General features: G+C 38.2%; 1 protein-coding gene across 1 annotated transcript; it reads right to left on the minus strand.

The window, feature by feature from the left end:
* Positions 1 to 3,649: 3,649 nt before the first annotated feature.
* LOC582269 lies at positions 3,650 to 60,004 on the minus strand. Its single transcript, XM_011662506.2, has 14 exons — positions 59,831 to 60,004; positions 41,967 to 42,062; positions 34,061 to 34,177; positions 31,655 to 31,771; positions 26,856 to 26,990; positions 18,327 to 18,455; positions 17,574 to 17,735; positions 16,693 to 16,929; positions 12,073 to 12,207; positions 11,233 to 11,337; positions 10,258 to 10,437; positions 8,139 to 8,325; positions 6,977 to 7,152; positions 3,650 to 6,184 (listed from the first exon to the last, which is right to left on the minus strand). The coding sequence occupies exons 1-14, from the start codon at positions 59,928 to 59,930 to the stop codon at positions 5,886 to 5,888; spliced, it is 2,175 nt and encodes a 724-aa protein (XP_011660808.2). The 5' UTR covers positions 59,931 to 60,004; the 3' UTR covers positions 3,650 to 5,885.
* Positions 60,005 to 72,089: the final 12,085 nt, after the last annotated feature.

A 72,089-nucleotide genomic window follows, 5' to 3' on the forward strand; every position in this document is an offset into this window, starting at 1 on the left:
AAGGTAAATGGTTCACTTCTGATGTCCACTTTCATCACGTTCATTATTAAAGCACCACTTTACTGTACATGCTATAAACTAGGAAAGCCCGTACCCGACGTAAAAAGTAGGCCTATATACCATGTTTACGGCTAAGATCACACATTCCTGGCCCCTTTAAAGGATAAAGTTTTCAATAGAAATCAAAGTCATTTTCATGAAAAGTCAAATCAATTAACTTTCTTCTTTCCTCAGACCCCCCCCCCCCCCCCATCCTCTCTCTCTCTCTCTCTCTCTCTCTCTCTCTCTCTTTCTGTCTCTCTGTCTCTCTCCCTCTCTCTCTCTCTCTCTCTCTCTCTAGTGATCATCGTGATAGAGGGCCAAGTCTCGGACCAGGTGAAAGGTCTAAAAATGTCAGAAATTCAGTGTAAAACACATATTTGTGAAATCCAGCTAAGTCGGTCCAAATCTCCTGAACGATTTGCCGGATGTATTTTGAATTTCATTCTCAGTCCATTTTAGGGGTCGTTAATAATTTCAGTTTTATTATCGTATTGTGCATAACCTTGTCCTAGTTACAACATGTAAATAACCGGAGATAAAGAAATCAAAAGAAATTGTGTTTTTATAAATTTTCACCTCTCTCTAACCCTCTCACAGTCCTCTTTCTACATTTTGTCGTCCTCTTTGCTTTTACTCTGCCTGTATCACCCCACCCCCTTTCTATTTCTCTCTCTCTCTCTCTTTCTCTCTCTTCCTTTCTTTCCCTCTATTACATTTGACATGTCTTAGTCCTCATTGTTTTAAGATAATGGATTATGAAGAAGAAAAAAACATCAATAAGACCAACACTAATTTTGTGTTTAACATCTATATCTATCATTTTTGGGGTTATGAGACGTGCATTGCTTTAAAGCGCTGCCCTTGCATCGTAATAAATACAAGAATACTGATGATTTCGTTTTTTACCTGTGCAAAAAAATTAGACATCTGTTCGACGAGAATTACGAGGAATCATGTTATTAAATTATAATTGGTATGTTGAATACCATGAGCATATTATTTTGTTTGATGACGACCGCTTACCGACTACATGGGGTTAAAGTTCAAGTACATGGATTACTTGAAAGTCACATGACTACCTGCGTCGAGTGATATATACTCGACGTGGTACCTATATTTTTGTTAACTTTTCTTTTAATTATTGTTTCTTTCCTTTATTTCGTTTGTTCAACACTTATGATCTAACTGCTGAAGCTAGAAATATATGATGTCTTTAGAAACGAAAACAATCAGTTGATTAGCTTTTGGGGGGCGCGCCGGGGACATACGCCCCAAATCGATTGCTGGCAAGAAAGAATAAAATGAACCGGTAAGATTACAAAAGAACGGGGGAGAGGAAGATAACATGAAGAAAAAGATAAATAAAAGACGCCCTCCTACACCCTGACATCACCCTACATTTTCAATTCACCTTAAAATGCCAGTGCCCCCCCCCCCCCCCCCCCCCCAATATATCTTGCGTCTAGAGATTGTTGAGATTGCGTGTATGAGTGTATGTTTGCGTGTGTGTGTTTCATATTTTAATTTTATATATCAATTGGGCCTATGATGGCGCTCTTCCATAAATATCATCAAAACCATCAAGACACGTCGTGATCAATGGCATTGGCTAGCATACGAGTTGAACAGTTTATAGGTTACGAACCGCAGAGAGCATGACCATGACACATGTGAAAAGTCTTAATTTTTGTAATGTTTTTATGCAACTTATATTTTCATCGCATGAATAAAAACATATTATACTGACACTAGCTGCAAAATTAGAAATGCATAATGAATACCTATTGCCCCCGTAAATATTTATCATGGATAGACTCGTTGTCCCCCCCCCCCCCTTCTGCTCGCTTGTTGATAAAGAGCATTACCTGTCATTAGAAGTGAGAATGAGTGTATATTAGGGACAGGCCCGTAGCCAGAGTTTGATGTTTGGGGGGGGGCACATACTTGATCGACGTCCTGGGGACCCCCCCCCCCCCCCTTCCCGTGCCCCACCGTGGCTACGTGCCTGATTAGGGACTGCATTAAAATGGGAATAGTTGTATAAAATGGCAAATAATCAACGGGGCGTTGTGGCGTGTGCCTGTAATCCAGCTAATAATGGAAGTTACAAAATGATTCAGCCGGGAACGCAGGTTCGAAACTGAGTTACGTCTTTCGGATGGTGACGTTCAAAGTCGTTCATTAGACTTAAATAATCATATCTGATTGATACACGTCTGTAAAAACCCAATTACACACAAACACACACGCGTATGTGTTCACCGTGAGGGAAGGGGTATGGCTATGTCCTAATGATAATAAGAATAATAAAATAATAATAATTGTATTAGCCCAGGGCTCATCAGCATCAATGCTGTTCTTCCTGAGGGCCCCGCACTTATCATTACCCCAGTAATTGCCAGGTATCCATTTACACCTGGGTGGAGCGCGGCAAATGATGATTAATGTCTTACCAATGGAGTTTATTGCTGCAGGCTGGGATTCGAACCCCGAACACTAGGTTTTAGAGAAAGTGAATGAACCAATATACCACGTTCTTCCTCCCAAGTTTTACAAATGTTTCACTACCCCCTGGATGGGACCACGGCACAAGTAGGTGTGCAAATGGACATTGTCCATGGTGTAATTTAGAAAGGCCAAAGATTTAATTTCATATTAATTTCTCCGATTCGCCCGACACGTTGATTAGCAACGACAGTTAATTGCAATCACCTGTAACTCCTTCTCATTTCAGCACCCCCCCCTCTCTCTCTCTCTCTCTCTCTCTCTCTCTCTCTCTCTCTTTCTCTCTCTCTCTCTCTCTCTCTCCCTTTCTTTCCCAATTATTCTTGGATCTCTACCTATCATTTTTCTCCTTTCTTTGCTGTACTTTGCTGCATCACCAGGTACTCCCTAATTTATACATTTAAAGGTAAAGACCAGTTATGGTCACGCGATTGCATTGTGAAAGAAACGTTGTGGAATCGATCAGAAAAGGTTGATCATCTAGCATCTAGCATCTGCAAGGTTCTGGAATCATCAAAATGATAAGAAATTTGGCCCATTCTTCGTAAAGTTACAAGCACTATACACAGAAAGATGTATATGGGACTACCCTATATCTCTCACAGACCATGAGAGAAACAAATTTACCAAATATATGAATTAGTAGGCGGTTTCCCGGCAAATTTTTTATCATCATGTATTAGTCAAAACATATTCTTTCACATGATTGGTAATGAGAGCTTCCATTTCATTTTTTGAAATTGGGGTGTTTCCAATACTGGTCTTTACCTTTAACATGTACTTAATAAACTGTCAGGGCTCAAAGGGCATCATGCTTCCGTTATCATAGAGCCCTGGCTAGTTCTGTTTAAAATAAGTTTTTATTTATCTATGTATGTTTGAATGAATACTGATTTTATCATGTATTCAGTAGTGACACAAATGAAAATGTCCGGGATGATATTATTATCCTTTAGGTGATAGGGGTCTGTATATTAATTAACACACCGGGCGATGTGTTTAGTCCGTGGTATTTGTCCAGATAGTGAATGGAAATTTTCACAGAAAATAGGATAATTTGTGTTTTTTTAACATTTGACAAAACAACACAAATCAGAATTCATTTGAAAGATTTGGTCTATTTCTTTTTATTACATTAAAACGATCGTTAGGATTCACATAATTACATTTAGCTTTCTATCTTTAATTTTTTTTACTTGTCTGAAGCAAATCATTTTGTACATTACCTCAACCTCATCCCAAGACTACATACTGCTTTCTGCCATGCTATACAAACAAATGAACATTCTATCTACATGTAAAGTCCAACAAAATTTAAATTTATAATTAGGTATACATCATGCACTTCCCTTAAAATGTAGTGATACGTGACATCATTAGCTGATAGAGGGCACTGCTTTCGAACGTGTTTCGGCTTCATACATTTCGTATTCACTCGGCCGCCGGTCCGCGAGCACACTTTATAGGGATCAACCGCCATACCGCCATTCGGATTAACACGCGGGATTGTGAAACAAATGCTATGACTATATACTGCCCTCTAGCGGAATGCGGCCGAAGCACTTTTTTGAATGGTGCTCCTATAGATGTTCTAGTCATAAATTTGTAACCTAATAAATAGGAAGGAAAGAAAAGTATATACATGAGCTAATTTGAAATTCATTGAGATGGTCATCGACCGACCCTCAAAGGTCATATTCTTAGAATAAACATAATTATTTACATAAAGAGAATATCAGAATCAACAAATTACATGAGTTGAGCTTGCTCTCTCGAACTGACTAAAGCTCAGTAATTATATTCATATTATAAGGCACACTGTTAAAGCGAGAGTAATTTCGGCCCATTTAGATAGGAAGTTTTTGCTGGAAGAGGCTTACATTTGTAGAAATTGAGAAAGCGCCGGAAACCAATTGCATAGGAGAATGCACGATTGGGAACATTTTTAAACACTATCATCACATTATTATCACGGTACGAATAACCTCCAGAAAATCTATGAAATTGCAAGTTCGGAGAGGGTATAATTATTAGCGTCATGTTTAGCACCGTCTAGCACCATTGATATATACACTTCATTATATGTATTACGAACATTTCAATAAAAAGGAAAAAATCGGTCGAGATATAGCGTAGTCAAGATGATACAATCTTTTCGTTTCGTTACAATGACAACTACAACAACGAAGATTTTACAAGTTTTTTTAACACTTTCAAGAAATGATGTACAATGCTATTACGAATAATTTTAGTTCAATAGTCAGAATGTGATTTGGATACATTAATTGTTGCTAGGTGGGACCAAAATTATGGCTTGGCCTACCTAACACGTAATGTATGCCATTCGCATTCTGACTGTTGAAATTAAATTATTCGTAGCAGGTGATTGAAATCACTTGTAACGAGGCTCTTAAGAAAGATTCATGCATTACAATTGATTACATTACGAAAACTGTCTATTGCCTTGTGGTGATGTTTCGAAAGCCCTTGCAACAACAGTCACCCGATGCAGCATGATGATAATTATTCAGATGAATTTAAAACAATATAAGCAACAACTGAATATATTATTCACCCCCGCATTTTACGATGTGCCCGCGTCCCGTTTGGTAACACTAGCCAAAGTTGCTATCATACTCCTCTTTTATCATGGGTACTTTCTTTCCTATATTTCCCCCAAAATTTAAATAAATTCAGATATTGCATGGTACTTTTGTCAACATTTCTAAGATAACTTGTCGGGTCTCCCCCAACTTACAATATTGGAGGGCATTAATTGATATGCCATTGAATATATTTTATGAGCAGTTTTGAAACATAAATATTCAAACAATCCTTGAAGTCTGTCAAAATGAAAGTGCATTACCCTCCACGTATTGTGTTCGCTTAATGCTCGAGTTCTTGTAATCACATTTGTTTTGAATATGGGAAACAATTTCACCTCGCATCAACTGTAACCATGGTATCATATATGAAATCATCATGAAGTGCATGGTTTTAACAAAATACATATTAACAATCGATAAGAAGAAAGACAGCACAATAAAGACAAAAATTCATTCTAAATAAAAAGAGAATACTATCTACAACAAACTTTTATATGCCTTTTACAATAAAATAATTCCCATAACTTTCTGAGAGCATAATCTTTGTACCAACTCCCCTGTTTCATGGTATTTCTGTGTTAATTTTTTGTTTTGGTGAAACTAATAATTCATGTTTATTTGATCATTAAAATGCTTCCATATAGAGTGATGAATTCAAAGCATTCTGCTTCATTTTATCTTATCTAATTACTGCTTTATGTCTGAATAATGATAGTTTATTCATCGGAAGAATTATAATGGGCCGTCTCCCGACAGTTCAGGCTCGCTGGTGTACAGCTCTGCCGGGCTGCTGCTGGTGCTGGTGCTACTGCTGTCGAGCGATGAAATGGACGATATGGTCACATCGGTCTCACAAAAAGGTTGGAATCCGCTCCATTCGCCGCACGGGGTACAGACCCGACGCGAGCTTCCGTGCAGCATGTACTCGGGGTTGCAGAAGTAGGTGACTTCGGCGCCGAAGGAGAAGTCGTCGCCCTGACGGACTCCTTCCGTGACTTGACCGGGGTCCTTACAGGCGTAGTTGACCGTTTCTGAGTGGGGAAATTAAAGAGTAGGGGGAAAATCGTAAATGGGATCAAATAATAGTCATAATAGCTATAAGTATTGCTATTGGTTCTAGGACACCTACCCCCCTGGACAACCACCCCTAGGATAACCACCCTCTAGTACAACCACCCCCTAGGAAAACTACCCTCTAGGACAACCACCCCCTAGGACAACTACCCCCTAGGGCAACCACCCTCTAGGACAACCACTCCCTAGGGCGACCACCTTCTAGGACAACTACCCCCTAGGACAACTAACCCCTAGGGCAACCGACCTCTAGGACGACTACTACCGGACAACTACCCCCTGGACAACTAACCTAGGATAACCACCCCTAGGATAACCATCCTCTAGGACAACCACCCCTAAGACAACTACCCCCTAGGACAAGCACCCTCTAGGACGACTACCCCCCCCCCCCCTGGACAACTACCCCCTGGACAACTACCCCCAGACAACTACCCCTACGACAACTACCCCCTAAGACAACTATCCCCCACACAACTACCCCCGGACAACTACCCCCTACGACAACTACCCCCTGACAACTAACCCCCTGACAACTACCCCCCCCCCCCCCCCAGTCAACTAATCCCGACGACAACCATCCTCTGGGACTACTCCCCGGACAACTATCCTGGGTACAGCTCAAGACCCCTGAGGCCCCTCTCCCACTTTATACATTTCATTGGACCTACATGTCGGTCAAACCGGAGGAGGTGTTTGGGACCCCTAACCAACCCCCTCCCACACCATGCAGGACATGTAATAGTTACCTGAAACCTTGTAAACTATTTCGACGGTCTCGGGAACGATGATATATTCCTCGGACTCTTCGCTGCCGCAGTTGTGGATGAGTCTGATGGCAGCATTTGTCTTCACGAATGTTACAATAGTACCGGTCTTGGTGGTGATCAAGTTGGCTTCATAGAGGTAGTCTACGCCCCACAATCTGAAGGAAAATGATTGAATACAATATACTTAATTTTAAAATTTTAAACATAGCACGGGTGTGAGGTGAATAATGTTTGATGTGGAGGTCTGGATTTAAGATTATTTTGAGACTCAACATGGCTTCTACTACTAAATAAAAATTCTTTGCCATTTGTTGAGAAAATGAACTTGGGAGTACGGGTCAGGATTAGGTTTGTAAGAACGGGTATATGTTTCTTTGAAAGTTATACTTTTGATCTCAGTACAAAATTTGAACCACTGAAATTGTCAGCTGTTCATCTACAACCTTCGGCTAATTTTCAAACATATGGATAATCTGAACAGATGAAATTTCATAATCACTGAATGGGCATTATAGAATTGTTATATTCATTTTTTCATTATTATTTTTAATCATTATTGTTGTCCTTTCAATAGTCATGTAAGCGCCGATAGCACCAGGCTTGGTTGTGGCAAAATATAAACTTCATACAAATGGTCAACACAGCATAACCACGATATCCCGGTAGTTAGTGACTCAGTTTTAAATTGTTAACATACATGATTGTGATATAAATACGGAATATTTTTTTGTATCCACTCCATCTTCCTATACATATAAATATAGTACCAGACTCGACTGTTACCCTGCTTGCTTCTGAGGAAGTTAACACCTCATTAAACTAAATTTGCGAAACTAAATTCAAAACATATCCTAATTCCAAACAATGATCGTTAGAACTCCTTAATCCGGTTGAAATGATGCGGTTGCAAATTTATAATTTATTACTTGTTTGCTTTTTGTTTGTTGCCTTTAAGTGATTATAGGGGAGTGTGAGTGTAAACATCAAAAGATGGCCTTTTTGTTGTCGATCCTGCAAAAATGTTGGACGGTTTTGACTCCCTTTTACAAAATAAAACCAGAGCTGCCCTTGCTTAATTGTACCCATTCGTTTTTTCTAGGAGTGTACAGATTTTGTTGACGGTTTGTGACATTCTCCTTACTGAATGCCGGTGTTGGGTGCGACGACGGAGCAGTCCTCGGTGAAGCAGGTTTTGATGGTGACGAGCTGCATGCCAGGCCAGATGTCACCCACGGCCCACCAGGTGAAATGTTCCGTCTGGTAGACCCACACAAGGCCCCCCTGGCCGTCCTCTTCAACGGTGCCGATGCCATCCTGTACCCATAGACCTGGAGAGGAAGAGAATACAAGTTTTAAAAACTTTAAAAGATTCATTGGATAGATTACAGAGTCCTCTGTCACATATAAAATCCTAAACAGCATGGTTTTCCATGTTGTACCTTTAAAACTAAAGAGGATAACAGATTCCATTTCAAAATAAATTTAACTGCAATTAAAAGTAAATGAAATACAAAATCTTCTTTCAACATTATTATTTGTACCATCATCATCATCGTCACCATCACATAAAGCAACCTAAACTATGTGTGATTCCCACCACGTACCTATAGAACTAGAGATGGAAATAAATTAATTTCATAATTCAAAGTCATCACGCTGCCATTCCAACTTATAACAGTTCTTGTTAATCTTGTATTGCAACTACATGTACGACTACGGTCTTTAAAGCACATTTCATAAACGTGCCTCTCACTAATTATCTACCAAACAATTTCCGCCAGTTAATTCAAAACAGAGTTGAATGGCATCGGAACAAACAAAAGAGTTTAAAATAGCGAAGCAAGCAAGCCGCAATTAGATTTTTCATATCAGTGTACACTTTGAATGATTCCTCTGCAGAACAATTGTGTTTTTCCGCCAATTCATCCGGTAATTTCCGCAATCCTGGGCTCTTCCTCTTTCTATTCCTTCCTTCTTTCATGGAGATGTTATTGGAGCTACATGAATGATGTGATTCATATAATACAGGCACAATATCTACTGAAAATAATTATTGACAGCTGCCCATATACAGTATGTATATGTATATATACGTTACAGACAGTTGTCCTTATTAAGTCCGTGTGCATGATCAACAGATGAAGTTGGAATATGTTTTTTCTTACCCCAATTTATGGAATTATTTTGACAATGATTTATTCCTAATAGATCAAGATAATAGTATACATTCTCAGATTTGATTGAATAATAATTTGCCAGTGTTTGATTTGCGTGACTGCTAAAGCATGTGTATGCTACTATGCTTATCAACTAGGGGACCTACGCCCTTAAGTCATAAATGACAGTAATGAGGATTAATGCCCCACAACAGGGCATTAATATAGCACATCGACAAGATTTTGATCCTGGGGCCTCACAGTTACGAGGACATTGCTTTGCCACTGAACCATGACTGTACGCAGCGGGGGCTAGGGTAGGGGGCAGTTCCCACAAATAAAAAAATAAAAAATAAAATGCAATAAATTATCAATAATTGATTGAATCCCCCCCCCCCCGGTCCCCAACAGAAAAAAATAATTCTGTGTGTCCAGGCCTTGAGCCATAATGCATGGCCCTACAGAAGATTTTTTATATTATATTATCTAGATCTAATAGGAATAAATCATTGTCAAAATAATTCCATAAATTGGGGTAACACAAAAAATATTCCAACTTTATGAGCAACATTCATGCACTTATTTTTTTTTAATTGAACCCTATCTTTTCTACAGATTCGAGAAAATCTGTAGATGTGGTCAGTTACGACTGATTGAAGGATTTGGGGTCAGTCACGATCAATCACAACTCTTTGAAAGATGGAGCCTTGTTTTGCTTCAACTTTATAAAGGATTCAGGGGGGTGTTTCACAAAGATTCTAAGTCAAACTTTACTCTAAATTGGACTTAAAAATTATGGAGAGCTATTTGTAGCCTTAAAATATTATATATTCAAAAACAAAAATTCAAGTATTTTAGACTTTTCATAAATTCCACAAGAACATGAAATCTCCCATGATAAATCCTAAAAATATAAATGATTTGAATCAACATTTTATGCCATTTGAAATACCTTTTACAAGATATTTTCAAGGATGCTAATGGCTTTCCATAATTTTTAAGTCCAACTTAGAGATAAGTTCAACGTATAGGATCTTTGTGAAACACCCCCAGAGCTCATTGTCCTCTAGTTTATATCCCGAGAATTTAAGCACCATAACTTACCGATAGCTTCATTGAAGTACCAAGCGGGAACGGTTGAGCCAACCATTCGTGGTTCAAATCGGTCTGACAGAGGAATACGTATCGTAGCTGATTCGGTCAGATCAACTTTCTCTCCGGTTTTTGAATCGGTAAGCTCGATTTCTGCAACAGCCAAAGCCTCTAGTCTAGCCGGACCGGAACCTGTTATATGGATAGAAATTGAATGAACGATTAGGAAAAAATGATATGAGTGTCACTATTTTATACACACGAAACGAACTCAACAAAGACTTGATTGAGAAGACGGGAGACAATATTTTGCCATGATGAAATAAGCTCCTTATAGTACCCAAGTCGATTTGTTGTAATGTGCATAACTTTTCGGAGATGTACCCCAAAAATATGACAACCATAATACGGACTTTATCATCTTATTCGTTTCAAAATAGGATTGGCGGTGTTGGTTTATAAATGGCAGATCACAAGCCAATGGTTTGAGAAGGTTTTGATAACATTCCGAACGTCAAAATTCATTAGACATGTTTGGAAGCGGGTCAAAAAGTCCAGAGAAAGCGGGCAGTGTCCGGACTCAACCCTCTCCTACCCCTGGTATGAAAGGGATATTATTTGACAGTGGATCCCTTCATTTCCACAGTTTTTCCTTCTTTTTTTAAAATGAAACATAACTTTGATAACTTACAGTAAATGTATACATTCTCTTTTGTAATTCAATTAATGATTTTCAAACATGCGTTAAAATTAATGTACATTGATTTCTGTTATTGAATTCCTGTCATAACTGTTTATATTGATTGTTCTGTTGGAAATGAAGATAAAACTGAAACTGATACTGAATAATACAACACCTTCAATTTACCTTGGTTTGACCTCAACTGTTACCCAGGTATCATATATAAATTCATCATGAAGTGCATTGTTTTAACGAAAAACTTATTAACAAACGATAATAAGAAAGACAGCACAATAGGGACAAACCTTGAGTTGCAAGCTCGGGAACGTTTCGTACATCCTGAGGGTTGCTCACATCAACGGTTCTTACACTCAGGCTGATCGTGGATCCTTCAGAAACATTCAGACCACCTAAAGAGCAGAAGATATGGTATTGGTCAGTTACGTTCAGGTTCTCGATTCGTAGCATTTTCATACTATACTGCAATTCTCCCCCCCCCCCCCCCCGAAAAAAAGGGATTCTGGCGAAAGGGCAGCAATTCAAGGGGGCATGCCAGCTGAGAAACATCCTGTATATTTCTCACAGCAACGGTTCGTACATTCAGGTTGACTTATGACCCTCGAGAAACAGTGTAAGCCAGAAACTGAAAATTCATGTCTGTTTGGTGTCGCAAAGTTTTCCACTAACACGGTGCATGACTTAAAAAAGCATATATTTTATGTAATTAATAATATCATAATAATTTTGTTTACCAAGAGAAGCCTCATCAACATTAATGCTTTTCTTCCCAAGGGCCATGCATTATTATACAAATAATACACAGCTGTGAGGGCATTAGTTAAAATTATCGCCTCGGGCGTGTTAGACTGTTACAAAGGTACCGAGTGTGGGTAATTTTACTAATGCCCGACCAAAATGATGTGTATTATTTGTTTTATAAGATGATGTTTTATTTGTTTCATAAAATTATGTTTTATAACATGACCTGTCATTAGTATTTGCTAATGACCGGTCATTGGTAAAATTACATGTTAGGCTAAATAAATGCCTGGTCACGTGTACGCTCTCAACCAATCATTTGATTAGGATCCGCTTCATCATCTTATAAATATTACATAACAAAGCAAACGGAACTGTATACTCACGTGCTGGTATTTCGACCTGGAGTTGTCCATCGGGTGTGTTAGGGTCTGTGAAGGTGAAGGTTCGAGGTCGAGGTTGAGGGTAGGGGAATTCTGCTCCATCGTTGTGCCTGGTCAGTGTCAAGGTCACTAGGTTATCTGTTTGGGAAATAAGAAAAAGAAAGTGATTTAATTGTCTATATATTTTTTAATGAGAATTACATGATGATAAATATCGAATCGACAAGGCGAGGTAGAAAAAAGCTTCAGAAAATCAGACATCACATTGAGCAATACAAAAAGGGAACAACTTTGAAATACAACTAATAAAAGTTTAAAACGTGACTTGTTTTTTCATATTGTCAGATGCGACTTATTTTTCTCCGGGCTTCGTGGCAGGGTGTGTCTTCATTTTCATCATTTGACACTGATTGTGGACATTTGCGTTCCCGACACAGCACACAATTCTAGGGCAGCAAGGGTTCACATCAAGTGGTTCAAATGCAGATAAATTAATCTGTGTCGATACTGGGAAATAAATCCATTGGTATCTGGTAAAAGGAATGTGATTAAATATCTGCAAGATTTAGACGAAGTACGTATTAAAGACGCCCTCGGTGATTGTGGAGGTGTTTCGTCTTTAGCGGTCGTTCACCCTTGTGAAAAAAAAAGGAAAACAACCCTGGTATATAAAGTTTGAGGCGGAACCAGGATTTTGACAAATGGGGGAGGGGGGCAGAGGGCAGGGAAAATTGGTTGGAGGTGTATCATAGTGGTATAGAGTGGTTTAAGAACCGTGGATGGACATGCAAAGGTTGTGGGTCAGAGCCCTCGGGCGGCCCAAATATCCTTTGGCAAGGCATCTAGTATAACTTAGCCCCTCTCTACCCATGAAAGAAATGAGGACCAGGTAGGATGCACGCCCCCCCCCCCCCCCTCCAGTCAAATAACGACATCAGGGATGGGAAACAGAGGGAAAAGGGGAAATTGGCACAGGAAAGGAAAGGTAAGGGTGTTAAGATCGTCCCCCATACCCCCCACAAACAAAGACCTTGTTCGTTTGCATTTCACCCTCAAAGGAATGCCGGTGCCCCACCACACCCCCACCCCCCCCCCCCCCCCAGATGATAAAAATGAGGTCGGTGCCCTCTCAATATCTAGCCTAACTCTAAACCATTGATCTTGGCAAAAGTAGGCATACTTGTAGACAGACGTTAGTATTATGAGATTTATAAATCCATATCATCATTTTAAATTTTTATTATTATGATTGTCTTCATTCTAATATGAAGATTTTATAGGATTTTCGTTCAATTTCGGAGCGACCTAAGAAAAGTTAGGTGCTTAGTATGAACAACGCATGACGTGAATGCGAGGTTCATGAACTCCAAAGTATAAAGGACCCCTGTAGAAAGTATGTTCATTATTTTAAAGATGAAATTGGGATCTGAGCCTGCGATTCCATCGTGAAATGAAATTGAGAGTGTCTTGGAAAGGTTGCTTCGTAAATAATATCTGGTGCGCACTGAGCGGTTTTGGAATTATCATATTGATAAGAAGAGGACTCGGTCTTGCTAGATGTCACAAACACTGCACACAGAAATATATATATATATATATAGGACTACACATGCGTATGGCATGGACGATTTGTCGGGGGATTTTTTTTTGTCTTCTTCCAGATATCCATCTTCATATTTCGAGATTGAGGGCAGCTGAAGAAAAATCTTTTTCAGAGGACAAAAATTATTCTTTCAAACTGACATAATCGATTGCGTAGCTCCCAAATTATTCAACACCTTTAACAGAAGTTACAGAACTCAACCTCATCTCTAAGCGTATTAAACTATAATTTAATGACTATTGAGTCTTTGAAAATCTCGTTCTAGGGGATATCTGTTCGATGAATTATGCAATGTTATACCATGTAGGTGTCATAACTGGCATTTTTTATTTAGATGCAGACCGGTTCGTATCATCGGAAATGAATGGTTGCGAGATGAAGATTATCATTAATGAGAGAGGTCATGGCCTTTCCCTCTCTTACTGCATTTTTAATTCTTTGTTAATGAAATGAAAGAGATTAAAGAATATATAGGCTCTGATAGCGGTAATTTTCTTTTGATAACATGTTTTATGAAAACAAAAGGCCCAGGTTCGTTTCAGGGCATCGTTTCACGAGGCTGCCATCGACATCAGGCATCTCGCCCAAGATGGCGGTGTTCTGTCTTCACCAATTCTGTTCATTGAAAAATCCTAATTTCTCATATTTGTGTATTTTCTTTGTGTGCTTAAAAGTGATGATTTAATCAAATGTCTGAAAATGTGTCAATACATGTACATTTTTTTCCTGTAATATTCAATTATTTTGTATTTACGTTATTTAGCTCATAAATACATTCAAACGAACAAATAACCCGTCATAATTACGAGTTCACCGACATGTTATTGAAGCGCGTGTTAAATGTAATTTCATACATGCGTTGCAATGGGTTGTCGGCGAATTTAATACTTAATATTTATACTCATGGCGGTTACGTGAAAAGCTGCTCAGTGGTCTAGGTGTCAATTGTGAGCATGCGATATCTATTATCACCCCTCCATGACTTTTCTCGCTGTTCTTAATGCGAACAGTGAACTAGCCGATCTAATAAGCAATCATGAATGAATAGATAAAATATGCAATGTCATGATTATGTTAAAAACGTGATCCTCGTTTGGTACACACATTTTTAATGAACCCCATTAGAATGAACCCCAAAACTTTCCACGTTCATGTGAGTCACTTTCATCAATTTAAGAAGAAGAAAAAATTACTCATGCTTTCTCCGAGTATCCGTTATCTCTTCTTTTTAATGAACTTAACAATGAGTACCTTCCGTAGTAGTATTTTAATACCACGTCATATAAACATTACGAAGGAGGTAAATAATTAATGTGTATAGGTGCGTACTAACTTCCGATGGGCCTTGCATATCGTTTAAAGACACTTGGTGCAATACGCAGAAGCACAGAAGATGATGGAGTGCCGTACAGACGTAGGGTATTTCTGAAGGCGTTTGACATTTGTTTCTTACAAGAAAGAGAACTTCACATTCGAATACTCAAAGATAGCTTTTAAGAAGTGGACATTCGTTTTTTTTCATTATGAAAAAGAGACAATTCAACATTTCAAGGTGACATAAAATGGTCTCATTACTTTGTGCCAAAATGTCATCTGCTTGAGAATAGTAAAGTTGAACAAGCAAATTGAAATAAATTTCTTTAAAATAAAAAAATTGGCTCTTATTTCGAAGAAAAGTACATGTAATTACCTAAAATATTAATTTTTGACAAAAGCAGTGACTACATGTTTGTGTGTTGTTTCTGTTTTGGTAATAACCTCGTTGTCCATAACATGTAGGTTAACATTACGTAATAACCCAAATAACGTGAAGTTACCTTCAAAAAATCATAAGCGTGTGTATAATACATGGCATATATATTCTGGTAATCCGATTAGCTTTTCCCCTGCCATACCAGTTGCAACCATAATGGCACCAACATAACATTAGTAACATTAAGATGATTCCTCCCAGCGATTTGAGTGGCCTTGCATTAAATCATTTTAGAAGAGAAAACATTGATGTGAAGATGATTAATCAGTATACTGTTTTGCAACACACGCACACAAGCAAAACAAAATTAACAGCTATTTTTTATTGAATATTGACGCCTTCCATTAACCCCTGTCATTAGTTTATTCTATAACATGGCAATCTATTGCATGTTTCCTTCTCGAATCCACATAACGCATTATTTTTTGTTTCGTTTGATATGAAAACTCATTATGACAATGATTTTGTTGTTGTTAATTGGCGATGCCAGTGGTCATCTGGTACAATAATCAGCTTACTGTGTCCTAATTGTTTTCTTCTTGCATTTACGTCAGCTTATTAAAAAGAGATCGCCGCCATACATGTGGGCGGAATAATAACCTCTGGAGGAGAAAATTGAGTTTTAATAACCTTCACTCTTAAAGAGAAGGTTGAGTTCTGGTCAAAAAAGGAAAAGTAATTTGGTGAGGTGTCTCTTTCTTCGAGTGTCACTTTGGAAACGTATTATAGTAGGAATGTCCCCCTGAAAAATGCCCTTTCATGACCCTCATATGATGAGAAATAGAAGCAAAGTTGGACCAAAATTCCATGTAATAGGTGTAGTCCATAAGTCCAATACCCCTACCTATGTGCGCTGTGAAGGTAATTGCACCAAGAGTGATTCCAGGATTTGTTTTTCTTTGGATGATTCCAAAACCATTACTTTGATCCTATTTCACTGGTAACACCCAGTAATTTGAGCAGGTCCATTTGAAATGGGTTTCTTTTAGCACAACTCAGGAAAAGCGTTGACCAGTGGCATAGTTAAGGAAGGGATGGGGAAGGGGTGCAATTCCCCCTCCCCCTTCCTCCTCCAATCAAATGGTGAAAGAGGAGAGCGTTGAGAAAAAAAGAAGGAGATGGAGGGGTAATTAATTATTTTTCAAAAGGTAATCAGACTCCATCCATCATAACTAGTAAGGCAATTACCCACCCCCTTCCTCATGACAGCACCCCTTGAATTGCTTCACCCATGCTACGCCACTGATTTAAACCAGGCTGTACTTACTTTCGTTGTTGCGGACGTTGAAGGTGGTCGATGCGGTCGGGTGTCCCGTCTTGCTGGCCACCACCACGATGTTGGCGTCGTTGGGGACGGGGAGCTTGGCGATGCCGTTGGCTCCGGTGAAGGCCTGAGCGAACTCGGTTCCGCCGTTGGTGACGTCCAGGGATCGGACCTTGACGTCGGCCACGGGTGTGCCCCCCATCTGTTCCAGGACAAGGATCGTGACGTCAACGTTCGAAGCTAGAGAGAGAGAGAGAGAGAGAGAGAGAGAAAGAGAGAGTGGGAGAGAGAGAGGGAGAGAGAGAATTGGATATATGTTATTATATATCACCTGTGAAGAAAATTTAGACGTATTTTTGTACTTTCCTCAAGTTACGGTTGCAATTTAGAAGCTTCAAGCTATATAATCAAGATTCAAGATAATTCATTGTCATGTAAAAAAACCACTATTTTTTCGGACCTTTGAAGGTGCATACATGTAAATAAATACATAAATACATACAAAATAATTACATTTTAACATGACATTTAACAATCATCAATCATCAAAATTTAAATTTGGTTGCATGAAAAGAATAAGATCATACTGAACGAGGCAGTGTAATTTAAAAGATTATTCAATAATGTGTAGTAATTCAACAAGGGGTCCACAATTTACAATCTCTGCTTTTTCAGATGACCTCTCCATTTCCTCAAAATATAAATGCGGTTAAAGTTAAAAATTCAATTTTTGTCTTCCTCAATTGTACAAAATACTATTAAGATTTGTTTATTACAAATGTAACTATGTTTTGTATACATTTTACATTGTATTCGTTATTATGTATCGTATTTTGTTGTAAATGAAAAAAAAATGATATGAACAAGTGGATTGGAGCCCTTACCTACGCAGGTGACGCCATCACCGACATGTCCTGGCGGACAGGGGCCGCATTCATACCTCTTGGCCTCCTCCTGGCTGGTGTAGTCCAACGTGTTCACATTGATCCTGAGGTCATTGCACCTAACGCCTTCGAAACAGGGGTTCTGCGCACAGGTGTCACGACCTGACCGAACATAAATGAACAAGAACAGTAACGAAACGTTTCAAAGAATGCACATTTTTTTCATCTTCTCTTTCACATAATACTGTAGAAAATAATTACCAGGACCCCGTCTTATAAAGTGTTGATATCAATCGCAACTATGTACATAAGACTGCAACCCTGCGATTGATTGGAGGGCTTGCGATTGATTTGGATCAATCGCAACTCTTTGTAAGATGGGGCCCATATGTTGTTGTTTAACAATCAAAGGAATCTAATCAAATCTGTTGGAGGGGGACTTTGGGAGATTCATATTGTATATGGGCCATAAGCTCCAATTTGCGCTCGTAGTAAGAACGATTTTATGTCAGAAAGCACATTAAGGTACACAAATATGGGGACGCTGAGGGTAATATCGCCCCCATCCCCCCAAAAAAATGAATATACTAGATTTATTTTCTAAAAAACATGCAAACTTTGTTGGCAAAAAATAGATAAATCAGTATTGTAAATATATCGGCACATTTACTTGGGCTGCCCATCCCCCACCCCTGCCTTGCCCCCTCCCCCCCAACCAAGAAAAAGCTGGGCTACGCCATCAAGTAGACTTACCAAGCGTGAGACACTGCTCTCCCGTTCCTATGTAGCCAGCATTACAGACACACGCGAAGCCGCCCGGTTGATTCTCACATCTAGCGTTGACATTGCACCTATCCCTGTTCGATTGGCACTCATTATCATCTGGGGATCATAATCACAAAATATTATTGTGTCAAAGACGGTCGTAGAAGTTATCAATCGATTTATTAATTTTCGTTATAACCAATTAAATGAACCATGTTCACGTCATTCAACAACATCTTTAACAGTTTGTTTCTGGAGAAAAAAAAAACATTGGTCTTAAGTTTTCTGTTATTCTGGGATAAAGAATCTGGATTTAAACATGGGATTCAAATATTTTAATTTTGGAAATTAATGGAAGGAAAATTCAGGAGAAAATTAATCATAACTAAATCATAGAGATAAAAAATCACAATGACGTAATTCATATGGAAGGCCGGTCTTACATTAGAAAATTAATTAATTAGAGATGTTTCTATAGACAGTACTCTATAAAAGAATATTCCGGTTACGTCATATAAATTGGATGTGGGCTTATAAGAAATAAGAATGGTACTAACGTAATTTTTGAAAGGCTTTTTTCCAGACAGAAAAGATAATTAAGTAATAAGCTTTCGGGTAATACGCATCAACCGCCAGAAAAAAATTCGTAGAAAAAAAATACAATTCCATCATATGGTATCATATTATGCCCGAAAGATTGATGGACATTATTAAAAGTAAATTGTCGAATGTCGCAAGATTTGTTTGGGGTGGATACCGAGAATTGGCACATTCGATGTTGTATGTATACATACCTGTTATAAGGGAGCTCCGTGTAAGCTTGTGAATTGGGAAAAGAAACTGCATGCATATATCTTACTTAGTCACTGTTTTGATCAATGTCAGCATACGGTAATACATACTGTAATTTCACACACAACATACACAAACAAACACAAAATACTTAACATGCACGCACACAAGCACGCACACCCACACAATAACGCCAACATGTTTTTCTGTTTTCTTTTGTTTGGACGTTTGCCAATTTCAGCATCATTCTTGATTCCGCCATGAAATCAAATTCTGATTTATTTATTTTTCTCCAAAAAAAATCAACTTTCAAATAATCATTTACAAATGAAATTGTTTAAAAGCAAAAACTACACTAAGTAATTCTCTCTCTCTCTCTCTCTCTCTCTCTCTCTCCCTATCTCTCTCTCTCTCTCTCTCTCTCCCTCTCTCCCTCCTTCTCTCTCTGTTCGTCAATAGCGACAAAAAACAGACAACGCGATTTTAATTACTGTATAGCTCTCCGCAATTTCATCCTTGACCTTCAAAAACAATCTATTCAAACATTGTGGTAAACCAAAGAAGAAAAGGGAGCACAAATTCACTCTGATGCAGTATAATTAACTGACATTAACAATTATCATGATCATGACAATACTGTTCATTATCAGCATTTGATAAAAGGACGATGCATTATTACCGAGAGACATTTAGAAGTTTGGTTTATGAATAAGTCATTTCCATTTTATATCCTACGCTTTGTTTTCTACTCATATGTCATGTCGATTTTCTTCTCTTATTTTACTTTCTCTCTTTAATCTCTCTCTCTCTCTCTCTCTCTCTTTCTCTCACATCCATCCTCACACCCACACATACACACATACACTCTCTATATATCCGCTTTCATTTCCTCCGCTTTCCTTTCCTCTTTCGTTTCGGTTTTTCTATCTTCCCTCTTTCTCTTACTCTTTTTCTCTCATCCATTTACGTTTCCTCTCTCGTTTTACACATACACCCTTATTTTCTTTAGATTGGTTTCCTTTTCTTAGATCCTACAAATGACGTGAATAGAATTTAACTTAATACATTCGCCATGGTATACCACTACATACCTATAAGCCGTCAAATCTGTAGTCGTCACTAATTCATTGATATTATCGTCCTGTCCAATTTTTAAATCCATCCTTGTTTACCGTATCTATAATGTAGACATGGCGTCAATATTTATCTGCACCGCACAACCACAGAAATACACAACCGTTGCTTTTACAAGGGGCGTCAAAATATTCAGCAGGCTCGCGAAGAAATAAATACGCACTATTTACATGATTTTAGTATGTGGAATGGACAAGGGAAAGTGGCTTAAATGAAATATTGATCACGATTTTACTATGACGTAAGACAAGGTTGCAATTTGGAGGAGTATCGCTAACGCCATTTCTTTCCAAGCGAATAAATCGCTCCAGGGTATCCAATTGTCACAACACCTTTAACGGAATGGAAAACGTGTAATCTGACACCCGAAGATGAAGATTTGGTAATTGTGGAAAAGAATGGAAACCCAAAAGGCCTCTATCGTATTAAATTTTGTGATACGTTTCTTTCATAAAAGAAAGCACCCGCATACTTTCTTCATTATTAACGATAGTAAGAGAATGACCAATTTCGAGTTTTTCTATAAGTAGCATAACCATTTTCTTGAATGTAGTGAGTGTGATATCTTATAGGGACTTTATTTATACTGTATTTCTCTCCTTGGGTGTATCCCGGAAACGAAAAATGCATATTCATCCAGATATAATCTCCAGTACACTGTTTAGAATTGGAGGAATGTCGATTGGACATTTTGAAGTGGGGTGTCCGATAAGGAAGAAGGGAAAAAACTATTGTTTTTAGTTTTCCGTTACAGGTTACCCAATTTTCTACACCAAACAACTGCTGTTGGGGGCGGTTGGTGTTTCTCGTTAGTTCTTTTACATTTTAACTCATACCTATTTTAGACAGAAAGGCTTTTGACGGGAATTTGACAACAGAGAGGCAGAACTCTCTTTCGAACCTAACAGGTGAGCCTTGTGTCTTATTATCACAGAGCCAAGGTCACCGCTTGTTTGGCATGTATCGGGAGAAACCTCAGCAGTTGTCTTAATTGATAATTCCACAATGAACGGTATTTATAGGTGTGTCAAGGACAGTTGCTGAATGTTCAAAGTTTTTTCTTCAAACTATCACGAAAATCGATGTGCAAATCATGCAGAAAATTAACTGCAGAAAATTCGGGGAAGTGGTCTCTATACCCCCCCCCCCCTCTCTCTCTCTCTCTATCTCTCTCTCTCTCTCTCTCTTGTTATCTCCAATTCTACTACCTGGCTTCAGTACAGACAAGATGATTACTATTTTGCTTAAATCGTTCTAATAATAATTATTTCGTAGCAATTATTTTTTAAAGTAAATAGTCACTCACTTTGGGGTAATATTGAAATGATTTTTGGCTACGTTTTGTTCATTCATGAATGTTACAAAACACGGAGCTGCCGGGTGAAATATTTCTCCAATATGACATTTTTAGAAAATTTCGTTATTAACATCAAGAAGGTAAAAGAAAACGAGTCTACTTTAACATCTAGTAACATAATGTTTCTATTAAAACAAACAGATTTTTGCACAAATGCACAATTAAAACTCCTTCATATTCGTTTTTCTCAGTCAAATAAAAAAAAAAAAAACTTTCATGCCGAATGTTTGAAAGCAGGCCCAAGTTTTGAGCACTTGTTATTCGGGCTTGATTGCTTACCGTCGTGATCGTTTCAAGCCTGTCTGCGTTTGTTTTTCCAATGTCTGGACGTAAGGGCGGGGGATAGGAAGAGAAGTTGTTACGAAAAAAGAAAATCGTTACAAGTTCTTTTTTTTTTCTTTTTTTGCTCCATGGCTTACCTGGATGATGACGTCATTGTATGATGTTGCGGTTATTGTTCTTTTCCTGCCTGGCACGAAGTACATGACAAGGTTGAGGTAAACGACTCTGTGTTATATACCACCCTATTGTTTAATTAAGCGTCTATAGCTTGAATAAAATTCGTTGGATTTTGCCTTACATTTCCATCCGTTTAATACAATGTGTTTCTTACACGGATTAAGCCGTACCGTAATAATGATTAAAGTTTCAGTCGTTTTTTCTTTGTTTGGTTGGTTATTTAGCTGTTTACTTTATTTATTTGTTGCATTCTAATCTCTATAGTTTAATTTTGTCCATGATAACATACGTAAAAAATATGAACAAATGCATATCCCAGACGTAACGCTATTGTATTGTATTCACTCTATAAATGATCGCATTTAGTGTATAAATGTACATCAACACATCAAAATCACATTGTTTTTAATTTTCATTGCTCTATACATTTCTATGAGAGAACATTTTCTATGCATTTCAATAAGAGAAAAGAGGGAAGAACTGGCCACAATTCAAATAACAAGATTTCAATGTTATTTCATCAGCGCAAGAGAATTCAACCGATTAAGACATTTCAACCATCAATAACTTGAACAAATGCCAAAGCAGAACGAATTTGTAAGCAAATATAGTTCTCGGCAAAGTTGCCTTTAATTATGTACCTTAAATACTCATTGATATCATACAGTGTGCACTACACATATCAATATACACTACAGCATTTTCTATTTCAAGTACAGTTCTGTGGTATTATACAATGTTTACAACAAACGTAAATGTATTCACTCAGCATCGTATGATAAAGCAAAGTCAGTTGCTCGAAAATTAGACCTTTTGGGCCCGTTGCATAAAACTTACCACTGGTAAATTTTCCATCAATGGCAACTACTATGGTAACAGGGCTCAACAGCTAATCGAAATCAAGGTTGCCATGGTATTTACCATTGATGGCAAAGTTACCATCAATGGTAAGTTTTGTGCAACGAGGCCTTGGTTTAAGGCAGGGAATTTCGTCAAATGAACAATATACATTGTACGTACAAGGACAGTGCAAATTTAGAAAATGGGACAGCTTAAATAGTTAAGAATTCGAAACGACACAGAGCCTGCAACCAATTTTGAATTTCGATTTGCAAATTGACCCAGCTCTAGATACATTCTAGTAAGAGCATCGTGAGATTTGAGCAGAAAAGTAGCTATTTTCAGCACCTAGATGGCTGGATATACATGAATGTATAAATTGAACAAGAAAATAAATTGAACATACTTCATACAGCAGCAGGAGTACTTCAAACTCTATTACCGGGATTTCAGGAAACCACGAACGGTTGTTCTCATGAGCAATCATTTTCTACTTCTCTGCTCTCTTACATAATTATGAAGGAAGTTGAAATCCGAAAGCGGCTGTTTTGTCGTAGGCCTACACTAGATCTGCTTTCGGATTTTCTTTACCCGCCAGAAAAGGAAATATACACGAAGCTTTGAATTGTTTTTAAACAGCCCAAACCAACTTTTAAAGTAAGAGGTTATGTTAAAATGATGTTAAAATTCGAGATCCGTGGACATCTGATTCGGTTTAACTCCATTCCCCAACATAATATGCAACATAAGTTTCATAGTTTGATGCCCAATACCCTTTTTTAAACGTCACGAAATAAAAAGTTATAATTCACTACATCGACAGCAAAGTAAATAACAACTGATATGTAGCTTAGTATTGTTTAAAGAATGAAATACATATGCATTGAGGAAAACTATCCTCGTTTGCCTGTAAACCCATATTTGCTCCATTTGTGTCTTTCTTTTTTCTTTTGTCATACACCAAAACTAAGGTTAAGAATATCATCGACTCGAATCTGAAATTGGACTACATTAGAACGTACAAATACCGTACACTCACGCTTAACAAAATTAATCAACAAAGAGAATGGTGAATTTAATGGACGTCAAATTGATCAGAAAAATTGTAGTTTGTAAGTTTGTGCAGACCAGCAACAATACGAACACAAAACAGAGTATGTGGATGTACAGAACATCGAATGGTTACGAAATAACTAGTTTTTTGTTTAAGGGATATATGCATCATGCATAAAGCATATTGAACAAAAACAAACAAAGGGGACAGAGAGAGGAAAACAGTTGCAAGAAATACGAGATCCACGTGAATATCACAAATATTGACGAATAGAAGGTTAAATGTTTGATAGATGTTGATAGTTAACTTCCGGTCTGACCTCGATGAATATACTAATTCCGAGTCGCATTGCTGTTACTGACGCAATGGATTCAAGATAGTATTGACGCAATGGGTTCACCCACGTGCGTCAAACGCAGATGTTTACGAATCCAGTGTGTCTAGCCGTGCCCGTTGCACGTGAGACGTCATATTGGTTGACGGAAGACTGCGTCAGCAACTTGCTCGGTATTTGACGCCCCAAGCGAGTGTGATTCCATACAACATTTGAACCAAAGTACACAATGCAACCGTTGCGTTGAACCGCTCGCGCGGGTTGATTAGCGCAGTTGAAAACGCAATCAAAATGTCGCCTCCTGATCAGGGGTCATTAGAATTATTGAAAAAAACTGCCTTGTCAATGATTGCGCCTCCTGTAACCAGCTTGCTGATTTTTGTTCAGTCCTTTAGAAAGAAGCTATTTAGATTTTAAAGAGTAATATGCTGGAGCTTCCAATATTGAAAATAAAATGCGATGAGCATTCATCATACCGGCAACATCTCAAAATTAAGTTAAAATGCCTGCGAGTCACAAAAAGGGTTATAAACTACTTCGCTATGTTTTCGATTCATAAAATTCATTTCAGCCTGGCTATGGGGTACATCTAAAGCAGTGTTTTTAATTACAGCAGCAAAATAAAGAGAATATATACATTTCTGTTTAAATATTTATTTTTTTAAAGATTTTTTGTTTAAGAATCTGGCGTTAATAGGAGTATTTGAAGAAGCCTATAAAGCTGGAATATGGACTAATAATAGCCCTATACCTAAAATAAATAGGGTCATATAGAGCCACATATATTATTGGAAATAATAAGATAAATCACTGCAACAAATATATGCAAAGATCTTGACATTAGTTACTGTTTGACACGCATAAACCGACTACAAAACCTACGACATGCACTGTTATTTCATGGCAAGTTGGTTAATTGATTATACAATATTGTATTTCTATATATTTACAATCAATTATAAAAATCAAATTAATTAAACAACAATTCCAAATCTGTAGATTTGGTGCAAATATTAAATTCTCCCCAAATCTACCCTTTGTATAAATCGTTGAAATCATCGTGAAAATGTTGATACAAAGACAGGTTGAAACAAGAAAAAAATATAAAGAATTAAATCGACATTCTTTTTTCGAAACAAAAGAACAGGAGCATATCGCTTAGTCAAATTTAAACTTTAAATCATAAGTTGACAAGATTGCAATCTATTTTTATTTAACTACAGTTCTTGTTTCATTATCCATGGTTTCGGTCAAAAGCTGGAGGGTCATAATAATTATAGCTGTTATTTCAAAGCGTGCTAATTCAAGTTTAGATCAACGGCGTTCGCCAGTAGCTGCTGCTATTAGTTCAACATCAATATCGGACCTACCGTCGTAGTCAGCCTCGTTTTCACTTTGACCGACTGGTTTATCCAAAATCAGGTGATGGCATTAAGAGAAAGTAATGAAAAAAGACATATACAATTGTGAAATATGCAATAATTGAGATTCTTCTGGTCAAATAATGCAATGTTTAAGGTGTCGATTCCATATCAAGGTAATATGGAAAGTGAACAAAAAAAAACTATCACTTGGAGAACTGTACCTATATGTATGCTGAGCAAGGCACAGCAGAATGCATGAACATCACTCTTTCACTCTAGCACCCAATATGAATCCATTACCACACGGTCTTCAACTATTTCGACAAGTTTTCGACACACCCACCACACTTACGTAAAACAATCACACACAAAACAGCGAAATAGTCTGATACTGTTGCCCATATATCGGTACAACAACACCCGCAAAAACAAGGTAGATGTGAATAGTATTGATGTAAATGGATGAAAATATTTTCGGTCCCATGTTTGTCAAAGTGACATGTCAAGACCATTGAGGGGAACCACAGACATTGGAAAATGCATGAAAACGTTCTCAACAATCTCACTCAGTGCAAGGATTAGGGGATCCATCACTTAAAAATGGTTACCTCCCTCCAGTTCTCCTTGGGATATATTCAGGTTTCCCCCTTCCTTAATCAAAACTGCTGCAACCACTACAGCATCATGCTCTCTCACCTTTCTCTCTCTCCGTCTCTCGATTTCGCTCTCGCTCTCTCCATCTAAGAAATATGTCGATGCCATTGATTTTGCACCAGGTTTGCGCTGACATATTTGCTGTCCAGACGGTAAGCAAATTCTCAAGGAAATATTTCTCAACACTCCAGGATATTGTGACCGTTTAGGTTAGAGAACGAAGATGCGATTCCGCTCTCGTAACGATGCCAGATATTTCATCGAGCCAAGATATATGCTGGTGAGACCTCACACAGTATGGACAGCAAGATAGCAGGACACAATAGTACAACCATTCATACAATCACCCCCACTCGGTCCACGGTTACCGCTCCATGTCCCAACAGCATGCAAGCCTCTATCCTACTTACCACTCACACCTGGGTCGATCTTTCGCAAAGGGAAATACCCTTCCAAAAGCCGAAAGATGCAAAATGTTCTGATTCCCATTTGAAACGTTTAAGAATAAAAGGGTCTGATAGTCACTCACCTACACACGTTAGTTTTCCACTGACATATTGATATTTATATCCTTCGGGGCACAGGCAAAGGTAGTTTCCGTATGTGTTGGCGCATCGGCGACCGCGTGGGCATTTCGCTAAACCTTCCTCGCATTCGTTAACATCTTTAGAGAAGAAGAAAGAGATAAACAAATGATTAAACAAGATATGTATATAGAGCGAGATAGAGAGAGAGTGATAAAATATAACTAGATGTATTACATAAATACATAACGATGCGGAATCATAAACATACGACAAGCCCGAATAATGACTAGAGACCACGATACCTCTAGATTTGAAATGAAATACCAGCTATCACTATGATCATGACGGACAAAGAAAGAGGACAAAATATACAGTTTCTCATTCTACCCCAACAATTGCTGTGGTGGACAAAGGAACATCCCTCTACTGATATTATGTAAAAATGTGTAGAACAGGTGAATATGCATGTGACACCTGTTCTACACATTTTTTACATAATAGCAGTGAAGGGATGTTCCTTTGTCTACCACAGCAATGGTTGAGGGTAAAATGATGAACTATATATTTTGTCCTCTTTCTTTGCCCGTCATGTTCATAGTGTATAATAACCTATCATTGTATTAATATCTGTTGCGAGTAATTGTTCATTTTCAATGGTCAGTGTAGTTACACCATAAAACAGGGGGAAACATTCAAAGAGCGCCATAAAAGAGGGCTGTTTATTTCAGGGGGAAAAAAATCGGTACAGTACATTTTCATCTTCTCATAAACAGGAATTGAATAGTGCATTTTATGTAAAGAGTTCAACCATATGTCTCATTGACATCTATCAACAGCCTTCGGAGCTATTTTGTTTATGCAACATAATGATTGAATGTGGCTCTGTTTCTGTACATCATGTTTTAATGCCATGACTCAAACATTTCCTCTCTCTCGAGTTGTCACGAGATGTCACATGAATGGGAAATGAATTCACAAGATAATTGTAATGTTGGTACGTGGTACAGATGTGAGGGGTGGAGTGCTAATGATTTCACTTTTCCCAAGCTTATGAAAAGATAGCAGCCCATCTTTGGTCCTAGGATGATGAATAAATTAACTTTATTACTCAAGTTATTAAAGTCTGTCATTTTTTTATTAAGCATTCAATGGTGGGGGGTTGCAAGGGAGGCACTAATGTGATATTTCAAAGAACCCCATTTTACATTATGATCTATGTGCTTAAAAATGCTAATAATGAGTATAGATTTTTAATTGATACAAGATGGTACAGCTGGAACCTTCTGCCATGAATCTCCGTTAATCTTTCAGAAGTAACTAAAACGGTAGTATCGGCTTTTAACAATTGATCCCTATGCGATGTGGAATGTAAATACACGTAGGTACGCATATATCACAATGATAAACATTATCCTTCTCAAATATTTTTGTATAGCTCTCATAAATGTATTTTTTGTTTCAAGACACAAATACGGATTTAGTAACCACTCTTAAATCCAGGGACATATGGAATCCAGATTGTGCTTGTGCATCAGATCTCATACACCCATTACAACAAATCTTCTTCTACCCCCCCCCCCCCCACCTCTCCCAGTTTTGAAACCGTCCCTGTTCTAGGATGATGAATCATGTCACTGACACGAATGTTCACGACTTATAATGTCATGAGACTGAAAACAATGATCCGTTATTTTCAACCATCATCACAGAACGTCTGCTCTATTCTGTTCTAATGCTTCTATGGATTCCCAGCGGTTTAGGGTTGTTGCTTCTAGGGGATTGTCTGGGAAGCTGCTGGCTGTCATCACGTTGGCGAGTCCTCGGGTAACTGCTTGGCCGCAACTCGATACACCCACCACCAGACAAATCTCCTCGACGCATTTCCGTGTAACAAACCGAACGGACCTGGGGAATTGGTGAGGTCTTTGAGAGACCCTCAGAGTTCAGCTAACAGACATACCCGCAGACTAACTGCCTCAAGTACAGGACCCGCCAACCCCTAAAATACCCGTTCCGCCCAACTTCTTTAATCGCATCCTTCCGGGCAAGGCGACTCGACGAAATGTGCCGCTAGACTTGAACCAGGGAGAGGGTCTTTGAAAGTTCAGTCCTAAAGTTACTATGAACATTTCCCGACCTCACCTGAGGGACTTCCATGTCCGCCAAACCAAGAAGTTAAGTTTAGCTCGCATGGTTTGTGGTGGAAAGAAGTGAGCATGCCTAATCGGTTTTAAACACAGTTCAAAACTCATTAGGCTGTTGATCACAAACATGGTTCGGATGTGTTTCGAAATAGGCATGATGCCTTTTCCGAAAGTACAACCGTATAAAGAATGGATCGATGAACGTGCTCATTAGTCAGCTCGATGTTCGTAAAAAGTTGTTTATTTGAGGACTCGATTTGTTACGGGACAAATAGGAAACATCCTTGTGCAATAGTGACATGTTTTTATTTCTACTTTGACTAACTGGATTCACTGTGTTGCCGATTTACTAGTTCATGTGCTATCCAAACTAAAATCCCCTTTATGATACTCCTCACTCAAATAACGAGCGAAGAAGGTTCGTTATGAGTGCTGTGAATTATAGCATTATAGTGTTATTTTCCCCTCACGTATCTTGACAAATCCACACCAAATAATAATTATTCTGAACTATTACATGCAATGGCGTATGGATGTGGGTCCAGTATTTGATAGTGCGCAGTTCATGAGACGAAATACGACAAAGATTTGTTAGTTACAGGGCCGCTGATCTTTAAGTTATTTATGATTTCAATCTTTCTGTTCCATTTTCTTCGTCTTTTCTTGGCATTCGATCGGCGGCCCCTTTTAGCCCCCACCCACTGGCTTCCGCGCCACGCCACTCCGTAGTAGAAGACACCCATTGACATAACTGAGGTGGCCCTGACCTCCCAAAGATACGTATCACTCAAAACGCCACTTCCTTCACCAATGTTTAAAGCGTTATATTTATCATTGATTACGTGCATCATTAGGAGGGCATCCTTTCTAAAAATGGGTCTTTTAAAAAAAACGAAATGGATATGAATGAAAGCAGGAAATAAACTGATCGTTTTGAACTACTTGATGATGGAGGGGACGTGCACTATGCAGGCACTTATCATTTTACGTACTCTAAAAGGACGATCAATGATTACCGACAAAGACCTAATCGCAATTAAGTGACAAAGATTTTGAATAGGGCGCCCTCCCCGAACGTCACTTGTTTCCTCCAGAATGAACCTGCCTTGAATCATTGAAGTACATCACGTGTGACAAAGAATGTATCCTTGCAATAATGTGTTCACCTGTCGCTCCCAACTAACTAGATGATTCCATATGACGCAAGACGATTGTTAAACACCTGACGTATTTAATCAGATTTCACAAGTCAGTAACGATACAGTTATCACATCTCGTGAAGTTAACCTGATGAATCATTTGTTCTCGCGGATTTTCCATTGTTCCTTAATGGATGCAGAGCTAGTGGCCCAAAGACACATGGCATCTCACGTTTCCTCTTTCGACACACGCAAGAGTATGACTGATGAATACCTTGAATTATTGAACTGAACATACATTATGGCACCACTGCTTGAGCGAAGACAATGGTAATAAGTGCATCCGAATAGATTTGCTAGATGCATTACACGGGTACTTTACAGCTGATATTAAATAAGTCATGTACTTCGTACGTCGTAATAATAGCATGTAAGCATGTCGTGCTCACTCAGACTATACGTTTAAACCTTGGCCTCGATCATACCAGTATTAAAGGTACTATGTCCCTTTTGCAGCCAACCTCAAATGCTGTAGAACTTTGCAGGAATTATGAATATGTCATGTATGTCCTATCTGTGAAATTTAAACGTTAGCAGTGTCCTCATATTCAAATTATGCAAGGAAACCCGTTTACTTGCTAGACTTCACTTTCAGACACTATTGAGTGACTGACTGGCCTTTTTTCTTCTTTGGTAATAACATAGTATGAAAAGAGTTGTAAAGGGTACATGAGCATTTGTCTACATCAATAACCCACTTCTTGTGATGGCCAAGATTAAACTGATATTTGCGCAGCATAAAACGTATGACCATTCAGTACAATTGTCTGAAAATCAAGACTATTACTTTTGGGCTCTATAGCCCTAAAGTCGATTTGACAACTAATAGTTGTTATTTTCCCACTTGAAGACATTTTCAAGCCCCACCTATTTTTAGGGAAGTTCTAAATTAGTATTATCGTTCAAATGCAGTAGGAATTTAACTTTTTCATTTTTTTGGCCTGCAAATGGGACATAGTACCTTTAAAGATACTAGTAGTTTGTAGTTGAGGCCTTGAGGGGACAAAGCTCATTTTTAGCGAGATGTCAAACCCATTGAAACAGAACATAGACGCTTACATCTCAAAGGTACATTGTAACTAATCATTGTTCTTGTTTGCACCAGCAATACATTTTATGAAATACAGGTGGTTGTATTTTTGTTCTTCAAACGGGAAACAAAAGCTATTCATGAAGCTAGTCGTGGTCGAGTGGATCACAAGGTCCGCGGTTCAAGTCCCACTGCGGCACTAATGACCTTTGGCAAGACATTGATCTACGTTTGCCACTCTCCACCCAGGTGTTAACGCATAAAACAGGTCGTATTCAAACTCAACTAAAATAAAAAACGCAACTTGATTTTTAACCAATCGGAATCGCGTATATCGGACTTGTGTTTAGTTATTTTATTTATATTTCAACGCAACTCTTTATGCGAGAGGAGGGCCCTAGCTGCATGGTCAATAACATTGATATTACCTTCACATCCAAGGCCATCTTCTGTGAGCTTGAGACCTTCTGGACAGAAACAGTTGAAGCCATCGTTGTACTGGATGCAACCAAACTGGCACCGTGAGGAATAACACCTGTCGTCACCTGGTAATTGGAGAAAAAATAGGGTACAGGAAACATTTAAAATTAATATTTTCAATTAATATGTCACCAATAACCACAATGGAAAAGACTCTCGAAAAATCAACGTTAGAAAATGTCAGTAGCCTTGCCTGTCACCTGTCACCTCCTAAAATTTCTGAACATAACCGTTATGTATTACGTAATTCGAGCATGACTTTCATGGGGTAAACAATACGAAAGTGGAAACGCCCTTTATTTGATGTATTGAAAGTCTTTGCGATCGTATCAAGGGCATGATGAAATTCTTTTGACATAATCAAGATTCAAGATTCAAGATTTTATTGTCCATATCAAATACAGAAATTTGTTTTCTACTGGTGTAACATGTAATAGTGGCCAACGTGAATTGAACGGACGCTGGAACATTCCTTTTTATTTGTGTTACTTTACGTACCTGGAGCAGTCGATAAACCCCATGGAAGAACAGTTGCATTGCTGAAATGGACTACCCGCATCCATACATATTCGTGAATTAACATGTATATTTTAATTTTGGTTTCATTATTGTCATGGAAATAAAAACAAACCAACTGTCAAACGTTCCTCCTAATCTGCACGATTGGATTTCAAGTTTCCGCAACACCATTCTATAGAAACATATCAAACCTTTCTTACACCAAAGTAACGTACCTAAATATTAAATATTCCATGCTAGAAGGCGGGATGTAAAATGTAATCAGAAAATAAATACAAAAATCAGGAAAGTTTTCAAGTTATACCAATTAACCTTTATTCTATTTTAGTTACATCTAAGTTACTGAATGAAACACATAGATCGGAAGGATATACGTTTTCAAAATACCTATCAACCTTTATTCTGCTTCGCTCACATCGGAGTATTAGACCTAAACATTAAATATTCCATGCTAAAGGCAGGCTCTAAACCTAGTTTAAAGACAAAACTAAACATATGGAAAAACAGATCAGGAAATGTCAATGGCTTCAAAAGCTTCTGTAACATGTTACATACTTGCCAGGAGAATGGAAAGATCTGATTAAACTCCCTCTGGCAATGTACATCACGTTTTAATATTTTTTCCGAAAACACATCCCCCACTTCTCACGCCTACGGGCAATTAGATGCATGTTTATTCTAGAAATTGTTAAATCCGATAGATCTTGGCCAAAATATTCAATTCAATTTCGACATGAAATTATGTCTGCCTTATCGTCGGCTGCATACGGGCACACATAATATGCGTGTGTGATTTAAGAGGGGAGATTGAGAAAAAACTGCGAGTTCAGCAGATAATTCTGTTATACTTTTTTGTTTTGGTTGACAAATGCAACAGGTTTATCTGTCCACCTACTTGTCTTTTAACTTCACATGCAATCACGCCTACATCTAATCATAGCGATCCCAGGAACCTGGACCCCCAGGTAACTCCAGGAGACATCATCAAGCACATACAGTACGTACCTTGTCATTGTCTTGATACAACAACAAGTGATACACACAAGACGTCACTCCGTTTGTATCATAACATGTCGCTAAAGCTCGAGTCAAGTCTATTCGTATAATTATCATTCGCATTATTGTCATAAGAAGAAGTGGTGGTGGTAGCGGGGGTGGTGTTAGTTGTTAGTAGCAGTAGTAGTAGTAGTTGTGGTGGTAGGGTAGAAGTCTAAGTAGTAGTAGCAGTAGTAGTATTAGTATTACGGATGGTAGTATTAATACAAGTAGTAGTAGTAGTAGTAGTAGTAGTAGTAGTAGTAGTACTGATAATAGTAATAGCACTAGTAATAATAGTAGTAGTAGTAGTAATGATGGTAGTAGTAGTAGTAGTAGTAGTAGTAGTAGTAGTAGTAGTAGTAGTAGTAGTAGTAGTAGTAGTAGTAGTAGTAGTATCAGCAGCAGCAGCAGTAGTAGTAGTAGAAGTAGTAGTAGTAGTAGTAGTAGTAGTAGAAGAAGTAGTAGTAGAAGGGTTGAAATACACAAGAGCGCAGATTATTTATAATTTTTCCTTACAAAAAAAAAACAGATCAATGGATCAAGGAAACCCAACAAACACTTATCGTTCTCAAGATGCCCTCAATGTTCCCAAACGATTAGTAATGCCCCAACCCAAGAGCGTTTTGTATCCCCGGACAGACTTTTTAATTACACAACCCCCTTGAAATTGTACTCAACAGCGCACATATTATTAATTAGCATTTTCTATTGCGATTGATGGATCACTTGATTATGAATACGTGGGACAACACATTCAATATATCTTGTTTTTATGGTTCATTTTGTATAATACTCACGACTGCACGACCGTCCGTCGGCCATGATGATGTATCCGTGTTCGCAATAGCATTTATAAGAACCGTCAGTGTTCATACAGCGATGCTCACAGGGGTGTACAGCACACTCGTTCATATCTGTAGGAAAACAAATAAATATCATTCACATTTATGAACTATTCTTCACTCAAACGTTCATTTTCCGATTTAAGAATCCATTTGTAAATGTTAATAATGAGTAAATAAAAAGATATAATGGCGGAATAGCCTCCCCGTCGAAAGGTGGCTTGAGTGCAAGGTTCTAATAACTGATTGAGTTATGGGGACCACTCAATAGAGGCAAGAAACAAAATATCTTGATGGCAGGTAGCCTTTCTATTATTACAGACATGTATGAGAAACACTGTTGGAGAGTCCTAATGATTATACAGGAAATCGAAGTAGCATGGACTTATGAACCAAACTTAGGTCTAGTTTATTAGTCCATGTATGTAGCAGGATAGACTGTATTCGTACATTTTAAACGCTCACTCTCAGGCGGCGCTTTTAAGAAGTTTTAAAATTAAAACTACTCAATCTTCGACGAAAAAGGAGTGCGAAAAGAATCATATTCCATAGATTAAAATCGAACATCTTGAATTATAAGAAAGGCATTCCACATTATTTCCCTCCAACCGGGTCAATGTGGTCAATCTTTTTGACAGAAATCGAACATATTAATTTCATTTTTGTGTTGTAAAAATGGTTCAACTAAAACAATCTAGGCCGGATTTGTAGACACGTAATACAACAATTGGGAAGAAACATATAACCGAGATTTGTAAACATTATGCTGTCTGGTAATGGAAATTACGAGGCATGATAGATGCGTGATGCGATTATTCTGTCGTGGAGACAACATTAGACAAAAAAGTGTTTATATTATTGAGATTAATACATGTAATACTCAGGCTAAGGAATAGAGGGATGAGACAAAGCTTTGGTGAGCTGTTCAGTGTTTTCGTTGTTATAAAGAATATTATATCATATTTGATATGGAAATGTGAGCTTGTTCATGTGCCATTTGTGAATCTTATACTCTCAGTATGCATTCTAACGAGTACTTCGTTTTTTGTTTTCATTTAGTGTTTCTGTACGTATTGTATTCTTAACCGATTGTCGGTGTGAAACTCACGTGCATGCATTTTGTTACTACCCATTCTCTGTTGATATTGATCAATTTTCATCGAAAGAGCTGCTGATAATACTTATTTAAAGGGAAAGTCCACCCCAAAAATAATTTTGTTTCGATAGAGGCAGAATAATAAGAAAATCAGGTGAGTGAAAGTTTGAGCAAATTCTGAATGAAAATAAGAAAGTTATGAATTATTGAAGTTGTGATCAATCAAATACAAATTGGCAACTCTGTGACGTATTATACGAGCTCTCCTTCATTTGCTTTGTGCATAATATTCCATAAAATCATGTTTTCTTCGTTATTGATGACGGAATATATATTTGTTCCTTGCAGGGGGAGTATAGAAACATATTTGCAATTATTATATTTAGGGTGCATGTATGGTTGAAATTTTTCTTGAGGGAAAATGAAAATTTTAGATTTTTTTAGGACTAAGCAAATGGAAGTTGAGCTCGCATTTTACGTCATAGAGTTGCCAATTTGTGTTTGTTTGATCACAACTTAAAAAATCCTAACTTCCTTATTTTTAATCGGAATTTGCTCAAACTTTCACTGACTTGTTTCTCTCATTTTTCTACTCCTATTAAAACTAACTTAATTTCAGGGTGGACTTTCCCTTTAAGGAAGGAAATATAATTAGATTTACCCTTGACATTCTTAACCTGCATGCGCTCCTCATTGAATGCAAACAGGGGCTGGAGGGGTGCTGCCACGTACCCCTATAGGGGGTTGAACCTCTTCCTTCCCCCTTGTATAGATACAAAATGTACTATGCACATACATCCCCTGGTTTCAATATACATCGGATGGCGCCTTCCACACATGGGTTCCACTTCCCCAAGAAAATACAGGTGGGGGGTCGGATGCATGTGCTATTTCTGGCGCTGTTCAGGGAGCAAGGGGAATATCAAATCGGGAGGCTGATTACCGAGCCGTTTCCCCCCTGCCCTCATCACATGAATAGTGCCCGATAAATATTGTGTCGAGTTCTTTGAATTCTAGATTTTGTGAGAGGCGCTATAATGATTTCTGCCCGACATGGTTAGATGGAGAATAGAATGGATTGTTTTGGGTGTGAAATGGAATCTGTTTACATGTTAAAGTAGAAATCTACTTTTAACAGGTTCATAAAGACTTTCGTGAAATGAACTATTGTTTTGCATTTAGAATCACATCCTGATTATAATGTTACTGATCGAATGTTACAAATGGAGAAGCACAAGGCTTTTGGGAGAGCCTTAGGCTGATTTGCGTTTTTATTTTTTTTGCGCTCAGGGTTTCTGTTTGTTTGCTTTGTTTTGTTTTGTTTATTTTTTTAAATTTTTTTAAAATAGTTTTTGTTGTCCACAGAGTTAAAAGTTTTTGCTGAGTCTCGGTTTTATACACTTTGAGTTTAAAGAGCAGTTTCGCCATGGCTCCCAAATGGTACATGGACCCCCATTTGATGTCTTATATAGGAAATCATATTCATCAGAGTGCCTGCTTCCTAGGTTCGGCTTCGGAAATTGATGCCCACTGAGGGGTGTTTTCCTTTGTAAATATGTCAGCTGCCCCCTTTGAGTCCTGGTAAAGTCAATAATGTATGACATTTTGTAAGAACGTGTATCTTAGTAGCAAAGTCACTCAAAAATAAGTAGTGAGAAGTGCTCTTATTTCGGACATGTCCAGAAATTGCGAATATGACGAGAAACGTTTTTTTTTTCCAACTTCGGACCAAATTCAGATTCCACGCGCTTGTGCAGTTTCATATACTCGACTCTCTAGTGTTTTTCATTTATTGCAAATTTGAGCAAATTTGTTAGTCTATTTGTGACATGATGATTCCAAATACTCATATTTCACAGGTAACCATAAATTATTGAAATGGGATAACAGACTTCATAGAAATAAAAATATGCCTGCCTTGTTTGCGTCCTCTCACTTTTGTGATGCAACTTGTCGGTAGTTGTTGCTAGGAATCTTGATGAGTAAAGGAGCCAGCATGGCACCGGCCGGCTACCGGTGTGACAACGGGAGACATTCCTCGGATACCAAAGACGCTAGGATGTCAGGTTCTATACCGCGGATGATGGTCGGAAGCGGGCTGATGATGCCACCATTATAAATGCACGGGGTATTTCTGGAAGCTGTTTTAGAGGAAGATAAATCTGTTTTCGAATCCTTGCCCCTCCTCCCAGCCCCTATATAGCTACACACATGTCTAGTTTGTTGAGGCATCTCTCTAGATGGTTGGACAGATGATGTCTCCGGTCAAGGAAATTTGCTTTGGGGAGTCCGCATCAATGTCATTAGCGATACCATCAGGTCAATGAATACCTTCTGATAGGATAGTTAATAACATAAAGCCAAATTGATTTTCAAATATCGTTTATACAGCTAATCGTTATCCTCCTTTCTCGCCTCCGTTGGTTCCGAGACAGTCATTAGATTAGCAAGCTGTATTATAATATTTATAAGCGATAATCAAGGTAAATTTACCGAACCATTTAGCATTAGCCCAACCGAGTCTTTTATTGTGCCGACAAACATCGCAATACAACTAGTTGTGGGGGTAGTGGGGGGGGGGGGGGGCACAATGTCAACCCCTGCGTGTCTTCTCAATCGGGCAATGCTTATGCGAAGTCCCCCTCCCCCCTCCCCTGTTTCCCTCTCGAGAATCCATAACTGCGTTCTTCATCAGTTGAAGAAGAAGACAGTCTTGACATACCTCTGTTCGTGCAGGTGTCAGTACCAACCGATCACCAATTTATTCTGCATCACGCCAGACTATAAATACTTTGGAATGGCATGATGATGATGTTTGTATACCAAGGACACGTGATGAAGATGGGTTTTAAATGTATACGTAGATGTCTCCGGAAATCATTAAGCGCTGTCTCGAATCCAAAGAATTTTTTATTATATCCGCAAACAACAATTACCACCAATTGACAAGCACGGCCTTTACCTTAGATTCAATATCCATCATAGGTGCATTCCTGACATATACAATCACGTCAAGTTACATGAAGTTTCATACAGCTCAATAAGAGCTACTCATGAATATGCAAATGAGCATGTAAACGATGCAACTTGGTCACCTTAAAAAGTCTTCGCGTCATTCTGGAACGCATGCATGTTTCCCTACTGAATTTTTTTTTAAATTAAAGATTAATAGAAATATTAGATGAGAAGTTGCCGTTTGAAGTTTGATCTTTAATCTATGAGAGTGTCGAGGAAGAGATTACCTGTTAACCAGTGGCAGTGGCAACGGCTAAATATAATTATGATTGTAAACAATACACATGGCACATGGCAGAACATGAACTGCATTGTATCAAACGTCAATCAATTCCAATTCATGTGATCTGACGTTATGGAAATGATTATGTTCTTGCATGTGATTTTTGTTGTTGCTTGGTCTAAATGCCCTCCGGCGTAGTCGAATGTAAAACATGTTTTCTTTCTTAAAAGCTAATTAATTGCCGGCGTCCCGTTAATGCTCATGAAATCTACCTTTGTTACCAGAACAATGATTTTTCTGGCTGAACGGAATCCTTTCTTGGATATAACCAAAGCTAGATTCTGGGTAAAATTTCGGGGACAGGGAATCGTTTAAGTTGCGCCATCTGGTGTCCAGATGACAGAGTTATTGTCAGACGTGATATACCTGTACAACCAAACTAGGGTCAACACATCGGGGGTTTGAAATTGGATACGAAGGACAAAAAAGAACCCTCAAATTCAGGTCTTTATCAAATGATTTTGTGAGTTATCAATTATTGCGATTCGTTTGGGATTTCATGAAACTCGCTCCTTTATCTGATAGATTATGGTTTATGTTGATCAATGATTACATTGTGCTTTTTTGACGATATTTTTTTCCATATCATTTCATTTTTCTGTTAAGAATCCAAAATAGTGTTTTCTCTTTCATCGTTTAAGCGTTAGATCAACCCCGTCCTTTGTTTAAAAAAATGAAAACTCAAGTTTTTCTCGTCACTATATTGAAAAATGAGTGTATAAATATTCAGATATTTATCTTTATAAATGCCGATTTTGCCCTTTAAGCTCCTGTACACAACCGGTGATTCGGTCCTTACAGTCTTGACAGCAAGCCTGCTGGGCATCTTGTTTTAGGATACACAATGATTTCCGTGCTGAGCTCACATCTTTCAGTCACAAGGAAATCATACTGGGCCAATTTGATCTCATCTCAAACTAGGAAAGTGGGGGACAAGCATTACAAGAATTAGGTATTCCTCTGAACTTACGACCCTTGTACATATTTTCTTCTTGGACTGTATGTTTTTGATGTTCGCTTCTATTATTAGGGGCTTTTAGATTCGCACGAAGACAATGGGGATTGCTACGATCGACGTCCTTTTAATGCACTGCCTTGAATGGACGTCACACGTATCAGTCCACGCAAATCTAAAAGTCCCTAATGATATGATGTAGCGAGACGATCGCGTTTTCGATGTCTCGATCTTGGACTAGACCCCGAGACTTTATTACAGTGAGGAACACGTATATAGATGTATGGTATTCCTCTAAAGTAACGACCTTTGCAGCATTTCCATCTCCAAAATGTTTGTTTGTTCGATGTATATATTCATTCGTAATGTAGCCAGGCCAGTCCCTACTTATTTTTTTCTATTTTTTCGTCTCAGCTAGTCCTGGTCTAGACTAAGAGACCTAATGCTAAATGGATGTAATAAACACTCTTCTTCCTGGTGTGCTCTCGGGTTCCCAGGTCTCATTGCTATATACAGGTGTGGGCATGTCTTAGCACCCCCACCCCAACATTAATGTGAAACAGCTCTAAGTTTTCTTAATTGTATAGTAAACTGGAACTCCGTTTAACCATATTGTGATACCATGTTTATAATGTTCTTTCTTACTACATGTATTTAAAATAATTTTTTCTTAAGGTGTCCATGTAAAACTTGAATAAGTTTTTCCTACTGTTTGAAAGGTGTTGACATTTAGCACCGTCCACACAGCTCTCTAAAATTCACGACGAATGTGTTCCTATATACATCGCCAATGTGTTATAACAATCTTTGAAACATCCACTGTCATTCCCTGGACTCAAAATCACCTATCACATCTATCAGTCCACATTTCTGCCGTCATCTTTAAAGATAAACTTGAGTTCTGGTAATGCGATTGCATTGTGAAAGAAAAGGTGTGGAATGGATCAGAAAAGTTGATCATATAGCATGTAAGTAATGGTGTGTAATGCAAGGTTTTGGAGTCATCAAAATCATCACAAATTTGGCAGAGTCTTAGTAAAGTAACAATCACTTACACAGTAAGATGTATATGGGACAACACACATGGTGTCGGGGCTAGTACTACCCTGATTTCCTTATCTTTCTATGCTCATTACTCAGCCAGTATACATTTTCTTCCAAAATTATTTGACACATGACATTTATTTTTAATCTTGAACATTTAGTGTAAGTTTCGTTAGATTCTGTGAGAATTCATTTTCTTTTTTTACCATAACTCAAGTTTATCTTTAACGTCTCCCAGAAAGAGGATACCTTCTTAATGACTGAAGGTTCTATCGGGAATCACGTTGTCCTTCTACAGTGACAACTCGATGATGATCCTATATACATACCCCCCGCTTAGACCACTCAAATTCATCGCATTGCTGTACAAGCATTGTGTTAAAGTAATTGCCTTCTTCCTATGGTATGAATGTCGTATACCAGAACGTGTATTATGGCGAAAAGCATCATTTCGAAAGAAAGCTCGAGAAAGAATCAGGGTCTGTTCTCGTTTGAACGCCGTATACGTATACCAAAACTGTATAACTGGACGTGACTGGTCATGAGCTCGCACTCATGACTTCTTCAAAACTTGTTTCTTTAAACGACGATCCTATATTATATACGCTGTTGTTTCCCCTCCCTCCTTTTTTTTCTCGTATACAATTATTCTTTATACGACGTGTACACCTCTTTTCGTATACGGTTCTTCTTTATACGACGTTCCCTTATACGATGTTGTTCGCCGTTTTTTCGTTATGCAATAATTGTTTAAACGACGTTTAAACTCCTTTCGGTATACGATTCTTTATACGATGTTCCTTCTTCAAATGTTGTTCGCGCCCTTTTTTTTCTTCTTCGTTATACGACGTTTACATCCCTTTCGGTATACGATTATTCTTTATACGACGTTTACACCCATTTCTGTATACGAGTTCATATACATATTCTGTAGTCTGAACACGTTAATAGAGGTCATCAAAATCTCATAGGGATGAGAGAGAATCGTGACTAATAAATTATTTCGTCAAATCAGAAGAGATCACAGATTGAGATGGCAGGCTCAGGAAATGTATGTTTCCCTCGTTACGATAAAACATCCAGATATTCAAACTGCCACTTCTTCTTCTCTTGGTAGTTACCGTGGTTACGGGAATATTGGTTACAGATGAGGCGGACATTTTACTTAGCACCCGATGTTGTAAATAGATTTCCTTTACAAAAAATGTTTTGGTGATCATTGAGCGAATTGGGTCTTACAAGTACAGTGTTTAGTTGAGATTAAACTGATATACATGCTAAACTAGTGTTGACAAATTGTGTATCTCATAGCATACACAGATATTCAATGTTTTCAGTTAAATGATTTTAAAATGATTTCGAATGGCAATTGAAAGTTTCTTACGTCCATTTCTCGAAAGCCTTTGTGATCTTGTCATAAATTTTTTTTAAATGGAAAATGAAATAAAAGAAAATGGTGGGTGCTTACCTGCTTCACAATATTCTCCTAACCATCCGGGATGACATTTACAGCGGTTATATGATACACAAGTTCCATGTTTTCCGCAAGATCTCTCACATATAGCTGTAAGGAATAACAACAAACAAACAAACAAACAATTATCATTTGAATACAAACATTTCGTCCAAATTCTCTAACTCAGTCAAGGTACGTAAACATGACATACATGTATTGCTGCTAAAGATTGTTAAAACTTTATATTTAAAAAAGGAACTTCGTTATGATAAGAATATTTTACATTGATTTCAGTGAGGACACACAAAATTGTAGGTCCAATTATTTCCCCGGGAGGGGGACCACTTGCCCCTGTGCCCCATGGACTTGTCTTGGGAAAATACATAATTTGTCTTCCATGTTTAACCTGTTAGAAACCTGGAATACAAGTCTTATTGGGTGGTGATTACACATTATTAAAATAGAAAATGGGATGATCTGGTTTAGCTTAACTGCGCAATATTCACCTGCTAGGTAGAAATGAAACACGAAAGAAATTGATGGGAGGCAAAATGGTCTTAACACAGAAAAAGACATCTTGGGCGGATTCTTCCTTAAACCTTAAAAGTGGTTTAAGAGAAACTTGCTACGAAAAGTTTCCTATTTACTTAATAAATATTATATTGTCTTCGGGTATGTCACAACTTCAATCATGAATTTACTTTTTGAAATCGTCAATGATTACATGAGACTAGTCATTCATTTTTTTTGAAATACAGAAATACATTAAATCAAAGTAGAAAGTACGAAAGGGGGAACAAGAGCGGGCAATTAGTTACATCGACAAAAGTCTTTTTCTTTCTTGATTTGCCTACAAAATAAACCCAGAAATATTACTTGTAACCCTGGATGACGCCATGTACAAGACCTGGAAAAATCAAAAACAGAGAGACGTCAGAGCCTAAAATGGGCAAATAGCTTGTAACTGGCTTTCCGGCAATATCAATTGAACATAATCGTACTACAGTTCTTTATCCGCATTTCAACGGGTGTGATTACCAGGTTGCTACAGCTTTAAACGCCAGTGAATGATTTTTTTTTCAAAGACCGGGAGAATTACAAAAAATTATCTTCTTAATCCGAGCACATACCAACTTGATCCTTGACATTAATTTTTCGACCGTTATACTCTCCAGAAAAGACGCAGAACAGAGCCCCCGTATGACGCGTCAAAAGTTGTTCCGATTGAGCAACTCAATATTTGCACGCCTTAGGGCGCAATTAAAACGATTCATAAATCATAACTTAGAGCTATCAAGAACTAAATCAAGCGACGATAGGGTGTGACATTGGGATACAAAATGGGAATAGTGTCACACAATCTTGATGAAACGAAACATAGTTCCTGGTCATATTCTGGAGCCCGCAGCATATATTTTTTGCTACATGTACGTGTATAATATGGTTTTTTCTAATTATTTCGAGAATATTGGATTCATTATGCAGGATAAGCAATTTGGGTTAGACCATTGATCTTTAAAAGTAGGTTGATCAGAAGAACAGCATAGAGAAAAGCTATAATGATTGTACGATATCTTTTGAAAAGCCAAAGGCCAAGAATCATATTAGTCGAGTTATTGGCTGTAAATTGCCCCGATTTGCTTTTAGTTGTATAGTTGTTAGCTATTTGTTGATTGGTAACCTGTTTTGCTTTTTGTTTTGTTTTGTTTGATTGTTTTGTTTTTGTCTCTATCATTTGGTTTTCTGTACGTTTGTTTTTACTCATATGTACACGTACTACTCATTCAAAGGTTGAACACATTAGGTTTTCAAAGATACAAACTTCTGTACCCCTAAGGTATAAGTGCATTTTATTCACTACAAATCACCTGACCAGCGGCAATGCTCTTTTGACTTTTAATGTACTGTTAAACGTGTGCTCCCGCTTGACTGGTAATTGTTTTATACCACTTTCATGCCAATTTCATTCGGAATCGAGGATTTAAATGCAAACAAGAGAACAAACCAGCAGCTTTCTTCTTTCAGGTGTGAAAATGGAGGAGTTCAAAAGCACAGAGTACTCTTTTCTTTCCCTCTTTCATTCTCTCTCTCTCTCTCTCTCTCTCTCTCCCTCTCTCTCTCCCCCTGTGAAGACATTCGCCGTTCATTGGCTTTTTCGGCGTCACAAACTTTCACAGGCGGAATTAAAGAGCAATGAAGGAAAAACAACGAACAAACCACACGACTTCCAATCGTCTTGAAAATGACATGTGCGCAGAATATGCTAGTCTCCGTCGAGGCGTTAAATACCATTCTGCTTTGCTTGTCGTAAGCGTTGGAAATCGCTCGAATTGCGCCCCGAGGAGGTGGTGTAACAGATACCGTCTAAATTGCTTTTCTTCCGCCTGTCTGTCAGTCTTCGGGCTATTAAATGGGCGAGTTCCTCTCGCATATTATGAACCGAGCCACATTTAAAGGGAATATTTAATATTCAGAGGCTATGATGACGATTGTAAACGTTTGGTACATCGAGATTACGAATGCAAAACATATACCTGGAAAAATATCTCACTAATGGAATGTATGCGATTTTCGTACTTTTCTCTCTTCTCGTTATTCCGAAAATGAAGAAACACATAAAAATGTATGTATTTTGATAGTTAACGACAGTCTCCGTTCCTGAAGCCTTTAGCAGTATTTTAGATTTCAATTTTATTTCTTACTTTAAGCAAAAAACAATAAGAGAGTACTTTTTAGGTGTTCGGTGAAAGTTTGAACCATCTACAGAAAGCCTCCGACTACAATGAACACTGGAATAAGCCCAGGGTCTTCTTTGTTTCACACGTTCTTTACTTAAGGTATTTTGAACACCAGGAATTATTCTAAACCAAAATTTAAAATTTGAAATCACTTTACAAAATCAGATCATTTTAATTGCGCTTCCACAATACTTGCATGATTTCTTGGGCATATATCTATAAAGAAATAGATAAATCAGTATTATATTTTTGACAGAAAAAGTTGAAGAAAAAAGTTGACAATAACCCTCTTCGAAAACATTTCATATAAAAGCCTAATTTGATAGTGAGGTGTTTCATCAAACGTCGTTTGTTTTTCTCAACAAAATTTTCATGATGATTAAAATATTTCTCTTTTTGTCTTCATTTTTGTGAATATATGGATAATATCTTGGGATTTTGTCTTTGTTGTTATTCGTTGTTGCCTTAGTTTTTTAGTTAGGCTTACTTCATATCTACTGTAGAGGTAATAATTGAGCAATTGAGCAATCGTCTTTCATTTTGTATTCATATCACTTATTTTTGCATCAGCACTGCTAGTAGGTTTTTACCAATTTGAGACTCAGTATCTTACGGTACAGATCTACAAAGTAAAGGGATATTGACATGGGACTGTAGCCTCGGGAGAATTATAGTTTTTGGCAGTGACATTATCAGAGGGAAGTCATCACTTTTTTACCGAGGTTGAGAGGCGTGTCATGGTTCTAAAGATCAACATTTTACTAACCACTGTAAGAAGTTCCCCAGTGAACAAATAAACGTCATGATTAAAGCTGACCTGAAGAAGAGATCCAGAGTTGGCCCTCCTCCGTTGGGAAGGAGCCAGTGTGAGTATTTGTTCGGAAAGGGGGGATGTTTACAAATGCTGACATGTTTTAAAAAGAAAATTCTCTCCCATGTGTTTAATGCCTTTCTTGAATGACTTTAAAATATCTGCAATAAAAGGCCATTGCTTTTAGGAGGGCATGTTTAGTAAACAATAGGGGAGGTAATACCCCCCCCCCCCCTCCTCCCCTTAACGCCGTGTATATTCCACACTGCTTTAACCCCGACATCGAAAAGTGGTGTCCTAAGTTTGTCAACCCCCACCCAGCGGGGCATGAATATTTATCTGTGGACTATGTGTCGCTACTAAATTGAAAAATTAAGTTAACATGGTAAACGAGCTTTCGTCATACTAACGGGTTGAAAACGGGTGTCAAGCGTGACCTCTTTTACAGATTCCCACTAATATAAATCGCATACAAGATACTTGCATGAGATTATCAATGACAGTGACGATTTGTCACGAACACATAGACATTCGTTTAGTGTCGTATGCAGACTTCAACAAAAAATATTATTGAGAAATGTAAATGTTGGTAGAGGATGCGGAAACGTCGGCATGTTGTGTAATCGCGTATCAAGTTTATACCATGACATGTTTTCTTTTACAGACATTTTCGTGGCTCAAGGTTCTATACATCCTAATAGACAATGTCGAGTACACATAGTCCTCCCGGTAAGTTGACTTGACACCCAATGTAGATCTCTACCCATAAAACGAATGCAATGTGCAATATATAGAAAAGGCAGAAGGAAGTCATGTCGTTACTAGCAAAGTGATTTTAAATTTGGCCGCCGCCTCCTACTCTTTTACGACCATGAGTGTTCCTTGTTAGTAATGTTTATCCACTAACGTGTACAGCTTAAAATATCGGTTTTGCTCTGACGAAAAAAACATCGCGCCAAAAAAAATGAGGTGAAATGTATGCCAAAATTTATTTTCCCCTTAAGAATTTGTAAAATTAGACTTCTTGCTTGTTAAGACATTTCATCTTTCTTTGGTTAAGTTAACAACAGAAACGTTTTCATCATTCTTATTGGACTTGTTTCTTTGTTGAAGATTTGAAGCTCATCCTTAGTTTTGAAAAGGGAACTGTAATTCGAGCGAAACAAGCTACATAAAGAGATGATTGAGTTTGCAATTTTTTTTTTTTTAACCTCACCGGACTGTAGATCACAATGGTTCGCAGTTCGAGTCCCACCGCGGCACTAATGTCATTCTTAATAATTATGTCAGTTTGAAAGAATGTCCCATATGCTAAGAATTGATCTTCAAATACCCTCGTAATAATTCGAAATACGATGTGAAAAAGCTGAAAAGTTTGGATCATTAACCTTTCAGGTTTCTGAATGCATAGATCGGCTATTCGGATCTGCAAAATGTGAACAATTATTTATCACGACCTTGTTCGAAACTAGATGTTGTACTGACACCAACCGGCCGGGACAACTAGCTCGCTTTTCCTATCTTGAGCTCGTTACTCATCTATTATAACAAGAAAATTGTTAACAACTTTGTTTTCAGAAGGGAATCCATTGCAGTTCTGAACATTCGCTGTGAATTTCGTTTGAATTCGTGAGACTAATTACCAGCAACGACCATTACTCAAGAATGCCTTTAAACCAGTGATGATGTTCTTTGAGAGAAACCTCTTGACTCCTTACAGCTGGCGCCGGAGGCTAGTCTATAAAATAGGATAATTTCATCTACACGGATATCCCGAGATGATGCTATCGGTGAAGGGTGGGACAAAGTCGTACCTCAGTCACACCGCTAAACTGACTCTAAGCCGACTCCAACGACCGACTTTTTGCCATAATGATAGTAAATATGCCATTCTTGTTCAGCGCATAACGTCTCTATGCGTTTCCAAACGACTTCGGAAAGTATTTCCCTGGCTTTAGCTCCAGCAATAAATCATACCAGGTACCCACAGACTACTACACCTGGATCGAGTAATCAAGGTCTTGTTGTTGCGGTAGGGATTCGAACCTCGTCCCTTGTAGTTCACAGTCCAGAGACGTAACCACTAGACCCCAACATCTCTACCTCTCCTAAACCCCATAGGCGATAATGTAATTTTCATTCGGGACGTTTCACAAAACTTGTCATCAGTGATAAATGACAATTTTTGTTATAAGCTACTAAAATCCTTGCTTCTGATTGGTTATCAGCAGATTTGTCAATGATTTTTGTCTTTTGTCATAGAAAAGGGGCTTTGTGAAACGGGTCCAAGTGTCGGTCTCGTTGGTGTGGCTGGAGTATAAACGTCTTTTTCCTCTCGCAATCAACCGACAAAATATATTTTTGAAAATGTTCCTCTACCGTAATGACACCAGAAAGACGGTGATGAATGACATTAATGTAACCTGGGATCCGGCAGAGCAGACCGATGGGATAACAAAGAGGATGCTTCTTAATCAGATCGAATTTAGGAGAGGAGCAGAGGGACAGATACGTGCGTCGTTAAAACGAGTAATGCGACGAGTACACATGCACTTGACATAGATTTTTGAGCCTTTACTTCAGGGAAGTATGAATAACTTATGTGTAATGTCAAAGTAGTAGAATTTGAATTGCTCATTAACAACATTTGTTTATTCTGATTAATATAACGGAGATTCCTATATCTTTTTTGTGTTGCTTTGTGTCTTGTCCTTTGGGGGAAGAGTTAAATTAGAATACCTTATAGATTTCACACAAATCTCCTCTGGAAATTACCACCGATCTGTTCTAACATAATGTTAAAAGTAGTAAATGTTCCAACATTACACCCTATAATCTCCTAAGATATCATGGTGAATGTAGTTTATCTCTCGTTCGCATTTCTCTCTCTATCTATCTACCTCTATCTCTTTTACTTTCTTTCATTCTATCAAATTTCCTCTGCAGAGTACGACAATGGTCCATTGTACGATCAATCTGTTCTTTTAAAATGTGAAAAAGTGTGGGCCTAGTGAATGGTAAAACGCTACACCCGAATTTCCTAGCAAGTATGATCACATTCGTTCTATATTTGGCAGTATTTATGATCATACCTCTTTTATATTTGGGAATGTTTCATGATAATACCTCTTCTATATTTGGCTTTTTTATGACCATACATAACGTCTTCTATATATATTTATACATTTATACATCTGACAATATTTCTATCCCTTGCCAATCTCTTATATTTTACATCTGGTGGACCCGATTCCATTTTGATGTAAATGATCCCCACAATGGACCAGTTGCTATTTATACCGCCTCTTGATTGAAATATTATTGCTTATACCCCCGTCACACATAACGAGAACAACGCCCGACCGATGAGAGACCGAATAAAAGGTTATGTCACCCTGATTGGCCTATATTTTATCGGTTATTGGTCGGTTGAGAGCAGATAGACTGTGGGACTGGGGTATTATCTGAACAAGAGTTCCTCCCGTTTTCCCATCGCGCTGAAGCAGGTATGAGATTGTTTCACTTGATTCTATAATACAAGTACGCTTTGACGTGGGGGATCCGGAGATCGACTGATAAAACATAACCCTTCATTTTTCATTTCCTCCCCTTTTGCGAATCTAATGCGTGTCTGAATCCAACCCAACGTGATTGTACAACGCCTACATGCTATTATTAATCAGATTTTTGTAAACTGATTTTAATATCCGCGAATCTGATGAAAACGGATGGGATATATGTACGATACAATTTACGAAACGTGTTTTGATACGGCCTACCGCTGTAAAAACAGAAATGTCACCTATTCTGGCAGAGCGGACAAAAAATGAAAATTACGGATAATAGTTCAATAATGAAGTATCAAAGAAACGTGTCGGTTTTAATTATGAATGCATTGCATCACGAAAAAATATCGTACATACTCAATAACAATAGTAAAGACACGATTTTGTTATATTATCTATTTCTGTCAAGTGCAATGACCGAAATAATTGCAAATGCTCACGAATTTAAAAATTATATTTAATATACGCTAAAAAAGAGGTTATTTGTTTTTTGGTTGCCATCGCTGTCAATTACTGTGTTCTCCTACGCATTTCTATCATATCAACACCGATATCTAAAACGTTGCAATGAAAAATAATGCATTTGTCGTATTTCGTATCATCCAATGCAATTTTTGTAGAATTAAAAAAAAAACGTCCTCTTCTCATAATAGTTAACACGGTCAATGAAAAGTTAGAAATTTGATTTAATTACTCATCTATCTTGGGGTCACCCTCGATAGGTAAAAATATCGATACCCTTTTGATTGCATGTGTATGCAGAAAGACCAACTTCCTATAAAGTCAAAATGGTTCTTGGACAACTTGGCTATGGGGATGTTCTCTTTATAGACATTGTTTAACAATACAAATCTTGGATGCATTGCCCTACGTGTAACCATTAATATATTTAATATGTAATATTTAATATTGAAGCACTGAACACAATTGCGCTTCAAAATAGTCATGAAGTGCCTCAAAAAAGTAAAAAAATCTTTGAGTGACCAGCTTTACCAAACTCAATTCCCCCAATAGACTGCAGTATTATAAAAACCCTTGGGGAAAACGGTTTATGACATTTCGAATTCCAATCATAGATATCTTGATAATCAGACAGGTGATCGGCTTGTAAAAGTCAGGGGTAAATTTCCTGATTGACCTAAAAGTTTATAATTATGATTGCAGCATGAGCAACACTCGGGATTTTGTTTAGAATTTGAGACAAATATACCTAATCCTTTACATGGACATGTTAGATTTTAGGGGAGAAAAGATGATCCTATGTATGGCATTCTTTGGAATGAGGGGCAGGACAGACCCGTTAGAAAGAAGGTTCGATATATCAAATAAAGGAACTGGAAAACTGAAATGATTACTAAAGGCAATCTGCTGCTCTGAGATCTCTTCCCCCACCCTGCCCACGTTAAAAAATAATTTAAGAATCAACCTAACCATCAACACATTCCTTCCAATATCTCTTAACAACTACGATGTGTCATATCAAACGAAGTTCTATCATTATCAAAGAAGAGATTGAAAGTGATAACACCCGAATCTGATTGGCTGGTTAAGTAGAGAATTGATCGGTCGTAAGTTATACTGAAAGGTACCCAGTACAACAAATCACCAATCCTCCACGTTGACTTCGCATGTTGAAAGTACAGTCGAGTTCTCTTTCGATGACCGAAATAATCGTCCTTATGATTACTAACACAGATGTTTTCCTTTACTCTTTTACAAACTAGGGGATATATCTTTCTAGTCTACTTGGAAATAATAATTACCGTTTCGCGAGGGAGTGTTGGACTGGTGCTCTATTTGTTGATGAGCACGACATGATATGATCATAGTCATTAGAATCAAATAATCTCTTCCAGTCTTCAGGGAATGTGGTAAAAACGTTGACTTTCTGTCCTCTCCTTTCCCACCGTCTTTTCATTTTTGTTTTGTTCACAGAAGTCGCTGTTCAGTCTTGTCCTCGCTTGCGGTTGTATGCTGTTATTGGAAACATGATTTGACATTTAAACTAAATGAATGACGTTTCCCTTGCATCGATTTTTAATTCCCCTAACAGTTCCCTTCCATAGGTCGTCCTTTCTTTTCTGGTTCTTGGCGAGATGTTTATTCACAACAACAAAACACAATTTGAAGGAACTGGAAGTTCCCGGCTGTCGCGACGGCTGTGGTTGAAGGTTTCTTTCGGCGCCACAAACAATGATTACAAGATTAAATTTCACTTATTTACCACTTCCAAAATATATATAAAAAATTGGAATAAAGCCAGGAGCCGGATATATCATACATAATGAAAAATATATTTAAATGGTGAATGCGGGCTTTACTACAGGTGTATTTCATACTTAACAAGTCATGAAGGGATTTGTCGTCTGCCATGCCAGTGGTACACAATGCGTCAATTTGATTGCGTCACTACCTGCCCTAATAAAGCATACAGAGACAATTAGTGCATACGCCAGTAGTTCAAGGTACTAATGTTCATTTGCACATGTGTCAGAAGCTGCGCCAGTCGCTGACGCGACCCTACGTCAGGCAAATGATGCATTGTGGGGAACGGGCATTAGCGACAGGCAAATGATGCATTGCGGGCAATGGGCATAAGATAATTTCCAAACTACGAGGGGGTTTAACGTGTTTATCTGGAATACTCCCATTTCCTTTTAGAGACCACCTTGTACATGTTGTATCTGCGTGTACTTTTTTTTTTTTAGAGAAAGATGCATTAAATTCATTCAAATAACGAGCGGTTTCCAGGTAGGTCATTTAAGATTGATGGTTATATCCTAAACAGACTCTTAAGTGTCTTGTAAATGATCTTATTTTGACCCGCCAAGCGATCCCCGTGAAATCTCAGATGACGAAACGTTGAGAATTAAGGGAGCTATCTTGTCCCTTACTCATGTATAAATGTTTAATCGAGCAGTTTAAGGTGGGGAATATGTTTAGCGTGGATTTCCAACTATTCGTGTGTGTTTTTTTCTCTACACCTCCCTCACTTTTCTTTTCGTTGTCGCTATCTGTTTTTCTTTCTGTATTCGGGTCTGACTGGCAGTTCCCCCCCCCCCCCCCCGCTCCCCCTTATATATATCTCTCTCTCTCTCTCTTACACACTATCTTCATTTTGTATTACTCTTTGCCTCCTGTAATAGTTCCCCCTTCTTTCTCTCTCTCTCTCTCTCTCTCTCTCTCTTTCTCTCCCCCTATTCACTCCTCCGCTTACGACAATATTAACACATTTCGTTTCTTGCCCCACCCCCTCCCCCTCTCTCTCTATCTCTCTCTCTCTCTCCCATCTCTGATAATTTCTTCAACACTTTATTACTAACGCCCAGTAGCCTTTGGAGACTGAAATGTCATCCATATATGGTGTTTTTCTCTCCTTATTTTTTTGTGTCATCGAGTCCACGTGGGTGTCTGATGACCTTCTATTTACTCGATCATGACGTGATTAGTTAACCAATTTGCGGCGAACTTGTAGTTGCAAAACGTCTCTACACTTCTACCAGGTCACTGGAAACAAACGGAGCGCGTAATTGGTTCGGGGCTCGCAAAGAAAAAAAGGGCGGTATCACACACCATGGGCAAACTCAAGCGTCTCTTTTGTCTCACAAACCTATAACACTTCATCAATTGTACTCATGTGTTTGTCCTGTCGATTAATTATCATGGCCTCAAGCAAGTTAAGTTTGTCTTAGTAACAGATGCTACAAGCTCTTTCCCACCAAAGCGTAAAGATTCACAGTTCACCCACCCTCGCTTTATTACGCCTCACGAAGCACCAAAGTACGTGTTGCCTTCCAACAAATATCCCCATTTTTTTGTTTCTATTTACTTAGAAATATATTGATTCTCTTCCTCGTAAATCAAATTTACCATTTCCTTCCACGGTTATTTCGATCAGATCTCCATGTCTTGAGTAAGGAAGTTGGTTTGGTAAATTTCCAGCCATTAACGAGGAAATGAGAGTCTGGAAATTTGTCATAAAATCATGATAATATAATAATAATATATCGTCTCAAAATTGCAACGTACAAGTACTGTGCATGTCGTAGGCCATTAAACATATTCTCCACTGTTAAGTATGATCGCCTTCTAACTACATTCCTGTGTCTCCAATTCGGAAAGGGTATAAAACTGTCGTTCATTTCGTTTGCATTAATGTATATGTATATATATATATGCGTTTTATAGATACTCTTTTATTTATGAGAGCGAATATGGGTTGAGAAAGTGAATTGAAAAAGGGACGCCTTCATATTCTTTAAGTAAGTTTTATGGTCCCCACTCAAATTGAATTCTCTCCTTTTCCGTAAGCAGTTAATATTGTATATTCTATTTATTGGACAATATTATTCACTTTACGACCTACCCATATAAAATGACAAAAAGAAATTTGAAACTTGTTGTCCCTGTTGTTCTTTGTATTTTCAATGACGCCTTTTCTGACAAATACATATTTTGATACTTTTAACGCATGTTATTATCACGTTTCTTTCATCATTTGAAGTCATGGCTGTCACGACGCTAGTGATTAATATGTCAAGTCTAAGAGCACAAACCCCTATTCTTGGGTGAAATTCAGTAGAATTCCGATACAAAAATCTTGCTTGACGGCGTCGGGTTTGGCGCCTCAATCAGCCAGCTGGTCGAATGCACGGTTGCTGGGGTGAAAAGGGCGTGACAGTGCTTACCCCCCTGGGCAATGATTGTTGGTGTGCTTCTTGTCCGATTGTGACGCAATTAGCCCCCCACGATGCACACATGTACACGCCGGCTACTCCAATTTCATACGATTAACAGTCAACGCGGAAAATACTAAGGATGATTGCCATAAACTGTTAGGCATTATTGATTTGTTTTGGTGAAAATATTTATACCAAATCATTGAGTTTTGTAGCAATGCCGATGAAAACATATCTGATTGCAATTTGAAAATAATTTGTCACAATACTAAAATGGTTAACGGCCAAAATTCGTCATTTTTCGTTCCATATTTTGTTTGTTTCGTCAGTTTGTCTTTCCTAAGTGTTCCTTTTGGGGGGTCGTTTTTAACGAAGTAATTTGTTTGAGAAGTTCGATTTCCCTTTGATTCTGAATAAAATCATTTATCGCAACGAAATTGCACCCTCATTTTGTCATTGTATGGTTGAAAGCTATTTTACAAACCCAAAGTTCGTGACCTTATTTTGATTCTCTGCTTTAATGTCATAAAGATATTGAGTTCAAATCCATAAATGTTGATATCATCAGAGGCGGTATATACCGGGGAAGGCCTTGTTACAATTTGTTCCTGTCGTGTCAAAAGTCATAAACGTCTGATCTCAAAGATATGGTAGCTTTGAAGGTCTAAACAAGCGCGAAAGTTATCAAACCCATGAGTTCATCGAAGAGATCTAATCCAGAAACTTCCGCCGTCCCGGGAAAAGGAATCTATTCCTGGACCCGAAACACTGATTAAATATTTCCTGTGCTAGCCTAGGAGCGGGTAAGACCTGTATGAGTTCTCAATTTTGTATGTGTACACCTGTGTTATGTTTTCATCTTGGATATAAAAAGGTATGTGTGTTATTCACAATCATATGCAGTCATACAGGAATATGCAAACTACAAAAGTAAAGATAAAGATGAGTTCTGGTCATGTGATTGCATTATGAATGAAACGTTGTGGAATCGATCAGAAAAGATTGATCATCTAGCATATAAGTATTGGTGTGCATTGCAAGGATATGGAATCCTCAAAATGATAAGAAATTTGAGTATTTATATTGTAGTACGTGAAATAACGGACTATATAATCGTTAAAAGCTCCATGTCTTGGATGCCCTTTTGGGACCAAAAGAAGATGGGCAATTTCTTCAACATTTGTTAACCATGTTAGCAATGATAAATATTTTGCTCTAAAGATAATTTAGAGAATGGTAAATGCATGTAAATAGACAGGAGGAAATACATAATTTACCAGTTGAAATTAAACTCGAATGGTCAGCAATAAAATAGCTTTTTTTTTCAACCAGCAGGACTACAATGTATATTCTGTGATGTTTCATACATCGATTAGAGCACGTGTACGTTATATGATACCCTCGCCCTTGCTTATTTTGATTCTATTACGAATCTTCCAATTCGAATATATGCTAAATTAATACGCTTCATGATCCTCAATTATTGACCACAACACGTTACCAAATGAATTAATCAACTGCAAGCAAGTACATCTTCTCTTTCTTATTTTACTTCATTTAATCACTTTTCTTATTTCTGTTTTTGTTGTTGTTGCTGTTGTTGTTGTAAGAAGTTAGACTGGAATGAAAAATAATTTCCTTACTGGGGCAAGTGCTACTGGCATAATTACGTACACGATCTACTGGCATAATTACGTATAAGATCTACTGGCATAATTACGTCCAAGCTCTACTGGCATAATTACGTCCAAGATCTACTGGCATAATTACTGTGGTCAATACATGGATAAATAACAATTGAGAATAGCTTTAAAATCTTTCACTCCCGAAATAAATTGCCCTCACCAGTATATTCCAACCCTGTATTCAACATTTCCGAATCGACATCCTTCCTAATTAAGATTACAACCGTGTTTATCAATCACCGAAAGAAACGTTGCATCTGAAATGTCATCGACTTCTCCCCCGATCTATCTCTCTTATCGGACACTGACACTAAATCAAAATTTGAGTTTCCTCCTATCAGCAAATTTCCCTTGAAATTAAAGGGAGTCAAGGATCCCTTTTAGCGTTCGACATGTGTGCAGGGTGTGCGGGCGTGTGTGCGACAGTGAGTGGGAGCGTGCGGGAGTGTGCGGGAGTGTGCATGAGTGTGATCGAGTGTGCGTGAGTGTGCGAAAGGGCGGGGGTGGTTAAAAATAATAATGTTTCAACTGCTACAAATTGGAATTAACGACACACATGCTCCGTCGACAATAATTGCTCTCCGGCCAATCCTCTACTCTAATGAAGTATTCATCTTAGAATATAATTCGCTATCTAGCCCTAACACTAAAATTAATCTTAAACCTAACCTAAAGCCTAGTTACACTCCTAATTCTGTTTTTATATCTATGAATAAGCCCGGATCAATTGACGCCAAAGCAGAAGTCGAAGCACCATAATGCTGGTAGGTTTTTCAGTAGTGACACTCTTTATCTCTCTCTCTCTCTCTCTCTCTCTCTCTCTCTCTCTCTCTCTCTCTCTCTCTCTCTCTCATTCTCTCCGTGTCAGGTGCAATAGTTTATGATTAACCTATAGCCCACACGGTTCATTAGAGAAAAGAAACATATTCCGCCGAATATACCCTTCATATCATGCCTTTAGCTGGGTGGAATATTGTGTAAATTGAGCGGCAAACAAATACAGATGAAACGTGATAAAACACGCAAATAAAAATATTTGACATCTAGAAGGGGTACTTTAATAAGTACTGCGAAATTGCTATCGATACCCTTGGCGGTATACACTCGATCGTTCATTGACTTCTGATCGTCTGCTTGAGAAGGGGTGGTAATGTGCTCAAAATGTGCAAAATGAAGATACACCGGAAGGTTGTTATAGGGAAAATATTGTCACTCGTCTCTCCCCCTATCCATCGTTTTAAGTAAATTTAGGTGACTGAGAGGGCATATCGACTCTACGAATGCAAAACTCAGGTATTGGGTAACTTTGGTAATCTCTCCGAAAAGTTGCGCCACTAGTTTCTCGGTAATGTGGCCAAATACAACTTCGTGACTCCTAATTTAAAATTGGACATTATACTCGAATAAGATGGTAACAACTAATATAATTTCAAAAGTAACTTTCATCAACAATCTGTAGGGTATTGAGTCGAACATTATATTCGACAATGATATCATGATAAACCGGCTCGCTACAAACTTGTACTGCGTGGTACATGCTATAGACAGGTAACTGAAAAGTGACAAATATGAGGAAGAAAGGAGCGGTCCAAATTCTAATTAGTAATTGGCACCTTGTTGACGGCTATTATTTGTGACCAGGTATGTCGATTCAAGGCTGACGTACACCACACGTTTTAAAATGATTTATTCACGATTACGGATGATTAATTCATAGAGCGATTGCCACTTCCACCTGAGACGACAAATATACGTAGAAACGATCGGCTCATTAATGGTTTGGTATATGAATTATATATTAAAGAATTATACGCAAAGGAAACGGCTTTTCATTAAATCTTCTGTCCTCTCCTGAGGTGTGGATAACATTTATGAAAAAATTATGAAAATTAATCGAAGACTGCATTCGTGGAAAGTCAGACAGGCGAAAGACTCATCTGTCGTTGATCTACCTTTGAATACCCTATTTTGTGTACAATCATACATTCGGCATAATGGCAGTTTCCCTCGCAGTCCATTTTAAAGGCGAAATCTTAAACGAAATATTTTTCGCTCATATTATAGGATGCTTGAATACATACTTAACGCACAACGAGGAATCAATTCCATGAGGCCCGGAAGTACTCTAAATATTGTTTACGAAGAAGAAAAAAAACTGAGTCCCTAAATTTTTCTATTCGAAAATTGCATTTCTCTCTTCGTTATAACCATCTCTCCAACCTGTTGAGCACTGAAATTATTCAATGACCTGACACAAATGGGTCAGATGAATATTAGCTTTCAGGATAACTAACCCCCCCCCCCCCCACCCACTCATTCATATACCCGTCCCTATCCGACCAATCCCTGTGTCACACATAATACACATGCAAAAGTAAAATCAATTTGCAATGGATTTCAAAACAACAATGTAGAGTTTGCATTTAATACGCGACAAAACGTGTATAATACAAAAGAAGATCTACAATATGAAGGGGGTCCATGGTGTCCTTTCTAACGAATATCAAAGACCAAGACCAGAACGACTTTACCCATATCTTCAAGCTGTGAGCCATTTGAGTTGTACGAGACACTCTTCCAAATTCATTGTCTGAAATTTGATATCTCAGGATGACTTAACAAAAACTACATGTCTTCCATTCCATACTGATTTCACCTTCATCTGGATTTGTTGCGACAGTTTGGAAGACAAGAAATAATACAACAACAAAAAAGGCGAACAGTCAAAGTGCGTCCTATTTTTTCTTCTTTATCCCGCCATTCCTCAGACGGCAGCATACCTGTCGTACACGCGTTCAATCTTGTCTGGTTCCCCGTGCCACGTGGCGAACTTGGCACGGAAAATGGCAAAGTCTCGACATCGAAAATTTGTCCAAATTAAATCAGACGCGCCGGCCGATGAGATACATTGAGAGGTCTCCCCATTCCACAGCAGGTGGGAAGAAAATCGCCAAAATATTCAGAAAACTGATTTAGTTTATTGACAAAACTGGTAGACAGGTTTCCGTTGTGACCATAGGCCTAGTGCTTGGAAGATACGTACAACAGGAGATCGACCTCTTTTTCGTGAAAGTGTAACTTATCGTTATGTATCGTTTTCCGACTGTTCCACCTTTCACCATGATCACTCACAATTTGCAATTTAGAGGCAGGTATACAATTATGAATGCTTGTTTCAGATATAAAGAGCCACGAGGGTTATCTTAGAGGGCTTGCATCGTGAGAAGGAGAGGGGTGTTGTGCTTTATGCTCATTGAATACTAGTAGTCCAGTTCATAGGCCAAGACCAATCAGAAAAATTCAGGGGTATACTATTTAAAGAGGAACTGGTCTATACATGCCAAATGTCTTTCAAGTTATTAGAGTATTACAATAATATAAGATTTCGACAAAAGTGTGTCTACACAAGACCCTGGAGATTGGAGAAGGTTAAAAAACTTTAAAAGTTGTAAGCAAGTTCTGTCCATCTATTTGGGGAGGTCTAAAGATTACTAGACCATAAAGTCATAGTTTCCTAAAAAAAATCAAAACCGACTAATGGGCGTTATTTGTAACGAAGAAAAGGAGTCGAAGTGTCACCATATGCGTGTTATTAGAGAACTTATAATACTTTTTATATTCTTCAACATGAAATTATCTTTGTTATCATTTTATTTGCACGACTGCCCATTACCCGGAGTAGTAACAGATCAGTGGAAACTCATATAGGGAGGAAGCTGTGAAATCCTCACCTACAAAAAGGTCTCTTCGACAATTACGAATCACCAAGGCTGTTCGTGCACACCTTGAGTCGAGTACATGCAGAAGTATACCTGGAGTGCCTGGAGTGCCTCCCACTCCGGAAGTTCCAGATGCCTGTGTCTTCCTTGATCGAAAACACATGGCGAATGTTTGAAGGGAACATATGATTCCATGACTTTCATGGTTGTCTTTGAGATGTTTCAGTTTGCCAAAGACTCTTTAGAAGTTGGCGGGAACGCCTTGCTAGATGGAAAGTGACATTTCGCTATACGCACATAGACTTGCTATGTCCCAGAACATAAGCCCTAATGCTGTTAATTGCCTGAGTGTTACAGTACTCATGTATTAAAGGTCCCAAAGGGTAAAATCAAGACGCATTGGACAAGTACTGGTTCAGGGAGTCGAAGCCACAACCTGGCATTTCATTGGAACCCCATTTACCCTTTATTTAATAAAGAGAGTAGATCTAATCGATCTGATCAAAAGTATGATCTAGTGAACATACTACCTCCTTGCAATCTTCTTTGTACAGAGATGCGATTTTAGCCGGGGATTTTATAATTATACATTATCTCAAGTTAAACGGCGATTAATTCCGACCAATTGGAGCTCTGTGTCCACCGGGGCCCTGGTTTCTCAAATTGCATTCTACTTACGTTGGCATATTCCACGTTCGTTCCTCTTCCATCCGTAGCAGCAGTCCCTCTTGAAGGCTCCATACGTGCAGATGCTGTTTCGTCCCCCCGATGGCCGCATGGCTGAAATGGCATTGTTCCGTGGTCTCGAGAAGAAAGCACCACCGTAACGAGGCGATGAGTGCACTGCGCTTCTGTGATGTCAAAAGAGAAAAGATAAGGAAATGTTTGTCAAAATATAATGATAATCACAACGATAAAGATGGATTCGTAAACCTTATAAACATGGTAAACACAACAAAAACAATCTGTCGGAGTCACACGACTTAATGTATCACACGACTTCATGTATAGCCAATACATTATTTGTGACAGTGACTCACAGTACAGGCTACAAGAAATACTTTTTATCATAAAGAGGGTGAGATGGGCAATTCGGATCCAAGAGAACAAGGTTGTTGCTATTACACCCATCAGAGGCCCTTATTTTCATTATGAACCGTTTTTGTGTTTAGCGGCAAGAGGGGGTGCCCTACAACACGTTTGCTGAACGACGGAGATTGGTTGTGAGTGCGGGTCGTTAAGAAATCTGTTGCAGCCTCTAAGATGGCGTCACCATGGATAACCTCCATGTCAGGCAGCCGTTAGCGAGAGGGGGAAGCAGCTCGTTAGGCTTTAACGCAGGAGACCCCTCCCTACTCATTGATACCGATCGTACTCATTCACCATCCTCATCAGAGCCAAGATTTGTGTTATCAATCGAAATAGATGGCCAATCCGACCCAATTCACACACGAATCTGTCGTCATTCATCGTCATTATTTGGACCGTGTTTATACAGACAGGTTTTATGCCCCTTGGATGCTGTGCCTTCGCTATGAATATGTTGGATCCTAAGTCACTGGTCATAGGAATCCGAGATATCTTACATCTTATGGACAGCAAAGTGTCAGTTTAATTTGCTGTTAGTCACTGGTTTTAAACATCGGCGTAAACGCGGTATGAACCGTTTGGTCAGTGCATGGACCCTACTTCGTAGTAGGGTCCATGGTCAGTGAAAGGTAAATAAGATGAAGCCTGTTCCATTCTAGTTAAAGGCGTACATGTATGTACATTATTGGTTCTTACCATTCTCCTACCCCACCTCACCCTTCTCTTCCCTCATTCCTCTCCCATGTGTCCCTCACTCTTTAAAATGTCCATATTCCTATTTTTTCTCTACAGAATTCATTCCAAATTCAAATCATCGGACTCTTCTCTCACACGATCAACTCAAAACCAGACGGCATTCCGCTGTCCATACGAACGACGTCCGTAATTCTGTTAGGGGGAGGGGCAATGGGGTCTTATAAAGGGAAAAAAATATCTGTGTAGACACGACTACAGACTCGCAGGAATGTCTCCTCCGTGGCCCATTAGTCATGAGGCACGGTAACTGCCTGCCCAGCCTGCCTGTCTTGATCTTAGGGTGAATTTTAGTGGTGCGCCTCTTGAGTGCAGGGGTGTTCCTCAGGGGTGTAAGGGTCACCCGTATCTTTACAACGTTGTCACTCATCTTTCACCGTTGTTCACCGAGAGCACGATTAACCCTTGTTTAACCATCATTAGTCAATGTCGTTTTTTGTTACCCCCGGAGGCATTGCTTCTACAGTGCGTATCAAGAAAAATATACCTCAATTTTGGCAGATTTCTTTTTAAAAGTAATAACCTGTGTGACATTGGATTATATTTAATGTTAAAAAGTAACTAATATTCTGTCTAACGATACCTTTTGTTGGATTTACTGATTCTTTGAGGATAGTAAAGATCAAGTGACGGTGTGCTGTTCGAAAAATATACCAATATGCACCTTACACACCTAAACACTTGTTATATATTTAAAAATGGAATTAGCCCTAAATAACAGAATGAAATCAACTTTGTAGAGTTACAGCATGAAGAATCGAAGTTAAAACATTTCATTGGATAAAGCTATCGTTGGCACATGCATTATGTTGTTACAACCATATCGAAGGCTACCATAATAAACACCAACATTGGGGGCTGTAACAACTGAGCATAACATTCGAGAATGAAGTAGAGAACGTCCAACCTTTAAAAAATCACAACGTCCTGCAAACACGAGACGAGACAGAACATACGTCAGTCATTAAAACTTGAATTTTTATATTTGGCCTCTAAATCACTGATAATAGCCTTGAAATTGCCTGAATTCTCCTAAATTCGTTCAAAACAGGATTTTGATAAGACAATATGGAAACTGAAGTCTGCTGTTCACGCAAAACGATTGTGGGCGTGATACTACGGAAACCAATGTATTTTTATGATCATCACATGTCTTTTATTACAGTAATGTGGTTTTTAACCGACTGTTTTTGCTGAAACGCACAATTTCATACATGGTTAGACTCATTACTAATCAATGCCATATGGATAATTTGAAACCATACACAAACAAAAGTACAAAGTACAGTTATACTTTAAAAAGAAAATCTATATTAGTATTACTATCAGCAGCGGCAGCATCACCATCATTCTTATAATCATGTATGTAGCGCGAATTAAGTATATAATTCTTGGATCTTTTTCATTCCTGAAGCAATATATATTTTGCATTTGTATACTTGTAAAATGCAAGGTGTAGTTATTGTTTACGGTATACCCTAGATAAATACAATTTTCCCATTTTCTCCTCACTAACCCCTTCCTCTCTCTCTCTCTATCTATCTATCTCTCTCTCTCTATCTCTATCTTTTTCTCTCCCTCTCTCTCTCTCTCTCTCTTTCTCCCTCTGGCCGACTCTCTGTCGCTCTCTGTCTATCTTCCCCTCTCCCTCTTAATCTTTCTTTCTTTCTCATGTTCTTTCCTCCTACTTTTAACCGGGAAATGAACCGTGTATCATTGTTTACAGTTGCATCTTGTGAAGAATGAGAGTGGTGGCTATTAGTGCAAATATCAGCCCACGACCTTCCCGTTTGAAATCATAATCATAAATATGCTTTCATTTCACATTAAACTCTTAATCGCATTAGGAAACGTGGAAACCATGGTAATGATAATATTTTCAATCCCATAAAAGACGTCCTTACCTCGTCTTGTAGCTAGTGTTTTTTTTTATCGCCAATATATAACATTTCTCAAATCAAGGAGTAGCCGCAGCATTGTAATACACTTTTTACATATTTAAAACGCACACATTAAATTCTAGTTGCAAGATGTATTACATAATAATACACCAGTCTATCAACATGCAAATGGCAATAGGTTACCCATTAACAATAATTATTACGTTGTTGAGATTACTTATCAGCTTCGATTAGAACCCCTAGTGAAGTACATCAGGGGAAAATATGCAATAGCGATGCCGAATGAAAGGTTTATTCTTTTGATATCGGGTTCAGCTTATCAAATACAGTGTATCTGTTGCACTCTCTTTCAGTGAGTATCTTCACGGATTGTAATGGATGTATATACATGAGTTAAAGCATCTTCATGCAATACGATTCTTGTCAGGAAAGCTTTATCAAAGTTTAGAAGTTCATCGCGATTTTATGAACAGACGAATTTAGACATCGATGGATTCGCCGGGTCATAAAAACGTCGCACTGTAATTCAGCCTTTAAATACGTATTCATACTTATGAAATATTGAGGATTTTTTTTGTTTTCGATTCAGAAACTTCCAATCTCGCTGTTCTTTTAGTGTGATTCACGAATTTTCATTCGTAGGAGTTTCTCGATTTCAGGATCACAATTCCACAATTAAATCAAGCTTAAATCTAAATTGTTACAATAATGCAATCCTTGTGGCACAAGTATTTCCCTTTGATGTATAAAACTGGTTTATTCTGATTTAAAATTCTTTTACAAAGCAGATTCATAACAAAAATACTTTAACTTCTCAACATGTTTAATAACAGAACCTTACTAAACCCACTGGGTAATTGTAGTGCTCTATGAAACATGAAATGAATTCCATCTCAAAGGGTACTCTAAGTTAAACTCTGCTTGATGCTTCGCTTTAAGATTGAGACATATTAGCTACATAGCTATTCCATCCACGCGATTCAATTTTTCTATCAAGAATAACAGATCGTAAATCTGAGTCGACTGTGATAATATGTAATCTGCTCGTGAAACGATCGCCGATTCGTTGGCGAGGAAATCAGAGGGCATATAAAAACCGTGCCCTCACGCGAAAGATACGGTGAACCTGTCGAACTATATTTCGCCAGGCGCACTTCAACCTAAATTGGTAAGGACGCGTTCTAACGCGACGAGTTTATCAGTACTATAAATCACGGAGAGACTAACAAGTCACCACACCAGGAAATCATAGCAATGATGGGATTTAAAGGTTCTGTTCAATATTTTCGGGTGAAAGATTAAAGGTCGAAAGTGGCTTAGATATATTTTCAAGTGTTTTAAGAAATGCATTTGAAGATTGAAGATAAGAATTTTGATTTATTCTGAAGAAGATGCACTCTCTCTTTTCTCTGTTGTGTACGTTCGTCTGGTTAACGATCGTAGCAAATGTGAACACTATTTTCTACAATTTTCATGGTTTTAACATTTTCCTCTCCATGACACTTTAGTGACTGGACTAGCTTTAATAATACGATTGACCCATATCCAAGTTCAGCTAATGTGGTAATAAGCAAGTAAAAATCTTGCTTTATTTGGAGATTTCCGAACTTTATTTTGATGTGAATAAGATCGCGTATCGTCTTTTTGATCTTTAAAATGTATCAATCATCAAAAACGTTCTGTTTCATACCAAGAAAATCAACAAGATTACAGCTCGGTTATTTATCGTGTACGAGTAAATGGGTAAATGCATTTATACAGTTTTTTTAAAGGATTAACAAAGATATTTGCATCGAATATATCAGCTCAAGAAAAATACAATGCTTGAGTATCCATTATAATGGAACTGTCTCATTAAACATGTTAAAGAAAGACAATGATCTTAGGTAGATGTCGAAGATGTCAGCGGTAAAAAAAAGCGAGCGGTGCTGGTTGTTACATAACTACCGGAGCAATACAATTAAGAGGATTCAAGGTATACTTTAAAAGGAGCGATAACCATACAAGTACATGATTAAGAAGAATTATTACATATTAAGAGTTACATTATGTATTATCAACAAATATTCGATAAGATAGATATATGAGAAGACGTGTTTTACATAGCAACAGTTCTCTTACATTAGTTTATGTTGTCAGAGGGTAACAGATACTTGACCTAACTTCCAATCTTAAATCCGATAGCGATGTCTTATCTTTCCTTATCCCAAATTATTTCCCACTCTCTCTCTCTCTCTCTCTCTCTCTCTCTTAGTCATTATCTGTCACGAATAGATATTCAATTAAATCTGATTTTTCAATTAGAATCGGACCTGTCTTCCACGAATATTTATTGCAATGTTACCGGGATCGGTATGTTGGGGGTGATTTGGCCGATGTAAGTACGAATATTTAATTTCACTTGCCGTTACCGAATCCGAAATTGAAACCTGAATGAGGTTTCTTCACACAAGGAACTGAAAGTCACATTAACAAAGGAAGAATACCGTCATGCGAAAAGAAAACGTTTTGGTATGGCGATGTGAACGCGCGTGTGGAGAGACATCGCTTGTCCAAAAGTAGGCTGAACATGGCACGCGATCCGCAAACCATAAATTTCTTGGCAACATACCGGATGCCGGCTAATTAACCAGGGTCGCTGTGTGTCATCTTCCATTGATGACGACTACAACGCTCCTCCTATGTATGGCTAGCAGTTGCTGTCATAAAGGCTCAGGAAAGATTGATCATTTTCGGAGATCCATGATAAAAAACATCGATCTTTGACATGCGTTTAGTGTCATAAAGTTTTGATGGAATTACAGTTGCCCATGTTTTTGTTGACCAATCAGCACATGAAATTCGGCTTTAAATGTATTCATCCAGATAAAGCGAATATCTAGATGGATAATAACGTGAACATCGTGCTTTGATTAGTCAACGATCCCATCAATGGAAAAACAATCGATGTTTTCACCATTAAACTTCAAAATTATCATTATTACTTTCATCGGAACTTTGTGGCATCATTTGCATGGAACAAGATCGATGTCAATACCATCGAACTTTAAAATGAATCATGGTTGCTTCCTGAAACTGACAATGACACCAAACGCGCCCCATACGCTTCAAGCGTTCTTCGAGGCCTCGCAACAAAGCAGAAATGTCCTTTTAATGACTGCATGCGTATGAAGATGAGGAATTGAAAAATAACTTCTCTGATTAATAAACCTGGGGGAAAGATCAGTCGAAGAGGCAGGATTGATCTATATCTGTAATGAATGGAAACAAAGACTGCTAAAGGCTTGTTTAGCAATTAACTTTTTCTCTCCATCTCACTCACGGTATGCATTCACATTTCTTAAATATTCACAGCGTCTTCATGCATTTTTGAATGAAGGCGATCAAATTAGTTCACCAGATACATATGCATGACGGAGGGGAATTTTTCTCCAAGCCGTCTGCATTGTGGTGATTTATCCAGAGTTACAAATTTCACTTTCGCATAGGAGGATGAATTCGATTTTAGTAAAAGAGCAAAATTAACTTCCTTTTGCAGCCTGGGTGTATTTTGTGTCATATTTTGTCCAGATCATTTCTATTTCATTCATACTTTAACACTGTGAATACAATGAACCTTGGCCCTGTTTCATTAAACTTGTTATCAACAAAAAGTTACAATCACTGTTATAAGCTACTGAAATAGTGACATTTGATTGGCTGAGAGGAGATTTGTCACAGAATTTTAGCAGTTGTTATTGATAACAGGCTTTATGAAACAGGGCCCTGAAGTAGCAGGCATGTACTTTGCTCTCTCAATAACAGCTCAAATCTTTACAAGACGGAGATTCTGTAACCTCTTCCTCAAACATGCCAATGATCAGATCATCAGATTGAAAGAATGTAAATCGAATCTTCTCTGGATGTGAATATCTTCAAAGTGTTTTACAGAATGATATGTCCACCATGAACTAGATACGAACTAAGTTCATCGGAACGAAGTGAGAGGAATCGGCAGAGGCGTATTCAGAAAGAAATAATAAAAAGAGGGGTACGTATCTGGGCTGCCTTCTTCGAAAGACAATACTGGAATATTGTTGTCATTTCCGCAAATCCAATGTTAATTGTCCAACATATACTCCTACTAAACCGTTCTTGTTCTTAGTTATTAGTTTTTAGTTTGGAAGTATACATCTATAGGCTTAACTGTGAATGTGGAACATCCGTGGAGTATAATGTCACATCTATTAAGATGCCCACTCCTAGATGACCAATGCTGCCTGGAAGACCTAGTGGCAGCCAATGAGAAGGCTCTTCAGTGTACAAGGGCCTGAAGGAATATTTGAGCTCAGATAAGGAACACGAACGAAGATGGACACGAAAGAAGATATGCCTGACGCAACTGGAGGGGCGTACCCCTGCAAGTTCCTTTTCTGTATATGCCACCGATGGATTCTTCGGAAAATTGGCAATAGAGGTAAATCGGATTCAGTCAGGAACATTACGGACATACCAATCGTATGACAGTCAGTGTATTCTTTGCCTTAATATATAACACGAATCCACTCAATCGCGGTGTCTTGTGTTATCGTTTGAAATCCAATTGGATTCGAATTATCCAGTAATAGTTGGTGGACGTGCCTTCGTTTGGTTTGATTGAGACATTGTTGGCTGACAATCTGGCATACTGAATCTGCCTTTTCTAAAGTTTGGGCCATTATGTTAGAATAAAGCCTCATTGTTCAACTTGAGGAAGGGATCCTCTGAAGTTCAAAAAAGGCTTTGGGAAAATTGCGTTTTAAAGCTTTAGAAAAGCTTTGAGAATATTTGCTTTAGAGCTTGAGAAAGGCTCTGAAGATCAAATGTTTCAAAGCTGAAGAAAAACTGCGAGGGAAAGTTTCGGAGATCAGGAAAGGCTCGGATTGATATGGCTTCAAATTCTGCACAAACAAAAACACTTAAATTTTATTAGATCTTATAATCAACCTTTAAGGACATAGTGGATTATAAATTGAGAAGAAGGGAAACGACAAATCCTCTTTTGCGACTCAATCAAAATGTTCTAATTTCCTTTAATTGTTTCGATTTATACAAATTGTTCAGGTTACATCATCAATGATGCAACGCTTTTCCCGTCGACTACCAGTGAAACCGATAAGAAATGTTCGATCAAAAGCAAATCAATCTCAAAATACAATGGTCACTCATTACAGCAACATACAATTTCCTTCTGACCTTTTGACGTGCTATAGTGTGATGGAAAGCTTTGTTTCCCTTTGTCTTCTTTCCATTCCTTATATTATTACAAATGTTTTAAAATCCATCAACATGATTAGGCTTTTGTAATCACTATGGCAGAGGCGCATGAACGCGTGTGTTGTTAATAGCACGTACATAAAACAGAGAAAAGGCACGATTTTCTATCCGCGGGGGATTAGCATTCCCTCAAGTAATGAAAACATTGTATTCGAAAATGAATACCGTTACACCGTGAACCTTGGTCTTGTCAAAGAAACAAAATGAGAACGATACAGGAGGGCTAACTTCAAAACTCAGCTGAATTACAAGAAACCTTTGGACTATGTTCCGTTTTTCAACGACTCGCTCTAAATGGTGAGCTTTTTAACCAATTAACGCTGCCGTGTCTCAGCCTATGACTATTACTTGTTTCTTTCTTGGTGTACCTCAGGGTTCAGGAAGGGCGTGTGCTCCCTAAGGGGGGTAGAAATAACCCCCACGCCCATATATTCTACGCATTGCCACTTTGAGCGCAAAGGGCCTAGATATGCAGTCATCCCAAAGCATACATGCAATAAGCGAGTAATCACTACTGGCGACCCAAATATAATCTGATGTTTTCACCTCGTCCTAATATAGCACGCACCTCAGACGAATAACAGTGATGTTGTTATTATTAAAGTGGGTCATGCCCTATTGAGGTGATGTATGTTATAGAACATGGTGCTTTATTAGACAACTGCGAAGGTCCAAACTCACTCCAAAGATGTTGTGAAGTGAAACCTTTCTCCTGTAACAGCAAATGTCTTGAGTACGTTTCTTTTCTTTTTAATACAAACATGAACAAATAATCTCACAATTCTGCTCTGTCAGTCTTTCGTCTCGTTTCTCCGGCCTCTCATCTATCTGTTCACTGTATTTGATATGATATGGTAAGATACTCTCTCTCTCACTCTCCCTCCCCCTCTCTCTCTCTCTCTCTCTCTCTCTTAGTCTCCTCCTTTTTTCCTCTTTTTTTTTTGGGGGGGGGGGCTTTATTTATTACAGGAAGGAAGGAAATCAAAATGCAAATGTACACAGCAACATACAAAACTACGTAGCTTATCAAACACGACATGCAGTTATTCTTAAAAAGCACAACCGGTAGAGCTTTCAGGCCCTGCATGAACGGTTATCTTTAAATCATTAAACCTGAGAGAGAGTCAACCGAAACAACACTCAACCATTCTTCCTGACTTTAGGACGAGACAAGAGAGCAAATGCATTAACTTTCAAGCTTGACCATTAAGGTAGAAATAGTACTCCGACACAATAAAGATAACAAACAAGAGCTCAAACAAGAATCTCTATTATCTAAAGTCTCTGGGAAAAGTACAATCCTATCCAAATTAATTCAGCGAGGCTTTTTTTAATTCCGGTCAAGAAGGCATATGGAGCTCTCACGCCGTGGATTTTGCCATCTCATTCACCCAATGAAGACAGAAAAGTATAACTCCCGGTTAATTAATATGTTCATTATTCATATGAGTCATATGAGTGACTTTATCGGACCAAAAGAACTGAAATATTAAGGCGGTAAAGAATTCTAACCAGTACAAAATAAAATTAACAAAGTAGTCTAATTCTATGATATTTTAATACGTGATTAAAACAAGTTCTGATGCACATCATTCTCTTCGATGGTAGTACTCACTATTTTGAGAGCGGAGATGTGCATACATACCATTGAATGACAAAAGTATTGCGATTATTATTCAGCTTTTTCATAGATATCGACCACGCTAAAGGATTACCTTTCTTGCTAATGAAACGGTCAAAACCCGCTTATTTTCCCCAGGGACTGTTTTGATAAGCCTGTCATTTGTAAGGGATGAACTTGAAAAATAAAGGACAAAGTTGATGTGCATCACCAACTGTATTTTTTTTCTTGTATAAACAAAAAGTAATGTAGGCCAACATTGGGACACGTGGTAGAGAAAGAGAGACTGTGCAGGCCTATGTGTTTGTGTGTACGAGTGAGAGAGATTATTAGGACAGTGTAATTGTAAATGTAGAATTAAAGGTGTGGATAATAACGTATTTTTGTGGGGGAATCGTCACACATATCAGCTGTCCATTCTTGTAAACATGACGATCATGCGGTTAATGTTCTTCCAAGTATTATCGCAAAAGCTTTCATAATCATTTCACCATTGCAAACTGTGTTGCTTTTGATAAAAACGAACACTGACTTTTAATTTCGCATGAGCTCAAAAAATCAGTTAAACTCATTTAACACTCACTGACGTGACACAAGTATTAGGCATGTTGAGCTACCAATTTCGGGCTACTCTACAAGATCGTCCTGCGGTCCCATTTTCAAAGAAATAACAATCGTGTTAGAAATGGAATTCAGATCAACACCATCTTCCTGATTTAGCTTCTAAATATTGGTAAGAGTACTAAGAACTGGATTTGAGTGCATTGAACTCTTCCAGTCGGAATAAATTCCGAGTCAGCTTCAAATCGTCAACAATCGAATTTCTGGTCAGACGTCACTGCGATCCTGGAGCAGATTTGGCTTTTCTTCTTCCAAGGAAACATGAAATCCCTTGAAATTTGTATTTTGTTATTAATCATTTGACAATTCAGATCCTCGGTCATAAGGATTTTATATGTTTGAATTTTGGTATCAAATACTATTGCATTTTCTTTCAAAATCGGATCGTAGTCGGACCGCGTACAGTGCGGTATTATAGGCTTCAGGTTGCCATCCAGTCATGTTTGTGGTTTCATGTTTGCTATTCGAAAGAGAACGGGAAAGGGTGGACAGGGCTTCTGATTAAGTCAGGTCCTGTTGCCACACCCTACAGGATAGGGATTTCCAAGGGCTTCACTTAGGAAAACCTCTACAGATTTAAGCGGTTTCCTGGATACCGTTCTTGTTGCGCGAGTCAGCGAGAATTCACACTCGCTTTTGTACACATTTTGGGAACTATTTGTGATTTATGATACTAGCTAGAGTCAACACTTCATCCGTTTGGGCATGATAGCGTATTGTGCCTTTGCAAAATGTAGCCTATATGTGTAGGTGGACAGTATATGCAAACTAGTAGTAATCCATTGAGCTGCAGTTCTTCTGCCCCCCCCCCCCCGATATTAATTAAATAGGAATACACATCATGAGTGGGTATCCAAGAATCGGAAGATACACGAATAATGAAGATATGTATATACGGAAAAATAGAGGGCAATGGACAGTTGCAGACAAGATTCGAGATGAGTCTCAAAGACTGCATTCTTTAGGTTTTTAGTTTACTCATGAAATGGAATGGAAGGATATGTATCACTAAAATATGATGACATGAATAATAAAAGGTAGGTCATGCCTATTTGACCGAACTATCGAATCCATCAAAATCGTCACCATGGATACAATGCAGTGATACGCTTTAACCAATAAATCTTAGCTTCTCACTATTTTCTGTTGTGCTTTCAGATTTTAAGCTATCTAAAATGTTTAAACTATCTCCTCGTAAATGCCAGATTTTATCTGACATGTGTCACCTCAACCCAAATATACATTTGAAATACTATTCCATCAGATGCAAAGATGTCCAAATTTTATACGACACTGACGAATAGTCAAAACTATTTTTATTTTGTGGCGCCTGATTCATGCTGTTCTGTTTCTTTACTCTGTGAACGATCCTCGGGATCGTTTGTTCATTGTTATTGCGAGAGTCACCCTGAAAATCGCAAGGTGGTTACGTATCAATCTCTGAAGTTCAAAGTAGGACCCGGAGTTCTCTTCGGGAAAGTTCCTTGAGGTGGTTGCCCTTCAGCCAATTGGCCGGTACGAGAGGGTTATGATACGTCTTTTAGGTTTGTCTTTGCCTTAAAAACTACCCATGGCAAAATGAATGGAAATGGGAGCCATGTTGAAGGGCAAGGGCACTACACAATTGAAACGTAATAGTTTCACTGCAAGACTAAAC

The sequence above is a fragment of the Strongylocentrotus purpuratus genome, unplaced genomic scaffold (assembly GCF_000002235.5).
Source record: "Strongylocentrotus purpuratus isolate Spur 01 unplaced genomic scaffold, Spur_5.0 spur5_scaffold_11, whole genome shotgun sequence".
Lineage (NCBI taxonomy): Eukaryota > Metazoa > Echinodermata > Echinoidea > Camarodonta > Strongylocentrotidae > Strongylocentrotus > Strongylocentrotus purpuratus.

Coding starts and splice junctions, on each gene's coding strand:
- LOC582269 (XM_011662506.2), bottom strand. CDS start 59,930: ATGCGGCCATCGGGGGGACGAAACAGCATCTGCACGTATGGAGCCTTC. Junction 42,063..59,830: donor CGAACGTGGAATATGCCAAC/GTAAGTAGAATG, acceptor TATTCCTTACAG/CTATATGTGAGAGATCTTGC. Junction 11,338..12,072: donor CCAGGTCGAAATACCAGCAC/GTGAGTATACAG, acceptor TCTGCTCTTTAG/GTGGTCTGAATGTTTCTGAA.